Below are 63,697 nucleotides of genomic sequence, written 5' to 3' on the forward strand. Positions count from 1 at the left end.
ATATCTCAAATTTTTCGAAAAATGCCCAAAAAATCGAATTGGGGTATTCTTATGTGATGTATAATTGTTGAAATTGATTGTCCCATATGATTGTATGTTAGCATTTTGATAACAAATACATGTATTTTGGTTGAGAAATGAGCAAGTTATGTTATACCCATGACCTTAGTACGAGATCTTCAATGGAGGTTCTTCCATTGTTATACATATTATCGAACAAATTATACTATACATATCATCAAACAAGTTATACATATCCTCCATTAGCTAGATGATATCCTCTATTAGCTATATGATACTATTGTTGAATGATATCCTCTATTGGCTATATGATATCATTTATGATTGTGCCTATGATATCCTCTATCACAAAGTTTCATATGTGGCTGGCCGCACTGTACGGCCAGCCACAATATAATTTTTTTTTTAATCATTCTTCTCTATCTTCTTTATCTCCTCTTTCTCTCTCCTCTTTTAATTTCTTCTTCTCCAGTTAGCCACCCATATCACCCCCTTCACCAAGCTATCTCCTCTTTTCTCTCCTCTATCTTTCTCTTTCCTCCTTTTTCCAAAAAAAGGCAGCATACTTGCAAAATAAACCACCTGCAATTACAAAGGAAGAACGCATGTCCTCCTCCAACCCGTCGTCGCACTATGTGAGCTCCTCGTACTCCATCGTCAGAAAACAACTTACAGGTTTTTAAGGCCAAATTCGGCCATAAAACTTTAGATCTAGAGTTTTCATGGTCAAATTTGGCCTTTTTAGCCATATTTGAAGTGAAATTCGAAGTCATTGTTAATTTTAAAGGTATTTATTTGATTTAATTTTTTTTAACGATTAGGTTGTGGGTTCGGTTGGATCTATGTTTGTTTGTGGGTTTGGTGTATGGTGGTGGTGGTGGTGGCATGGCGTATTGGGGGTGGGGCTAGTGGCATTTTGGAGGTGGTGGTGGGTCAAGGGTTACTAGGTCGGGGTTACTTAAGGGGTTACTAGATGAGTAGATGGGTAGGTCGGGGGTTACTTAAGGGGTTACTAGATAGGTTACTTAAGTGGGGTTACTTAAAGGGGTTACTTGGGGCGTTACTTGGGAGGTTATTTAAGTGAGGACTTGAGGGGTTAGTGGAGGGGTTACTTAAGGGGTTACTAAGTCGGAGGGGTTACTTGGTCCGGTCAGGGGTTACTAAGTCGGAGGGTTACTAAATGTAAGGATGGCAGTGGGTCGGGTTAAATGGGAGACCCGCTCCATCCCCGCCCAAGTGGGGCGGGGATGGAAGGAGGTTTGGCGGGTTATGGGGCGGAAGTGGGTATAAAATGTGTACCCGTCATGGGTGATGGGGCAAGTATGGATTTTAGAGTAGACCCGTCCCATATCCGCCCCGCCCCGTACCCACCTTATACTCGCACCATATTTCTTTAATAAGAGTTGAGAATTTATGAAACTTGATGTCCCCTAAAACCCAATAAGCTTGAATAGTGAAAGTCCCAATTAATTTTCCTAACCTAATTTGATATAATCGTCATTAATGTGATACAATAGAGCATCATGGCAAAGGGTTTGGGACGATTTTGGTGCGGGTATGAAGTGGGTATGAATATCCAAGTGGGTGATGGGGGGATGCCTATCTTGTACCCGGTGGGGCGGGTATGGATGTGGATGTTGTACCCGCCACGGGTGGTGGGGCGGGGATGGGTATAAGATTTTTAGGTGTGTATGGGTATGGAGGTACCATCATCCGCATCCGACCCGCCCCATTTCCATCCCTAACTAGATGGGTCACTTGAGGGGTTACTTGGTCCAGTCAAAGGTTACTTGGTTGGAGGGGTTACTAGGTTGGTGGGGTTACTATGTCATTTGCTGATTTGGCACCCTGCCGCATGGTGCGGCCAATCGCACCGGAAACACACTGATCCTCTATTGATTGGATGATATCCTCTATTGCCTATATGATATAATCCAGCCATGATATCATGTAGGCAATAAAGGATATCATCCAGCTAGTAGAAATATCATCCAGCCAATAGAGGATATATATCATCCAACCAATAGAGGATTATCATCCGGCTAACTGAAGATATCATCTAGCCAATAGAAATATCATCGCCAATAAATATATTATATAGACAATAAAGGATATCATTCATTTAGTAGAGGATATCATTCATCCACTAGAAATATCATCCAGCCAAGCAATAAAGGATATTATGTAGCAATAAAGGATATTATATAGCAATAAAGGATATCATTCAATTAGTAGAGTATATCATCTTGCAAATTGAGGAAATCAAAAATTTGCATTTGTCACTCCGTATTGACGAAACATTTCGTCAGTCCGACTGACACAATACCTTCTCTAAAAGAAAAAGAAAACTTTGTCAAAATCACTTTTTTTTCTTCTTAAACCACCTTTGACAAAAATGTAGTAAAAACTAAAAACCATCTACTACTTTTTTTTTTTTTTTTTTTTTTTTTTTTTTTTTTTGTAATTCTAGAAAATGAGCTTGAATTTTAATGATTCAATTCTCATTTGTTTTGTTGTTGATGGCATCTTGGCAAATTACATCAAATTTTTTCAAATACTGCCTCTGTTTCATATTATTTACAACGATTGACATAAAGTAAAGAGGAAAAATATCTAATCGTTGCAAAGAATATGTAACGGAGGTAGTAAGTGATTTTTTACAATTTTTTTAAAAGATTGTTTTTCACAAAAACAAGATTTTAAAAGGTGATTTCTCATAAAATTTCATACTAGTAAAAAAAATAATTACAAACTAAACGTTAAAATATCTCACTAGTGAACAATACAACTTATCCAATACTCCTTAGACCGTAGCAAAATACTCGTATTCCATCCGTATTTTAATAAGGGGCCGTTTGGTTGGGAGAATTCAGGAAAGGGAATGAGAATCAACTGCCCCGATTCCCTTTGTTGTTGTTTGTTAAGCACTTTTAATCATTCCCTTTAGCCTCTCTATTACCCCAAATCCTTCTAACTTCATTCCCCACCCCCCCTAGACTTTTCCATTCCCTTTCCCTACCAAACTTGACACCACCACCTTCACACCTACCAACACCACCGGAAAACCAGCCCTAACCACCGCCGCCCCTACCCTGACCACAGCCGCCCCTCCCCCGACCACCGCCGACCCTCGCCGCCCTCCCCTCCCCCGAAAAAACTCTCCAACCACACCAGAACCACCCTGAAAACCCCCACTTAGCCCTGAAAACACCACCTAACTTCAAAAAACTCAACCCCAAGCCACGAAAACACTAGCACCCCTGAAAAACACCACCACCCCGAAAAAACCACCCAGCCCCGTAAAACACCACCCAATACTCTACCCCCAGCCTCGAATACCTCCACCCCAACTTGTAAAACCCCACCTAGCCCTGAACTTAGCCTCGAAAAACTCCACCCCAGCCCCGAAAAACTCCAACTAGTCGGCGTAAATCGCTGCGATTGTTGGCGATTAGGGTTGTTCGTTAGCAGATGTAGTTGCGGCTGGTGATGGTTGGTGGCTGGCTGCGGTGAATTGGTGGTTGGAGTGTGAGTTTTGCGGGTTGGTGTTTGAATTGGAGCATGGGAGCAGTGAAGGAGTGAGGTGGTGTTGGGCGGCGAATTTCTAGGTCAAGGGAGATCGGGGCTAGGGGTGATTTTTTTGGGGGAGGGGAGGATGACGAGGCTCGGGGGAGAGTTGGCGGTGGTCGGGGGAGGGGCGGCGGTCGTCTGGGCTGGTTTTCCAGTGGTGTTGGTTGGTGTGAAGGTGGTGATGTGGTGGTGTGAAGGTGGTTGGATTGGTGACCTTTTATTCAATCCATTCCTTTGTTATTAAAAACAAACAACACCCCAAAATTGGGGGATTTTTATTCCATTCCTTGTCTTTTCCTTTGTTCATTCCATTCCGATTCCCCTGTGCGAACCAAACGACCCCTAAGTGTTATAGTTTGACTTTTTTTTTACTGTTCACATAATGTGTTTGACTTGATTAGTTTACTAATATATAAAAATAAATGTTATTATATAATACATTGTTGGATTTGTTATAACGTACGTAGACTTTCATAATATCAATTTTCCTACGGAGTATAATTTTATTAACATATGATTAGATAAATTAATGGTCATAGTCGTGTCTCGACATGCATGTTGATCAATGTAACAATTATTAAAACACTAGGAATTGACAACAAAAACCGTAAACTCTTAATTGTCTATGTGCCTTTTTTGTTCTTGGAAAACTATTGTCTATGTGTCTTTCTTTTTTTTTTTTTTTTTTGAGGGATTGTCTATGTGTCTTTTTTTTTTGAAGGAATTTGTCTATGTGTCTTTAAAATTACATTAATCTTCTTTTTCAAAAAAAAAAAAAAAAAACTTAATCTTGAACATTTGACCCCAATAACATATTATTTTATTAATATATATATATAAAAAATAATAATTCATTGGATGTACATCTTCCTGAATTTCTTCCCGTCTTTCTATTTATCGTACCAAAACCAAATTCTAACTTCCTCAAATTTACCTTGCATTTTTCGCTAATTTGCCCCTTTTTAAGCTCTGTAAATACTTTTAATTGATCCCAAAATTGCTTAATTCGATTCTACTGTTTATCTTCTGATCTATTTCTGCAAATCCCTTTTTTATTTTTTTTCTCTTAATTAATTTAAATATATTTGTCCTTTTTCACGAGAAAATTCTGAAGAAACCATGAGGAAGAAGCTCGATACTCGTTTCCCTGCTGTATGTTTCTTTCTTTCTCTCTCCTCTTCCCTTAATTTTTTTCTTCTTAATTTATTATTGATCTGTTCTGATTATGTAACCAGATCTGAATTTTTATGGGTTTTTTTTTAAATCTATGTTTAAATCCAGTGGGTTATAATTTGATTGTTATATACTATTATAAATTAAGTGGATTTTGTGAAAGTTTTTGGTGTTTTGATTATTAAATTTGTGGATAAAAGGATTTGGGTGTTTCATATTCTGTCGAATTTAGTTGGTTTCATTATATTTTTGGTTATTGATGCTTTTTATGATAATATGATCTGGGTCATGTTCAATTTGCCTTACTTTGAGTGTTTGATTGGTTCAATATGGTTGAATTTGCTACTTGTTGGAAAAATTCTCTGGTGCTAATTTTTAGGGGTCGAAATCAAATTAGTTTTCTGATAGTTTTGACTTTTCATGATGATTTTTTTTGTATTGTGCTGTTGTTGATCTTCATGGAATGGAGGAGTAGGAGAGGTTGTGTACTGTGAAGGCGTTAAAAGGTTGCGATTAGAGGAAGGATGTGCTGATTTTTTCGACTGAGCTGTGTGATTCAGGATGCTGATATGTTTATATCTGTTTATTTGTCTCGATATGGCTTAAAGCGATTGTTATTAATTGTGGAATTAGTTTGATGACGCTTTTGATTGTTGAAGCGAATGTGGTTTGGGAATTTTTGATATTTTGTATGAGTTCAATTAATTTGCTGAGTATTATTTGCTGACTTCACAGCAAGATATGGCATTTGGGATGTTACAGAAGTTGGTCTGTGTATTAGGCAGATTTGGCATTTGGGATGATTTACTGGGTTTATTATTATTATTATTATTATTTTTTTTATCTTAGTTATCACTGGCTAGTTTCTTGGAGAGATTTATCTGTGAACCCCTGGATTTTTGGGTTTAATAGTTGGCCCTTCATACGCCCACATTTGAGTTGTTACAGTAGTTTTTATGGAGTAGCTTTTTATAATTGTGTTTGCTGTGAAATGGTTTGACGAATGAATTCAGGACAATTAATTTGTTGGACAAAAGTGCCCAATAACTGAACAAAAAGCAAAGGTAAACTTTGGGTTGCTTATAAGATGTAAGGGTTCCCCCCACCCTTCCCCCCTTTTATTTTGTTTAGGGATTACAGTTCACTTTACTGTGTTTTTGGATAATTGTTATGGAGGGAACAGAAAGGGAGAGGAGGGGAAGGGAAGTGAACGATACATAATTAGTTTCCTTCCAAGTCTTTCCAACTTTGGAAGGTCATATTACATACACTGGAAGAGGAATAGGTTTTGGATTAATTATAATTACTCCCACCACCTCCTCCCCATCCCCTTCCCCTCTTTCTCCAACATAACATCCAAAGAAGGCACAATTGATCTCTTGCACTCTATATCTTTTTCCCTCCAAAATTTTTGGATCTCATAATCTTTTTATCCGAAGAAACCATTTTTCTTTTCTACCCCCCCCCCCCCCCCTCCTCCTCCTATATGCACAATATTTTTTTTGCTACTGAGATCATTATTGCACTTTGTCTTTTTGTAAATTACAGCCCATTGCAAATTTGGTTTCTTAATGCTTCACATCATTGTATTTACATTTGAGTGTTCATATGCAATTATTAGGATGTGATATATTATCAAAGGTGCACTTATGATGGGTCAATTTTTAATGATGTCTTCTTGGTTGAATTGGCAGGCTCGGATAAAAAAGATTATGCAAGCTGATGAAGATGTTGGGAAGATAGCAATGGCAGTTCCTGTTTTAGTTTGTAAGTAGCATCAACTTTGAGTTTTGAAACTTGAAATTATGATTTTGTGCTCAACCTGATTTTATATTGTGCAGCAAAGGCATTGGAACTGTTTCTGCAAGACCTTTGTGATCGTACTTATGACATAACCCTTCAAAGAGGAGCCAAAACTATGAGTTCTCTTCATTTGTAAGTTGATATATGGATTTTTTTTAACTAAGTGCTGATTGTCTTTCAATTTTAAGCTCTTGTGCTGTGTGTGGAATTTTCTAATCTTTGGGTTGTTTGGCACTACCTATTGGAGGTCCTCTAATTGTGTATTTTATATAGGTAAATCAAGCTAACAATTTAGATTGTTTTGATGTGATTAAAAAATAATCAAAGGTACACTTTGATTGCACACACTTGCCTATGCACAACTTTGCCCATCAGCATCTTTAATTGATATTGGTAAAAGCTATATGAAAAATTATTTGTTTTGAAAATATACTCCAATATTTTTGAAGTTCGGCTCATTTCTGATTGTTGTTTCTAAGAAATTTTGTATAAAGTGAGTGGGTGTAAGAAAATAGTGTATATAAATAAATGAGAGGGTTGAAAGGTGTAAATAGTGTAGGACTAAGAGCATAACAGGAGTAGGGTAGTAAACAAATTTGTTAAGTACACAAGTAAAAGTGGATCATTGAACTTTCTGAAACACCTTGAAACGGAAAGTGAGTCGAAGTTAATTACGATTAAGCTAACATCATCTTACATTCTAATTTACTTCCTCTGTTACCCTAATATTGCAACAATTACCATTTTAGGAAGTTTCACAAATACTGCAATATTACCATATATTCACATATTCTCTCTATCTCTCTCTACACCACATGGGTCCCTATATTATTTCTCTCTATCTCTTTCCTCATCTTAAATTCCGTGTCTTCCCTTATTGTTGCAATATTAGGGATACGGAGGAAGTAAATGTTAAAATATAGTCAAAGTGGGTTATATGAAAAGTATTATTTTGCTTAATCTTATAATAGGAAATACTTGGTTACTATTTTGGCCTTTTGACATTGTCATGTAAGTTTAGGGGATTTTCTTTTGCTGCTCATTGTAGTATGGTTTGTATTAATGATTGGATTTATATACTTTATTTCCCTTTTAATTATAGGTGGGGTATGTTATATCATTTACTCCATATTGCCTAGCTTCTAAAATATCCTTGAATATTGGAAAGTGATTTGATGTAATGGTTTGACAATAGGAATCTAATGTGATGAGGATGAGAACAAAGAAAATCCAAATGTTGTTTTTTATATTTATTTTCCTTTTCATTTTCAATAAGGCTGAGGATGAGAATGAAGTGAGGCAAATAAACTTGAAAGGTGATTAACTGGGTCATATATTGCATAATAGTAGTCTAGTTGCTTGTATGGGTTAACAACTAGATGGAGATATGTTTTTATGACATGACTTTCGAGCACTATATGTTGTCCTAGGTGAGAGTTTAACTAGAGGCTTTACTTGACAGTGATATAATTGTCATTACATATTAAGAGGTATTACCAAACAGCTATTATAAGCATCATAGCTTACAATTTTAGAAGGCTAGATAATGTACAAGTATATTGACAACCTAAATGTTAATGCAAGGGTAACCACCTTGAGATTTTTATTTGACAATTGAAGGACTGTAGATAATTCTTCTATAGGATTTTGCATGTATGATAGCATTTCCCTATAATCATGTTTGACAAAGGATTGAGGAGCCTTGGTTTTGATAGGAAGGTGAAAGTTGGTTTTGTTAGCAGCTTTATGTTGTCCTGGCATATGATGTTAGGTATTGAGATGCTCATGTGTGTATTAAAAATCATGTTTTAGTGAGACTAAAAAAACTTATTTGTGACATGATCTCTGGTCTTCGCTGGGAACAAGGAATTTGCCAATCGTTTTCTTGGAAAAAACTGCCCAAACTAGAAGATTTAGTCAGGGCTTCTGGGCCATGTAAACTTCGCAATTGCAAGCTTTTTCTTGTGTATTTGCTTGTGGATTAGTTTCTGACATATGTTTTGTTTACGGTACTGCAATTTATTAGTTTATCGTTTTGGGAATTAGGCTTTGGGGATCATTGATTCCTTGTGAAAGCTTGAGATTATTTATAAACTAAAGAGATTGGTTCCAGGTGCCCTTTAACAATAGGGAGCCCCGTACACCTAATTAGATTAAATACTCCCATGAAAACCTGTTTACTGTTTTGCAGTTGCATAGTCTAATGCTCTTGTATGGTTAAGGTCTTGTTTATATTTTGCCTTTTTCTGTGGGGGAGGGTTTTACGTGTGACATGAGAACACTGTCAAGCAAACATAATGTTCTCTCAGGTGGTTTAACTAGCCATCTGATGTAACCCTTTATTTTTCCCTGTCTTCAAGTTGTTCAGCTATTGATTTTTTTCTTAATGGGTGGTTGCAGAAAACATTGTATACATAGCTTCAGCATGTTTGATTTTCTGAAGGACGTGGTGAGCAAGGTTCCTGATTATGGTAATTCTGAGGCAAATGCAGATGACCGAACTGCTATGAAGAGAAGGTGAGTGCAGTTGCTGTCTGAACTCTGATGGGTTTTGTGCTCTCTTCTTTCCTGTGGATTTACTTCTAGAATACTCTATAAGAAATGACAGTTCAAACCTTTTTTGCCAGGAAATCTGCTGTTGAAGAGTATCATGACAGTGATGAAGAGTTGAAGAAAAGCAGGATGGTGAGATACTTGCATACTCTGGGTTTTCCTTATCCTTTTTTTTTATATACGTTGTATGTTCAGTTTTCTACATGCAATCATTCTGCTTCATTATTTGCAAATTGACATCGATAATATTTTTCTTTTCATTTTTTTTTAATGAATAAAATAATTTAGAATCAAGTACTTATATGGTTGAGGCAAAAATTGAAGATTTTCTTGAAGTTCTCAGTTGTATAAAAGTTATGCAGGCAAACTAACTGTTAACATGGTACTCTAGAACTTACTAATTTGGCAGATTAACATGCTTCATTTTGGTGATATACTCCCCAATTTTCCATGTTCTTGTTTGGCAGATTAACAGAATACTAGGAAAATAGTTAAGATCACATAAGTAAATACTTTGTATTAGTCTAGATAAGTTCAGATAACTTAATTTCAGATAATAACTTGAACCAAACAGTGCCTTAATCGGGTAATACACTTTCTAAGTTGGTAGCTGGAAGGTTTGTTTCTCTGTGTTCAGGTTGTGAGGGGGTGGTTTGAGCTTTAACCAGCAAATTATATTCATACAAACTCCTTAGAATATAGCATTACAGGCTTACAGCAATCAGTGCACAAATTAATGTGAATCTAAATTTTGTTTGTTTGTTTGTTTTCTTAGTCTTCTTTGATTTTGTAAAGAAGGCATTTTGCTTTTTTGACAACCCTATGGTAAAAATAAAATACGAAGTATATGTTTGTTGTTGCTGACTTGCTTCCATATGATTGTTTACTAGTAATAGTGTTTAATTATTTAGTAATCTATGATTTATAATAGCCTTTGTTGACTAAATGCAGCAAGAAATGAGCCATGCCAGCGGCAGTGGTAGAGGTAGAGGGCGAGGCCGAGGGAGAGGTCGTGGGCGGGGAAGGCCCCCATTAGAAAGAGAGGCACCCTCTCACCATGAGATGGAAGCCGAGCCATCGACAGTTTTTGAGCCCATCAACAAGCCCTGCCCTATCCAAGTACCCAACACAGACGATGATCCCAATAAACCAGATCCAATGAAGGAGAGTCCAGTTGTAGGTGATGCAGACACGGCAATCCGGAATTTCGATTTAAATGCTGATGTAGTAGCTGCTGAAAACCAGGAAGTAGGACCCACTGTAACAGCAGCAGAAAATGCTGCTGCATCAGTTGAACATCCTCCTGAAAGCAAGAATGAAGAGTTGCTCTCTGAGGTTGATGGGATGGCCATCGACCCACATCAGATTGCCCAATTTAACTCAAGAATAGACGAAGATGAGGACTATGATGAAGAGTAGCTGGCAAAAGTGTCAATGTAGGAGAAAATAGGAGAAAATGTAGATGAAAGTGGAGACCTATTCCTTGGGGGGGTTAAGGAAAGACACTAGAATTCTTTAATTATGGTCTCTGCTGGATCTCTGTATAATTGATGATTATTAGGTTTTCTAATTATTAGGTTGTAAGGCTTGCATTGTTATCATCTTTAGTTGCAGAAATTTTTAACGTAGTTGGATGTTACAGTGCTCAGTCTCATCATTTTCAGAGTACTCTGAATGTTTTTTCTTAATGTTCTTCTCGATTTTTTTTAGGATATTTGACATTTAACGAAGGAAAATGATACATGTAGCCTGCATATAAAAAGTTAAGTTGAAATATTAAGCATTAAATTGTGTTTTTGCTATAATCTCCAATAAATGCAACAAGGAACATAAAAGACTTTCTCAACGAACCAAAATTGCAAAAAATGGCAAAAGCAAGGAAATAAAGCAATTAAACCATCCCCTCGTGTTAGGGTTCATTATCCTTGTGCAAGTTGTGTAGGAAATCTATATCTATACGACTATACTTAGTATTTAAAAACACAAATCATAATTTTTCATATGACACATCTCATTACAAGTCACTCACTACCACATATGACACATGTCACCCATTTTGATCTTTTTGTTTAAGTCTTTATACATTCTATAACTTGCAAATTCAATTAAGAAAATGAAGTGTTTCATTTCTATCATAATAAAATAAAGTTGAACCAATTAATATACATCACATAAACATATGAATTGAATTATATAAAAATTGTCTTTTCAACTAATAGACTTAAAATATAACTTAAACCAATATGTCATTTCATATCATACAATCTTCATGTACATATACATATCTAAATTCCTTTGTCTTTTTCCACAGTTCTATCCTCATTCTTTTTTTCCTTTTAAGTTTTAGCAATGAAACAATTACTTCGTATTTCATATCAAAAGTTTCAACTATTGAAAAACATACCTACATATGAAATAACCTAGATAAGAAACCGTGCATCGAACGGGCCAAAAGGCTAGTTAATGTAAAACAAACACCCAGATTATGCAACTAATATCAAAGGCAAGAACTTGATACTTTGATAGCACAATAATAAATACGAAATAGAATGATTGTGTGTTATTCTAATAACGTAGTATATACTACCTCCGATTTTAATTATTTGCAACTCTGGAGTATTATTTGTAATATGAAATATTTCAAAGTTGCAAATAATAAAAATTGGAGGTAGTATCAGTTTTTTCTCTAAGCTTCTAATTACAGTATAATAACATCCAACTATCCAAGCCTCCAAGGATATGGTAAATTGGTAGATTGAGAAGGAACATTTCAATCCCATGCACACTCAAAACTTTGATTGTAAGATGGGAATCATAATGGCCGATTGGCGGTGTATTGTCTAAAGATTAACTTACTGGCTTTATAATCATTTGTTTGATTTCAATTTTCATTAATTCAGATTTAATTGGTTCTATTAAAATACATCATTAAGAATAAATTAAAATCAGCAATTGATTAATTCATGATTAGAAAGTAACACCCTACAAATTAGGGTTTAGATCAACGAGGGAATTATTAAAATACTAGTTGCACATAACCTGTAACGGAAATAGTAGATGAAAAGAAATAAAGTACGTCAATTGAAATAGAGGAGAGACCAGATTCTGGGTGAATGAATGAAAAAAATTGAAGGGTTAATTTTTTTTTTTTTTTTTTAATTCAATACATATTTACTTTAACAATACATAATTTTCACATTACAAACAATACACATCCATGTACTGAAGACTCATCGTTCAAAGAACCTTCCCAAAAAATGATTTTAAAGTTTAATTCCTATATCTTCTTTCGGTTCCTTTAAGATAATGATGAATGTGATGAAAGGAGAGATAGAGAAAAATTACAACTTACGTAAAAGAAAAGAAATTATTGTTGCACATAATGTATAGCAACTATTTTTTGTAAATATAGCACAATAATATATAACACAGAGGTAGTATGTATACCTAATGCTGTAATCTATAGATTTGTAAGTTGGAAGTGTAACCTCTTTTAAGATAAAAAGAACAGAGAATAAGAAAGCAATCTTCATTATACATAATTAAAGTCATCATACATTGAAATAAGACAGTGAGTACCACCACCACAAAAGTCGAGGTTATTACACTCAAACCAAGTCAGCTGTACTTGCTACTTACTACTCCGTACGTACTAGTTATTACGAGTATTACTTAACCATCAGAAGCCTTATAGACGAGGATCTCTGGATCTCCAACAATCAATCCTTCTTCTCGAACTCAGGCTCTATGTTGCCCATCTGATTAAGGTTATAGTTGCCTTCGCTGTTTTTGTGCACCTCCACATTGAAAGACTCCCGCTTCTCTCCTCTCTTCACTTTGAGGTGCAGGTTAAACTTAGCAGTGTCGTCCACAACCTGTCATTTAAAACAGTTTGCATCAGAGTTTAAGCATATATTGTCCGTATTATGCAGCTTGGACTACCTGAGAAACTACGAATATCACTGTACTCACACTCAGCAAATATACCTCAGCCCCAGATCAATAACAAGATGGGACGCTACTAATGACAATTGACCCCAAACCTCGGTTCTATTAGCCAAATCTTTTATTCACTCAGTTGTTTATAATTGTACTTCCAAAATTGCAAAGGTATGGGAAGAGAAGTTGGTATTTTTGCTTAATTTCTTTAAAATGATATCGAAGCAAATGCCCACATATACACCTTTTGGGAGTATAGTTTCGTCTACCCTTCTCAAGTTAGGAGGGGAAAAAAACGTGATTCTTATGATTCAAAGAGATACTTAAAGTGCCAATAACTAATCGGAGGACGCACCTCAGCCGTTGCATGAGAAACTTCTTGCAATTCGTATGGGAATAAAGAGTTGGATCTTTGCTGAATGGTCTTGAGAGCATGATTTGCAGCATTTTGCACTTCAGGGTCGTGGACAGGCACATCTTTCCATCCTGGGGCATGCCCTTCTGTACATACAAGCAAAAGTTAGTGCCAGCACAGTGAAGATCACATAGAAGCAAACCGATGGATGATGACAAGGTATAAATCACGCAAGAAAGGCGTTTATTGAAATTTTCCAAAATTATTCAGCTTAAATGCCTCAAGAAATCAAGCAAAATACAAAAATCATACGGCAGCACAAGAAGTAGTTGGTCTCCATTCATCATAGGTAGTAATTCAAAAATCATATAAGGGTTACCTAACAATCGAATATTAGATTTAGTCTGATACGCATTTCGCTACCTAACTATTTAAATTGGGCAAAAAATTACCCTATTGATGTTATAGACTGCCTTTGTAAATACACGGTACATGGATTAGAGTAAATACCACTGTTTGCATCTTTTTCATAGAGCCAAAAAAAAAAAAAAACACGTAATGAAAAAGCTGAGTAGTTGACTTAAGGATGTACAATCAACACCTAATAAAATGCCCAACTTAAAGACGATATTTGTTGGTGCTCCAGTGCAATCTTTAGTGTGTTACAGTTGACAGGTGATTCCCACTAAAAACAACATTAACAGAAAAAGGTGTGGAGCCATTAGGCAAAAGTTTTAAAACTTCCCTAAGGTACCCTAATCTTGATCAAAATTCTATCCAACCCACAACAGTTATCATGATTTAAACAATGATGTCAATTGCTCTTGAGCCACTTCAAGGAACTCTAGATAATGAAAGAAGTGAAAGTAAAAGACCATCATTTTAAAGCAGAAGTTGAAGCAACAACTCAACTACTCAAATTTTAAGTTTCTGGGAGAAAATAGTCAGATTAGCATAGCAAAACATAGAGAGTAATAGTCATTGTGGAATGGATTACGAACTTCCAGACAGCAACAAATTTTCAATACCCCGCAACTAAAGTAAGGCTCCGAGCCTATAAGTATGCTATAGTAAAGAAACATATCAATAAGGTTCATGCTTGATCGGTTGATCCCACGAAAAATTTCGTAACCTTTTCTTTCAATTCATTTCATTTGATTCTCATCTTGTTTAAACCTAAATGCAAAGCGTAGTTACAGCAACTAGTAATTCTCCAAACCCGGTTATAAATGAAACCAGTTCATGATCCAGTAGCAAGCTCATACAAATTATCAACACCACTAACCATTTTTGCAACGACAATTCTTAACATGAACCTTAATCATTACCTCGATTAGCACCAAGGTCCGAAGAACTGAATGCAGCAGGGGACTCCTCAGTATGCTTAAATTCCTGCAATTCCTTAAAGTTCAACCATGGCTTCACCCATACCTTAGCTTCATACAGTTTCTTTTTACCGGCATCAATGGCTTCGATGGTGAAGTGGTGCAACGTACCGGCAACCACCTGTTCCTTTGCCTTTATAACCCTTACGAACTCCAGCATACCATTCTTCATTCATATAAATTGAGAAAATATGAGAATAATGTTTTTATCACAATTCACAATACAAGTAATTTCTAAGCTTATTACTCCAAATGATACAATGCAAATCTATGAAACGGGCAACTTCAGAAATTCATGCAAAAATATGAAACGGTTATCAAAATATGGTACTCGAATTTGAGTAATTTCTAAGCTTATTACTCCCAATTATTCAATGAATGCCAATTATAAACAGGCAAACAGAAAACAAATTTACTTTAGTTTCTGATGGAATAATTTGGAAGAAGATAATAAAGTTAATAATATTCCTAAATTTCTCATACAAAACAAACATCAAACAAAAAATTCAACATCCCAGCAAAAATTATGATCAACACAGAAATCATGATCAAACCCCATCTTCCAAAACAAAGGAATCAGCAAAACCCCACAAAATCCCAGTAAAAATTATGCAAAACAATGAAATGGGTAAGTTCAATATTTGCAGAAACCTAAAAAAAACCAATAATAACAATTAAAACTCTGAATTGGGGTAACTACAAAAATTTGCAGAAATTTGAAAGAAAAGGAAAAACCCAGAAAAATTCATGCAAAACTATGAAACGGGCAGCTTCAAAAATTGCAAAATAATCAAGGAAAAAAAATTAACCTCTTTCTTGTTGTGTTCTTCAACGGCAAAACGAGCAAGGTTTTCAATCTCAGCATCATTAGAAACACCTTGGGATTCGCGCAAACCACCGAGAGTAGCCATTGAAGGTTGAGATTCAAAATCAGAGCAATACCCTTTTGATCGCTGGAATAGTAGGAGAGAGAAAAAGAGAAGAAAAACGAGAGATGAAGAAGAAGAAGAGTGGTGGAAGAAGAATGAGATGCTCAACATAGATTTATACCGTTTTTGGTTTTGCTTAATGAGTAAGTATTATTGAAGAGAAAATGGAAAGATGGATTTTTACGAGACGAAAGTTTCGGTTGTTTGTTTGATTTTGTTTGCGGTTTAGTGATGACACTGGTATTGTTTTGGGCTCTTCTTCTGCCAAGTTACGTTGCACGCTCACCGAGTTGCCGACTCTTTTCTTTTTTAAAGTTCGACACGTATTGGGGGGCTCGGTTGTCGGTTTTTCGGATCGAAATCGGATATTACTGTACCATTACCACCTCGGTTTCTTTTTAGTTGACACGCATTTCATTTTATAAATGGTTTTTTTAGTTGACATATTTCCTTTTGAGTAACTTTTTTTAGAACGATTTTCCATAATATTGTTGAAATAAAAATCAATTCCCATAATACATTGATTTAAAAATAAATTCCCTACATAATGTCCACGTAGGATCTTTTTTTGCTTTTGGTTCAACTTAAAACCGCTAATGGTAATAGCGGTTGTAGTTTATAATCATTAGAGGTTTTAAAAAAGAGACCGCCTCTAACAATAACAGGTCTCTTTGCATCCTTGGTTAATTCACAAGATTATTTCAAAGAGACCGCCTTTCAATAAGACAGGCTCTTTGCGTCCTTGGTTTTGCAGGAAGATTATTTAAAAGAGATCGTCTTTCAATAAGACAGGTCTCTTTGCGTCCTTTAGCCTACAACAACGTTCCAAGAGACCCCATTTCAATAAAAACAGGTCTCTTTGACTTTATTTTAATAAAATTGCAAAATCGCTAATACCGTTAGCGGTTTTAAGTTGAACCGAAAACCAATCCTACGTGGACACTACTTTGGGAATTTGTTTTTTAAAAGAAGCATAATGGGAATTTATTTCTATTTCAAAAATATTAAGGAAAATTGTTCACTTTTTTTACCTTGTATTTACAAGATACCCTACTTACTTTTTCATTTTCTCTCACACTTTCTCCTCTCCTTAATATATGTGCCTAAATCAAACGCGTCAATTAAACAGAAACGGAGGAAGTGTTAGATATTTCAAATTTGATAGAGTTGATACTTTTCGTTTTTAAAAGTTCAGCTCGTTTTTTTATTATTATTTTTTTTTATTTTTGTAAAGAAGTTCATTTCGTTTTTAGTTTCAAGTCATTTAATCATTTTTTAATATAGTAAATTATTTTGAAAAATTCATAGAGAAATAATATGCCTCTAATAGCTTAAGTCATTGATAATTCAGCCTTTGGTATAAAGTTGTATTTTAATGGTATGCTTAATACCAACAAAACATAAATTCTTATTTTGCATTTGGAATTAGGATGATACCATGATTACCATCTTGAATTCTTGATACCAATGGATTGAGACATCAATACTATCCCACAATATCCATCATTTTTCATCCACCTAATTTACCTCATCTCTTCTACTTAATCCTTTTTTTTTTCCATGTAATACTACCCACATTTTTAGTTCATTCCTAGAAAGAAGAGCATATAATAAATGAGTAGATGTTTGAACTTTTGAGGACGGAGATACTACTTCAAATAATCCAAAAGTAGAAAAATTAGGATCATAGTAAAATTTAGTTAAAATATCAATTGATGGTAATTATATGAGTTACGTTTAAATAAGATAAGGAATTTAAAAATTGTTAGATCAATTATCGGGCCTCTAAAAAAATAATTAACACGGACGTGTCAAATCTAGTATGAACAAGTTCTTCACAAAAACTTAATTGCGTCTGTGTTCTCGAATAACTAACATCAAACAGCATGAACCTTCAGGCATTTGCACAGACATGCCACATCCCGCATAGGCGTGTTGTTGCAATTCCAGCACTTTTGTCACTTCTTCGCCGCCCATTCCATATTTCGTTTTGTTGGTCATGCCCAATGGCGGACCTATTAAGCCCACATAGGAGCCCCAAGTTAGTTTTAAAAAATAAAAGCTCAAAAATTTGGACCCATTTCAAATATCTTTGTCTCATAAGCTGACAAACACACCTACTTTTTTACTTCCTATCTTTCTGCTTCTTCACGTGAAGATATGACAGCTATTTTAATTTTTTATTTCTTTTTTCAAATGTTGATCACTCACGTGAGGTGAGCAATTAGGGGAAAGAAATTAAATTCTTTTAATTTCACAAAACCTATTATACCACTTTATAATATTCACTCTAGCTCCAACTCAAAGTCTCAAACACTCATACAATTTTCTAATTTCTCTTTCCACCTCAAAGTCTGAAACAAAGAAGTATCAAATATTCAAGTGCACCAACAAGTTTATATGCTCATCAAGTTGGTGATAATTCTTCTTGTGGTAACCGCAAGTTTAGAAAGAGCATTTTCATAAGTTACGAAATAATATAGATGAACATTTTTAAACGATAGTTTGGTTTCTTTCATAGAGACAAATATCGCGCTTCCAAGAAATCAAAATCGACAAGAACAATTGTAATTTTTAATTTTTTTAAAATTATGTGTTGTTTTGTTTTCCCTTATAAACAGTCATGGATCTTTTTCATGAGTTCAAACCCTATTATTTGTTTTGTGTTATTAAAAACGATTTGTAATTTTTGGTGATGCGTCTTTGACAATGTATTACTTAGTACTCCGTAAGCTGAGATGATTAAGTTGAAAGTTTATTTGGACCCCCGTTTATAAATTTCTAGATTCGCCACTGGTCATGCCCAAGTCGTAACACTTCGAGACTACTTCTAACACTCCAAAACTTATCTACAAACTTGACATTATATTCATATCAACATATTTGTCAAAAAATAAAGGTCAACCATATATATTAAGTTCAACTATTTAGCTTGGTTAAAGTTTTGAGAGGTCGGTAGTTTGATATTCAAAATCTAGGATCAAATCTCATCTATATCATTTTGTTTTATAACTTTCTCTGCACAAAGAAGGTTAAAAAAAAAAAAAAAAAAAAAAAAAAAAAATCATTTGGTATGAACGGGGATAGAGTTGAAGGTAGGGATTCAAATGAAGAATTATTTGAGGAATCCAATATTTTACTTGTATTTGTATATCCTTGATTTGGTATGAATTAAGACAAAGACAGGGATATTTATCAAATTAATTAAATATCCTTACTCTCTTATTAAATTCTTTTATCCTTCCTTTTCATTAAAGGTTCAAATGTCTTTTCATCCTCAGTTTTTTTATTCCTCCCTTTAAATCACTTACATTACACCATCTCTTCCAAAAGATAAGGGTGAGTTTTATCTCCACCCTGATATCTTCTATATCGAACAACTCGTTAATTTTCTAAATTGAGATATTTTCACTTAATTTAGAATTACAATACCATAAAGCACCTTTTCTCTTCCATATTTCAAAAAATTATTAAACATGATACATTGATGATGATGAAATGTAACACAAAACTTTAAAATTGACAAGGAATATAAAATTAAATTATAATTTTATAAATAAGAAAAGAGTACAGTTGGTGCAGCTGTCTCCACTACCAAAAATTGAAAAAAATGAAGATAGTCGTGCTCACTCCTCCTCATCCTCAAAGTTTGACACATTCAGAAGTCAAACTCACCACCTTATCTCTATTCATCTTTTTTTTCAATCTTCATGTCTTTTCATCATGCATTCTTGACCCTCTTTTGCTCCTTTTTTTCTCCTTTCTTCTAATACATCATTTCATTTGTATTATTCATCATACTAGCTAGGTTTACGTACGTACGTAATCTTTTGTTTCGTTCATTATCTACTGTTTTTTGCTTTGTTGAATTAAATCGTCCGTTGTTGTTGTTGTTGTCGTTGTTGCTGTCTTCGTGGTTGTCGATCCATCATCATGTCAATATTCCGGCGATCATTCTCTAGGAGGCTTCCTGATCGTCTTCTTGAAATATCTGAACGTATATATGGTATATATTTCTTTACACTTGTATCATGATTATGCATATGCATGTCCTTTTAGCTTCTTATACATTTTTTTTCTTATATGATCATACATAACTCTTATTATGACAAATAAATATTTGTGAAAATAGGGAAATTCTTATTCTTTAGAAACAAATTAAGGGTTTTGTCGTTTCAAAAAAAATATATTAAGGGTTTCGTCATAATCTTATTGTTAGGGTAAAACAAAATGATATTTAACCTTTTATATATAACAAATAATTTTTCGTTGTAACTAGGGAATAGAGTCTAATTAGAATAATATTAATGTTTATGGTATATAGATGTTCCTAAATAAGTATTTTTCGAGCAAATAAGGGAATTCTAAATCAGGATGATTAATTGAATACTTCTTCAAAAGACGGGGAACTAGCTAAGAAGGATTCATGATTTCTCTTGTGCTACCAATCAATGGTTTTAGTATACCAATCAATGCACATTTCATCTCTCCAAAACTTTGAAACCTTTAATCTACAATAAACTCGGGTTATATAAAGATGTTCATGTCAACGGTTTTGGTCCTCACAACTTAAAGTCACAACATTCTAATGCACCCAAATACTAATATGCTATCATCCATAAACGCATACACTAGCCCTTTTCATGTGTGCGTCCGCTGCTCCTAGGCCATTGCATACAATAATTGGTGCAATTTATATCGTGAAAAAAATTGAGAAATGAATTGAAGTGCATACATGAAATTCATGTGATGCTAAAAAAACATTATATTTTAGCATAATATGCCTCTAACTTTAGATTAAGAGCAATGTATATACGCAGACAAGTAAGCGTGTTGTTAATTTCAGTAAAATAATGTTGATAAAACTGCCCTTTTTTTACCTCCATCATGTAGTGTTCGAAAGCTGCTTCTCAACTTCAGTTAAGAGTGAAAAAGAATGCAAGTCATACCTAGGTGGTATTGTGAAAAGTTTGCATAACTGCCATCCTGGTGCATCTGTCATGGTGTTTAACTTCCGCGAAGGAGAGCAAATGAGCTTACTGTCAGACATACTGATTGATTACGACATGACAGTGGTGGATTACCCTTGCCACTATGAGGGCTATCCTCTACTTCCGTTGGAGATGATTCACTACTTCTTACGATCTAGTGAGAGCTGGTTATCTTTAGAGGGTCAGAAGAACGTGATCCTGATGCACTGTGAGAGCGGTGGTTGGCCTGTGCTTGCGTTCATGCTAGCAGGTCTCTTGCTTTACAGGAAGCAATACAGTGGAGAGCAGAAGACTCTTGAAATGGTATATAAGCAAGCTCCTAAGGAACTCTCTTCTGTCATATCCCCAATAAATCCTCGAGCTTCTCAGTTAAGATACCTTCAGTACATTACAGGAAGAGATTCAGCTTCAGAATGGCCTCCGTCAGATGCACCAGTAATAATAGACTATCTCCTTCTGAGGAATCTTCCTTTATGTAATGGCGGGAAAGGTTGCAGGCCTGTGGTTCGAGTGTATGGCCAGGACCCTTTGGCAAAGACTAATAGTGCTCGGCTTGTATTTTCATCATTCATGGCAGATGAACCTGCTTTAAATTATTCAAAGGTAAAAATTCAGTCATACTAGGATTTTATGTACTCTATCAATGTTCATTAAGAAAAGGAGGAAAAGCTATTCTTAAACCAGGTCTCCATGCTATTTTCAGGCATGAAAAAACCGTTCACTTTCTTTGCTTTCTTTGTCATAATAAGATCAAAAGTAAGGCTCTTTCATTTTCAGAGGTTGTTTGATGCTTAACTGCAGGAAGAATGTGAGTTCGTGAAATTAGAACTTCGTTGTCAGATCCAGGGTGATGTTTTCCTCGAGTGTATCCATTTGCATGATGATCAAGTTTCAGAAGAAATGATATTCAAAATCATGCTCCACACAGGATTTGTCCGATCAAACATATTGGAACTCAACTGTGATGATATGGATGTTCCCTGGAACACAAAGGTCGCTAGGAATTTCAAAGCAGAGGTAATGATATGCTCCATTTAAATTTGAAAAAGAACTTCTTAGAAAAGTAAGTTCTGAATAAAGGCTATTTAAGTTCAATTCAGAAGCTTCAATGAGTCCAAAGAAAGTTCAAATATAGAACAAAGGCTATAATTGATTAGCTTGTATCTGTACTGCTGTACATGACTTTTTTTTTTTAATTTCACTTCATGTTAGGTTCTCTTTCGAAACATGAATGAAGTACCAGTAAATATTACCTTGGAATTAGGAGCTGGCGAAGAATACAATGATTCTGACAATGAATTTTTTGAGGTTGAAGAGATTTTTACACCTATGCCAGAGAGCGAAGACAGGAAGGTTATTGACAGTGCAATAGTTCCAGAGACAAATTTGGTGGATAATATTCACAGAGACTGCACATTGCACAATGGCACTCCTAGATGGGATTTGGATGCTGAAGAAATAGATATTATTTCTTCAGAACAGAAAGTCCTCAATGATGTTTCTTTAGAACAGAAAGTCCTCGATATTGTTTCTTCAGAACAGAAAGTTCTCGATGATGTTTCTTCAGAACAGAAAGTTCTCCATGATATTCCTTCAGAACAGAAAGCTCTTGATGATATTTCTTCAGAACAGAAAGCTCTCGATGATATTTCTTCTTCTTCAGAACAGAAAACACTCGATGATATTTCTTCAGAACAGAAAACACTCGATGATTTTTCTTCAGAAAAGAAAACACTCGATGATATTCCTTCAGAACACAGAGCTCTTGCTGATATTTCTTCAGAACAGAAAGCTCTCAATATTTCTTCAGAACAGAAAACACTTGATGATATTCCCTCGGAACACAAAGCTCTCGGTGATATTTCTTCAGCACAGAAAACACTTTATGATATTCCCTCGGAACAGAAAGCTCTCTGTGATATTTCTTCAGAACAGAAAACACTCGATGATATTCCCTCGGAACAGAAAGATCTTGATGATATTTCTTCAGAACAGAAAGCTCTCGATGCAGGGAATCACAAACAAGCTTCAGAAGCAGAATCTGATATAACGAGTACTTCATCAAAAAATATTGTAGTGGTTGATTTATGTGGAAGCAAAATACAAGATGTGAAAGTGGAGATTGAACCAAAACCTGTCATTACAAGTCCTGGTAGACCAAAACAGAACAAGAAAAACAAATGGCAAGAAATCACAGCAAAGACAATCAAGCAACATAGGGTAATTTCACAGTGGGTGCCACGTGCAAAAACACCACAAGCGCCTGAGGTAAACAAATCGAAAGCACCAGTATATAAGTGGATTCCCAAAGGACCAGCTACGCCTACAGAGGCTGCAGGTGGTGAATAAAGCAATAGGTTTTGCTGTTGCTGGTCATTTCTGAGAATTTTATTGTCCATTCCAGCTAAGCTGATGGAAGCAAGTTCACAATTACAGTGAGCTAAAAGCCTAAAATGAGATAATGTATGAATTATGGGTACTTTGAATGGTACCTAATACTGTATGCATATTATAAGGTTGTATTGTTATTACTGTAGATATAATAACAGGTATTTCTGGGTCTTTTCAGATTTTTATGGCAACCAATCGTGTTTTTTTTTTTTTTTTTTTTTTTTTTTTTTGGGGGGGGGGGGGGTGTTACTCTTCTCCGGAATTTTCTTGCTACTAATATGATATATCTGTGGCCAAGCTTTAAAGGGCCTAAAAGCACAAATGTTAAGTTTTCGTAATCTTCTCAAGTAATTACGCTACTTTAAGTCAAATCAGGTTCATCAGGATTCTCTACAAGAAATAGACGGTTTACTAATTTGATACCATTTCACTTTCTACCTCTATTCATGTAGAGGAGAAGATACATGACACCTTTATTTTCAGTGTATGGACTATGGAGACAGGTATTCCATAGATAAGCTAATCAGAAGACATGAATAGGACAGCGTGGTCTAATATGATGAGTTAAATAAACTTTTATCAAGAAGCTCTGTGTTCAGTAGGTCAGGTTCGAAAACAAGACAACCAAGATTATGCTGTGAAGTTTGATCACAAAAGAACGAAAACCTCTCCAATACGAGTGAAGTTTGATCCAAGGAAACAAAATTGGTGGATGTTTATATAAGGAGGCCATAACTGGCTATTAATGTTAACTACTACATTGAAAATAAAAGGGAAAATAAGACCACTATCAATCAACTGATACAATGATAACAGAACAACAAAGATATAAGGCTCTAAGAGAGGTTAAAAATCTGTACAGGCCAAGCTTGTCTTCGGCAATCATGGCTGACTGCTGAAGTCTCCAGTGATATATCAATGGCTCGGTGCTGTTGTGCACGAACAATACTAATGCGTACCTCAATCTTCGAGGCTGGGCAGGAGTCAGTTCCAACAACAGCTGAACTCTTAGCATCAAGTCTTCCTGATGAGAGTGCTATGGGTTCCCTAAAGGTGAAAATTGACTGGGACCAATGAGTCTTCAGTGTGTATGGGGAAGTGGATAAGTTAGCAGGCATCTCTTTGCAAAATCTGCTTGTAAAACCAGTATCAAACCACAAAACAACTCCGTGACACCATGTAACTCCATTTTTCACCTCACTTAATTCGGTGACACTGGCCAACTTAGGTTGTAACTCGATGCTAGAAGTAAAATCCATGTCTTCAATTTTCATGGTTGCTAAATCAAAGTTCTGAAATGAAGAAATTGAGCATATCAGGATATAAATCTTCAGAGTCCACTATTCTAGCAATAGGCTGAAGTTAACAAAGAAACGAATCAAAATATGCATAAAATTGAGCTCATAGCAGGAAATCCAGCCCAAGATATTGCCCATTTTAAGCATCAACAACTCTCTATAATAATTTTTGGGTACATGACTCGGTAATATATTGCAACTTTGCTCTTCAGAGGATGATTTAATTACTGTAATAATAGAGAACCCTTCCTCTAATCCTCCATGTTCCACCCACCCCGCATACCCTACCTTGGTGCAAGATCAGCCATCTTTCATCCAGGACTTATTCATTACAGTTAACAGAAGCTCCCACTCTAACTCAACACTTGAAATGTAAATTACCCCCTACACCAAGTGTCAGGAAACAGGACAAATAAAATCTGCAGTACAAAAGATAAGGAGAACAAACCTTCAAAGTTGCAGTCTCAGTCACAATATCATGGCTATTGACAACATCAACAATGGGAAACTCAGCAGCATCTTTAACAAGTTCCTTCCCAACAGAAGACATGTCAATGCCATACACATTTTCCCAAAAGGGAAGACTGGTACAACCCTTTCCAAAGCCTGCAGCAAACTGAAGAAAATTGACAAAAGATATAAGTTCCTTGCAGCATTAATAAATTCAAGAGGCAAACAAAATGAATTTCAATAAAGTTACAGCAAAGAGGTGCGTTGATATTTGAGTAAATATCATGTGCCTGGTCATTCGAAGGCAAAAAGAAATTACAGCAAAGCGGTGCCATAATATTTCAATAAATATATATCAAGTGTCTAGTCATTTTGAACATGTAACAAGTTACTCCTAAATGAAATGACAGTACGTGATACAAAATTACTTTGCCTCGACTCCTGAGAGCAGAAGTGACAAAAGAGAAAGAATGGGGTGACCATGTATTATACATGGAATAAAGATGTTTTTAAGCATTCAGTTAGTTATAGGAAACTTATACATTTAATATTTCTGATGACTGTAAACATATATTCATGTTTATTTCAATTATCGGAAGCATTGGCTATAGAGGCGTCTCACAGTGATTGTAAAGGTGTACTAAACCTCAATAAATGACCATAAAAAGAAAAATATACAGTGATTGTACAGCTCACCATTGTTGCTGTATCAGGCAGAATAGCACCTCCAGGCTTCAGCCATCGATCCCGTGCAAAGAGGACAGAGCTGAGCATTGATTCATAGAGCAAACAGTACCCCATCCATTCACTCAATAAGACATCTATAGTGTGGGGTTCAATTGATACCGACTTTTCAATGTCCTCAATCATACCATGGACAACTTCAACTACACCAGAACTCTGGTTATTACCTTTGCAAATACTTTCATTCCTTAAAAAGCCGTTGTCTTTTGCAATCTACAAACAGTACAATACCCTTCATTTATTACAAAGGTTTATTTGATGAAGTTGATACTGATGTTGGTATTGTTAGATCAAGAAGTTAAGCTGAAAAGCTAGAAAGCCTAGGATACCTGAGTGGCCACAGCAGCCATCTTCTCACTTGCATCCACTGCAATAACTCTTGAAGCCCCTGCCTGGGCTGCAAAAAGACTGAGAAATAGTAACTAAGAGTAAGCTGAAAGAATAGCAGGAAATACAGTATGATAAATGGTCCACCTGAGCTATTAGACCTTATACCACCACATTAGAGTCCATAATTTTCACCTGAAGACCCTGAATTGTTTTCTAGTATTTCCCTTACCTAAGCATATATTTAGTGGTAAAATGAACTAACTTGCCCTAATTTGAACTCATTAGCCCTAAACTGAAGTAAATAGCTCTTAACTGAATTTCTTTGAACCTATTAGACCTGGCACTAATATAGTCATATTTCAATGAGAGAAAAAACATTCTACTATAACACAATCTGGAGGTCATATACATACGAAGTGTGATTCAAAGTATTATTCCCTCTAGATTACATAAAATTATACAGAAAATAATCATGCCCTAGATCTGTACTCTATATTTTACCTCTTGTGCCTTTGATTCCTTCATTATGGTAAGGATAAAAGAAGACAGGGATAAAATTTTTGTTTCTCAAAAAGGGTCAAATGTATTCATTCAAAGTTCAAATAACAGAAAGAAGAAGGTATAATAGAATATCATCAATCAAAGTAGTCCTTCCTTTCAGCAATAAGCAATTAAGCACTTGTTAGCAATTTCTAGCAGTAAAATCTATAGTATCTTTAAAAAGGTGTTGCCCTTTCATGAAACATCGTCACTTGGAAGTTGGACCCTCCACCTTGGCAATGATAAGTCACTTGCATGGTCCCACATAATGCAAGTTCTTTGACATGTTTACTTAACCTTTACAAAATAATATACATCAGTCTATCCTCATACCCATAACCTATCCACTCCACTTTCAAACTCCTGACCTCTAATTAATTGGTTTAACCATTATTGACAGGGTGATAGTGTTAAATGCAATCACTTTTGAACAATTTATGAGATAAGCACGCTACGTTCAACAATGGAACAAGAAGAGTTTTGCAACAGTCCTGACTTAGTTGCCTCCAGAGCTAATTTGACCCTCCAACCTGTCTTTTTAACCTCTTCACTTTCCACCACTACTACCGCCTTTGTAATATTGCCAACTTCCAGTATTTCATTTCCTAGTAAATTTCATTCTGAAATCAAAGTCCCAGCTTTTCATCTCCTATTATTTCTCTCTTGATATGACTATCCACCTTGTGCAGGTGGTGCATCACACAAGATCAAAAGCTAGATACCATCGGGCACAGTGTCAAAGCAAAAGAGTATATTAGTAATAGTCGCCAAAATTGAACAAATTCATTATATTGAATGGCATCCAACAGACTCTGCAACAAAAATTACAATCAAGAACTTTGGAGTAAGATCCATGTCTACAAGTAGGTTTTCAAAAAGCTTCGAACATGATACCATCCATTAGCAAACCACTAAAATCATGCATCCGAACTTGCAACAGTGCACAATGTAAAAAAGTGACATAAGAAGCACATATTTTCGTTACAATCACCTAAAATCCATAATGTGCAGACAACAGCAAATACAGACATGATTGTATAATTCACTATACATCTATAAAGAGGTCTCACCTAAGTATACCGGTCCCACAACCAACGTCCATCACGGCAGCACCACCAAAAAGAGATGGATTTTTCAAAATAGCTTGACTATATGAATCCATTCTAGCCTGCGACACCATAAGGAGGTTGTCAGTCACAGTAAAGAGGCCAACCGCCAACATAACAAACAGTTAAAATGTTGCCATGTCATAGGATCCAAGAAATCTAAGAAATGGGAATTGAGTTGTTATGCAGAGTATAATTATTTGTATAAGTTCAGGACCTTGTCACTTAACATCTCCCGATGGATGCCAAATGAGCTATAGGATCCAAAATAACTCTCATTTACTTTCTTAATCTCTGATGCTGCAACTCTTCCAAAAGAAGCCCTAAGGGACAGATTCTTTTGCATTTTATCAGATAAATCACGCTCAACACCATTCACCATTGCTTCCCTGGAAGAGCTAGCAATAGAAATAGAAGGCATCACTTTCGTTACTTTCTTATTCAAATCAATTGGGCTAGAGGAATCAGCATCTAACATCATTTCATCATCAGAACATACTTTTTGCACGTCCCCCAATAAACGTGATAATTCCTTTGCTTCTCCCACTATTCGTGATAGTTCCTCCTCATCAACGGGTGGCATGCACTCATCTTCAAAATCTTCATCTTGATCAAAGCTATAGAGTAAAGAATCCCCTTCCATAAAGGGTTGCAAGTACTTATCATCATCCCACAAAAGCTTCAACTCCGAAAATTTTGTCCCGTGAAGATGATTTAGTAGCTCTTGATTGGACTTGCACTGATGGCCACAGCTCCAACAAGTGTTTTGTGCTACCTACAAACAAAACCACAACATTGATTTACAGGAAAAACAAGACAAAATAATACCATAGAAAATTCATAAGATAATTCAGCAAAATCATTAAGCCCATTTGTCTCTTATTGAACCACTTTCATTCTCAGAGAATTAGCAAAAAATATTTAAAAGGCAATTTTAGCTCAAAAAAAGGTCTTATTTGGAATGCCAAAAGCCTAAGCTACTTCAATTTTTCATTTTTTCTTACAGTACTCATGTCGGATCCTCGACACTCTTCCTGTACACTTCATTTAGGGCCAACATAATGAATTTTTTTCGCAAAATAACTGCACACTTGAACACGTACCCATGTCCAACACGTGTACCCAAGTCCGAATAACATAGTAAAAGAACTGACTTTAACACATTGTTTAAGCAATTAAGAACCAAATTTCACATGATATAAACAAAATAACAAAAATCAAATTGAATAGACTAAATTAGCAAAAGAATTGAACATTAGACAAACATACCATAGCTCTAATGTAGTTAACAAGCTTGAAGCAGCCATAAAAGTCTAACCCTAAGCTCTTTTTCAGGAGAGGAAAATCAAAATGGTGAATTGAATAGCAATGTTGAAGCAATGAATCGCAAGAATTAAAGCTGAATTCACAAAACAAACACTTGAATTCGGAATCTTCGTCGACATTATCGTCATTTTCGTCAGCGTTCCAATCGTTCCAACCTTGATCAATTTCGAGGTCGTCGCCATCTTCATCAATCTCGAAATCTGAATCTTCGAGGTTGTGGAGTTTTTCGCTGTTTGACGCCATTGGAGGTAAGTGTGTAGCAGCTTCAATGGTTGGAAATGCAAGAATGGAGACGAGTCCTAAACCCTTTCAAAACCCTAAAAACACTCCTTTGGCCTTGGTCATTAAAAGAATAATGCTTTTATTTGTTAATGCTATGAAAAATCATTACTCGTACCTAGGGCCACTAGGGGTGTTAGGCTCGAGCTCGACTTGTTACACTTTCATAGGAACTTGAGTCTAGTCTTTGAGTTTTGTCAAGGTTAATATTTTATTTCTATTTTATAATTATTTTTGTACTAATACTCTTTAACTAGTAAACAAAGCTTAAACTCTAATTTCTAATTATGTGGTTGTTGGTGCTTATGAAGAAGTGTTTTGGTACCAAGATAGATATTTGTATCAAGTAAGCACAAATTAGTACTTAAGGGTATGTATAGAGTCATTCAGTGGCGGATGTAGTGATTTTAGTTTGGAGAAGCACTTAGTGAAGAAAAAAAAAAATAGAATTAATAAGATAAATGCTTGTTCTAAGGATTGTACGACCTAAGACCAAGTATAAGGTAAGTGTGTTGTTAGTGAAACTAAGCTAGTTTAATGTCCTATATTGCATTGAAAATTGAAATTGAGCTACTAAATTGCACCTTCCATAGATAAACAAAAAATCTGATTTTGATAGGACTTGTGTCACCCAGGTACCATTATAGATTCGCCATTGAAGTCATTAATGACTCAAGGTATTATAGGTAGAAAAAACTTACTATTTTTCATTCACATTATTATGACTTTTTCATTCCTCTTTGTCAACATCTAACCACATCACATCACGTCAAATGTGAATTGTTCAATACACTTGCTCGATATGACAAGTAACAACTTAAAACATTACTATTGTTAAAAAAAAAACCTTAAACATTATCCGAGTTATTAACATACTTATTTCAACTTTTAAAGATGATAGGAAAAGTAATAATCTAATGTACTACCTAATATATTTGGAATAGAAAAATTATAAACAAGATTAATATACTTATACATTGATTATAAAGTACTTGTATTTGTTATATTGAAGTGAAACTTAGGGGTAAAAATGGACATTTCAAAAATGTATAAATACTAAGTTACAAGTCTACAGCAACTCTTTTATACAAATGGTCAGGCAATCTTGGGGCAACAATAGCTTGTAATGGGGTTCTCATTTGTGCCACTAATTCCATGCTGTCTTCCATATCAATGTCCTCAGGCATTAGTCCATCAGCTGGAGTCCAATTATAATGGTGAAGCAAATGACCCAACATAGATGTAACCAAATTCAACCCATATTGAGCTCCAGGGCATACTCTTCTTCCTGCACCAAATGGTAAAAGTCTATAATCATGCCCCTTCATGTCTACATCCTCTTCCATGAACCTTTCGGGGCGAAACTCTAACGGGTTCTTCCAAACTGCCGGATCACGAGCAATGGCTGAGATGTTAACATGGACATTTGAGTCTTTAGGGATGTCATAGCCTCCTAGCTTAACTTGGGAGCTAGCTCTATGAGGAAGGAGGAAGGGAGTTGGAGGGTGTAGCCTTAGTGCTTCTTTAGCTATGCATCTTAAGTATGGTAAATTTGAGAAATCCCATTCTGTTATGATTCTGTCTGATCCAATCACTTGGTCCATCTCAATTTGGGCTTTCTTTTGGAGTCTCGAATCTTTAATTAACTCTGCCATGGCCCATTCTACGGATGTAGCAATCGTATCCATGCCCATTATTACCATTTCCTGCATATATTAAGGAAAATGTTATATACATTCCCTAGAAGCAATAATCAATTAAATATACATAACATTGATCAACGTGTGATTCTGTCATATTCGGATTTGGGAAACCCAATAAAGATGATGAGAGTTTAATCCACTAATAAACCCAAAAAACTTTCATACTAAAACCAATTGTTGATAATATAAGTAACTTCTCTAACTTATACACCTGTAGTTTCTGTTCTTAAATTTTAATGTAGGACAATTTATATGTGGGCGCAAGTGGATATTCAAAAGTTTCATGACCTAATTGGATCTTATGAAAGATAAAAGAATGTAATATAGCAAGTTCAAGTGAAAAGGTTGTAACATTGAACTTACCCAAAGGATGCTAGTAATAGTGTCATCACTAAGATCATACTTCTCTTGCAAGGTGACTAAGGCATCAATAAAGCTTTGCTTAACCGTTTCACCGCTCTTTTGGTGGGCAAGACTATGCTCTTTCATGATTTGCAAGGTAAGTGCATCTCTCCGAGCTACATGCTTAGCAAATGCCTTGCTATCTAAGGGGAACAACCACCGAAGCCATCGAATGTGCTCCCATACGGCCTTAGACTCCGACTCGATAAGCTCGAGTCTATTAGCCAATGTGGCCTTGATTTCCAATCCTTGCTCACTCATAACACCATCTACACCTTCAAACCTCTTCCCAAATACTAGCCTTGTTATGTTGTTGAATGTTGCTGCCTCTAAATATTTCCTTACTACCAAGCTTTTGCTCCTGTTTACTACGTCAAAGCATAGCAATATGTTGCATTAATTAGGATCAACACTATGTGCATTTAATTTGAACGTCAACTAATTAATTTATGTAAAATCGAAAACAACCAATGAAACATATATTAAGAGATAGCGACTCTCACACTGATTACCCACTATCATATTATATAATAATAAAATCATGTTTTTTTTTTTTGTTTTTTTTTTTTTTTTTTTTTTTTTTTTGTCTCTTAGAAGGATTAGTAACTCACGGAATCAACCAAAAATTTTGTATATAAACCAAGTGATAAATGTACATCATTATACTGTTCAAATCGTGTTATGTCTAAGTTTGAAAACCTTATTATATTAGTGGATTGCAATATTCCATTTCTTATTTTAACAATGATAGAATTCTCACCACCCATGCATTTATGAGGATATAAGTTAAATTTTTATTGATTTATTTTTAATTTCAAAGTTGGTGCCTGGTGGTAGACATGACCTAATATAACTAAATAAAAGTTGGTGGATCCAAGCAATATTCCAATCCAATGCAAATTAATTTGGTTTTTGGAGTATTTGAGTCCATATTCAATCCAAAATTTAACTAAGTTTTACTAAATCGTTCCAAATTATACTACTAATACTCATTTTTATGTCTATAATTGTTCCACAAAAATGATTTCGTTGGAGGAACTAATGAGATTAGATGTTCAATCATGCATTCACCTTTCCCACATTTTCCAATCACTTTAAATCTTTAATAGGGGTTTTGTGATGTCCCTTATTATTGAGCCATTATAATCATCAAAAAAAAATTGGATATCTTTGATTTGTAAAAGAATCATTAAAATTTGTTTCTCTCAAAATATATGCATTTAAAGATTTGAAACCAAATAAATTAGTTCACAAATGATAATATTTTGATGTTTGGATGAGTCGCAATCAAATAAGAATTCAATAAAAAAGAACGAACTTTGACCTCAAAAAGTAGTGTGTAACCATTTTTATAAAACGAGTTGAGTAAAATGTACGTGTGCATGATATATATGTATGGATGTTTAAGTAGACAAATTAAGAAAACTCTTTAATTGCAATGGGTCAGGGATAAAATAAGAGATTAAGTATTGAGTAAAATAAACGAACATACCAGGATTGGTGCAATCCTTGAAAATGGATTCAACCATGGCTGTGACCTCATCTTCTCTAATAGGTCTAAGAGCCTCAAGCCTTTTAGGAGAAAAGAGCTCCACCACACATATATTTTTCACCTTAACATAATGAGGCTCATAATCTGCCCATAAAAGCCCTTTACCACTCTTGCTAAACTTGGCAATAGATCTACTCCTACATCTATCGGCTAATTGTTGATCATTCTCCTTAAAAACTTCCCTAGCCAACTCTGAATTTGATATAACCACATTCAAACTCGAGCCAAACCAAACTGAAAAGATGGGTCCATAATGTTGGACCCATCTATTAAAGCATTCAAACTTATGTAGCTTAATGTCATAGAAGTTACCAACGATAGGCCTCGGGCATGGCCCCGGTGGTAGTCTAATGGTAAGCTTTTTAAAGATTCGATAAGAGATGACTAAAAATAGAATAGAGAAGCAAAGTTGGTATATAGAATCCATGAAATAAATTTGATGTTTGAGAGGGAAAAATAGAGATTTTCAAGAGAAAGACAATGAAAATTATTATAAGAAGGCTAAGTGTTGGAAGAAAGTGGGAATGTAATAGCACATTGTTGATTGGCGAAGGATACGTTAAGGTATGTTTGACATTTGACAAAACAATTTTGGACATGGAAGAAAGTGGTAGACCATTTTCTAGGGTCAAACTCCTTATGATAATTGATAATGGTACACCCCACGTTCAAATGCAGAAACATTGAAATAATATTACATGTAAACATATAATTATAGGGTTTGCACCAAAAAATAAAAAAATAAAAAACATATAATTATAGGGTTTTTATCTTTTCTTAAATATATTATGTTTCCCCATTTTTACATGTTAGTTTTGTCTGGAATACCAAACAAACATGCACGATTTGATTGGAAATGGCAATGTAAATTATTTAATGTTAAACAAGGAGTGCTATTATTTGAATGTACAATGGTCAATGGAAGATTCATCGTGCAAGAAGTGTTAAATAATTTTTAAATAATTTCTATTTATGATTTAAAATGACTATGATGAAGGTATATTTTATTTAATCGAAACTTAATTGAATTTAACTAATTATATTAAAAGAGATGAACTAAACAAGATCTCAATAAATTTAGTGTAGTGTTAATCTCGTGGCGTGGGAATTGACTTTGTGGAGCACTCTATGGGTCTAATGATGCATACAATGCATGGTTCGTGTAGGCGGATGCACAATTCACATGGTGCATCTCTTCCAAAAAAAAAGCGGAAAGAACATTGCATAGAAATATAAAGAACATTTAGTTTAAGTGAAAAGAACATATTATAGAATTGTAAAGAACATTGTATAGAAATGTAAAGAACATTCCGTTAAAGTGCAAAGAACATGTTATAAAATTGTAAAGAACATAACGTGCAGTTAAATAGTGTTCTTTATCTTCATGTTCTTTGATTGTCAAAATAATGTACTTTTATTTGTGACATATGTTAATTGTTTAATTTGAAATGTTCTTTGAATTTTGTCTTTAGATTATGGTGGTTGAATAAAAATAATGTTCATTACATTATATTATCATTAAAGGTGATAAAAATTTCTGGTCGGGCTGGGCTATAACATAATATCTCGTGTCCAAAAAACCCAAAAAATGTAGTGGGCTTTTCGGCTTTTTTCGGGCCAAGTTTGGATTTTTTTAACTAAAAATGCATTTTTAGGCTTGTCTAAACCCGCCCTATTTTCGGGTTGGATCGGGTCGGGTCGGGTCTGGTCGGGCCGAAGTTGATCACCTCTAATTATCATGTTTTTAATTAATATTACGGATGTTCTTTAGATATATATAAAGAACATGAAGTTGGATGTTTGTTTTTACAAAATAGGTATATGTTCTTTATAAAACAACTATATGTTCATTACAATACAGCTATATGTGATGTTCTTTATGAAAAAGCTATATGTTCTTTACAAAACAAATGTATGTTCTTTATTGAACAACGGAATGTTCATTCCGCGTTTTTAAAGAGAAAACGGATGCACGGAGCATCGTGCATCCGCCTCCATAAAAAAAATTTCATGCATAATGTCATGAGAAATCAATCTTCTATTACTCATTCAATTTATTACAAGATTCAATCCATGATAGACCAATTTTGTTTCCAAAATAGTATGGATCTGCCGATCTGGTATATATACTAGCTCAATTCAATTGAAGATTACACCTTATAAGACTATGAGACCTCTTCTTATCAGGATATAATCAGCTATTGTATATGTAACGCAATACCTGAAATATTTTTCACTGTTCTCCATAATAGTTTACATCTTGCAGAATATAAAACAATAATTCAAGTCACATAGACGAAAACATAAACATCAAAGAAAATTATAGCAATTCACAGACAGCTTTTTTACTGATGGCAAGTTTCTACTGATGGCAGGTAGAATTGCAACATTGCAACGTAAACTGATACATACTGTAACCAAAGTGATGGTGATGCTGCTTTTTTACATCAGGATTACAGAAAATTACACCATAACTCCTTACGGAGAAAAAGAAAGAAAGCAAAGACACAATCTCTTTACAAAACCAAAGGTAGGGAGGAAAATCACAGAGCTCGCTGCAGTAATAGGCCAGAGTGCTTCAAAACCAGTATAAAATTGCGGCACCCATAACAGCACTTCAGGCCAATGAAAAATACAGGAAGAAAAAAAACACGAGCAGCCATATTGTACTCATGTAGCATCTCTCCTCTGATAGCTGAGCGAGCAGGAAAAGCCTTTTCCCAAATCAACCTTGGAAAACAGAGATGTCTTCCTTTTTATCATTGTCAATACAGAAAAAAGGACAACAAACTAGTGTACAATTTGAACAGACAACTGCACAACAGAGGTACAATCATGCATCACGTCTGACAAAAACTATCTTTGGACTCGGGCCAAGCTGAAGTACACAATTGGTCATTAAAGGCCTCGGCTCTATATAAGACCCAGGTACCAGTTTTACCTGCACAATCCGTAACATTTCCAAGAGATTAGATCCATGTGCCATATGACAAGTAAAAAATTTTATACAATACAATTCTTGAAAATGTTAAACATAATGCCAGATAATCATTTTTTTTAGATAAGAATTTAAGCATATGGGTGGTTTGAAATTTTTAACAATTTCATTAAACGTAATGATTCTACAGAAATTTAGCAGAGGATTAAATTGTCTATGATAGCAGTTAAGCAAGAAATCACATCTTTGACAATACAAGAGGAAGCAACAACTGATATAAAATAAAAATAACAAGCACTGCACTTTAACATGGTTCAACGAGGATAAAGAGAGGATGTGCTGGCAGAGGTGCGATTCTTTTTTTTCCTTTGGGGGGGTGGGGGGGGGGGGGGTGGTTAGGTGTAAATCGTTTAACGATATCTGGTGACTGTAGCCATTCAGAAAGGGGGTGCTGTAGTTACCATTATATACTTTCACAATACTAGAACATGATTGTGCCACACTTCATGACATCACTCTGTCACTACCACAGAACAAATTCACAAATAAAGAAGAAACTCCATAACTGCATGACCAAATAAACTTCACACATAATTCTCAACAATCTCAAGCTCTTAAGAAGCTGGACAATGATTAGGTGATACACCTCATACATAATAATCTCCCTCGATGCAGCAATATACAACATTCATACTCCAGGATGTTCCTCTAACTTAACACATAAAATTCTTCTACTGATGCATGTTTTCCTGATAACAGAAAATTTCTAATTTCAAAACCTAGTAATTTCATAGGCTCGTAGCACTAATCCTAACAAAATAAACCATCATACATCAACATACCATTATTAAGCATACATAAAACTCTAATGAACTTGCTGTTAGTAATTTACTTTGTTTCAAGATATGGCATACCTCTCGTCAAAAAAAATAAAATAAAATGAAAAAATAAATAGATTTGGCATACTTTATCATATTTTCTTTGAATTACAATCACCCATACAAAGCAACACAAACATTCATAAGCTCAATACACCGAACAGCTAAAGTTAAAACTACTTCCTCCGTTCCATTAATATTGCATCATTAACTTTATTAGTATTAATAAATACATTCCCCTTTGACCTGTTATGATTTATTTGTAAGGAGAACATAGTCATGTGAGATCTTATTTGATTCGTCTCAAAATAACTTTCAAGATATCAACTTTTTATAACCTTCACTTAGAGAAGACTAAACATATTGATAACTAAAATTGTTCAAAGGGAAGCATAAAATTCTACATATTAATCATGAAAAAAAAAAATGATTTCGACAATAAGGACCTAACTATCAAGTTGAAAATGACAAATAAGAAATATTTTGAAAGTTTTAGGGGAGTATTTGGTTTGATGCAAAACGTTTTCATGGAAAATGATTATTCCATTTTACATTTTTTTTTTTTGTGCCTGGTTTATGAAGGGGTGGAATTACACTCTCAACGATGAAAAACATTTCCTTTACAAAAGAAGTGATGCCACATTTTCCTCCCTCCTACCTCCTTTTTTTTCCCTTCTCATCATCCTCACCTCTCCACTCCCATTTTCAATATCTCTATAACAATTTCTGTAAGGAAATGAACAAAATAAATCTAAATTGCAATTATGGTTTTCCTTATGTTTTCCATGAAAAACCATTTTTCATTAAAATTGTCTTTTCTCAAACCAAACAGAAGCCTAGATGTTATCTAAAAACCCTTAAAGGCCTAAAACCTACTGTGAGTATTGTCTACCATTACAATTGCTCATACCGCCTTGCCCACTTACCATCTAGTTCTTACACGTCACGCATGATCCCCAACTTTTGCAATCCCCTTTTTCAAAAAATATTAAAGAATGGGGCACAAGGTGAATTATTTAAATAAAATGCACATTTCAATGCATGAAGTTTCAACAAAAAACAGTGTTGTATCTGATATGATACATCTATATTATCAGTAAGAAAACAAACCTCATACTGTTCAAGCAGTGACGCAAATATTGATGCAATTCCTAAAATGGCAAACCTCTGGCCAACACATCCACGTAGCCCAGAACCAAATGGAAGAAATGCAGCATTCTTATATGGATTGCTTAGGATGTACGACCCATCTCCTGAATCTGGAGGCACTTCAGCAGCATCTACACCAATAGCAGTCAATTAATATACTTGTAAGAAAAAGAATAATAAGATGAGCAGTAATACTGAATTTCATATAGTATATCTTCTAAAATCTCTAATTTTTTACACCCTTCTACGTCTGCAATTCTTTTTCTTTTGACATACTGTATACAATAATAACAAACATTTTTAAGGATATACAGTTTACAATAATAACAGTCCACCTTAGATAGAAAAACAATAATCGGTAACAAAGAAAAGGAAAAAAACCTGTAGTTTCAGAGCTTCTGCTAAGTTCAGATCTCTTTTCAGACTTAGACAAAAAACGGTATGGATTGAACTGTGCAGCATCACTTCCCCAATTGTTTTCATCCATCTGAACCAACTGTATTGGTGCAACAAGCAGAGCTCCGGCAGGAATGTGCAAGCCATTTTTAAGATCCAAGTCTGGAACAAGGAAAAGAATTTTGGAGTACAAAAGAGCAATAATCAACCATACACAAAAGGCTTTCATCTAATGCTACAGTGCCATAATAAGCAAAAAAAAAATTACAGTGATTCCAACTTCCCAACCCCAACCCTCTCAAAAAAAAATTCTAATACCCCAAGTTACCAGCCACCTCAGAGAACAGGCTATGTTAAATGATAAAGGATTCAATAATAAAATAAAGAGTTAATGACCGATGACCAACTGCACAAAGACCATATATATCATTGCCATAATTTTCCAATACATGAGCACACATAGCCCTAGAATAAAGCCAAATAACTTTTTCATAAAAAGTAAATTGCTAAGATAAACTGGTTAAGACCGTTAGTGGTTAAAGCTGGCATGTAACAACAACTCTTCATTATACCTCAAGTAATCGTCTCAAAAATTTAAAACTAAGAAATGAGTATGATACTTTGAAACTTCATATTGAACTAAAAAATTTTAACTTATGAAAATGATCATTGTAACTTAAAGCAACTCGTCTAATCATACACTTGGTTTTATGAGTGCAGGCCAAACAATTCTATACATGATAAGTGTGTTAATGGAGATTTAGCATGAAAATGAGTTTAACACTGCCAACTTTATAGCTAATTCTCCTCAGCACAACATATATCCAATTTAAATACACCAAAATTTGGTCAGAGACCCATACCTTGTCCCAAGGAGCATCTCTGCAGCAAAGGTCCAGCAGGAAGGAGGCGGGCCGATTCATACAAGGTAGCCAATAAGAGGTGCATTTCACTGACATCTTGCTTTTTAAGTTTATCATACCGTTTTCTTATGGTAGTTACCTCTAGATAGATCTGTAATAGGATCAACATACCAAAATTAGATGTGTGCTCGTCTGTCTAACGCCAGGTAAATATTTGAACAAAGCAAGTTAAATTTCCTCATTGTGCTTTGAAACACTTATATACCAAGCTTATACAACAGGGTAAGCCCAGAACATACATGCAATAGGAATGAGTAATGATAATGAATATGTACTTTATAGGGCTTACAACATGCAACAAGTGCGAAACCAAGTTTAGCAACTATATATTTACCAATAGGTACAATATTGAGAAGTGATTATCTTCCTTACCTAGTCAGTCATCTGCTAACAAAACCTATTTTAAATACCATGAAATTATCAAAGTCTCAAGACTTTGAATCCTTCCTCAGGATGCCTCAACCCCCCAAGCCCTTACACTCTGTGATTTTTGTCAGCAACCTATGTATGAACCCTTCCAGTCACCCAAATGTTCCCCCATTTTGATTATCTGCATTAACTTATGTACCAATCAACTCTTGTTCATTCAGCTCAGTGGACGTTGCAGGTATTCTTTTAGTAGATAAGGAAATAGTTTTAAAAGAAGTGATATACAAAGTGAGAGCTAGCTGTCCACAATATGCATATAACATATGATAAGATGCAAATTAATTCCCAAGAGAAACCCTTCTTATGTTCTGCAATTGCCATAGTCCACAGTTCAACTGAGGTGAATTTTTCAGGATTGTTTTTCACTTTTTCTTTACTCAATCCAAATCAAGTATAAGCCAACAAGATTAACAACTCCTAGAAAAGAATCTACATCATATCCATCACGATAATCCAGATTCTAACAGTTTACCGTCCATCAAAGGCTTCAATCCTAAATGGTTAACATAATAACATATGTGTGCCCAAAGCACCAAGTTGGGACACAATACATGATAAAATCTTGAACAAAGACGGCTCAAGTGAATCTGATATGATTTGTCAACCTTGGCTTATTAAACTCTCCACTAAACTAGGTAAATATTCAAAATGAAAATGAAGTTGAATTGCTGAAATGCTATAAATAAGAAACAAAACAAGCATCTTGTAGAGTCAAACTAAGTTAGATATATCTCTAATGTTATTCCAAGCAAGGACACAGGCAAGAGGAGGAAATGAGGATTAAACCCTTGAGAAAATGTACAAGCATGGAAAAGTGTAATTCTAACCACAAACACATATGCTCTCAATTGGCCTGAGTATGTAAAAAACCAGCGAGTATAGATCAAGTAATACTCCCTCTATCTCAAATTAATCATTCCTTTTGAATTTTCAAGTTAATGATCATTAACTTTTACCACATGTTTTATTTAAAAAGTAATAACAAACCTTATCATGTGTGATGTTAGAAGCATTGTAATGTGTACTTTCAAAATAATAACTTTTTATAAATCAAATTGTTACAAAATTATAGATATGCATGGTCAAAAAAACATGCTGAGTATAAGCGTCAAACATATGAAGTAATCATTTCATCTCAATCAATAATGTGTATCCAACTAGTCCAATAATCAGTGCATGAAGACAAATTATTCAAGAAAGTGAATGTGAGCTGCAAGTGAATAGTTTGATTTAAAGGAATGGAAAATCAGCAATTTTACCTTTTCCTGTATCCCAGGATGCATTGAAAGTCTGGCCAAGACATTACCGATCAAACCAGCAGTAGTAAGGCACCCATGAAACATCATTCCCATGACATTTCCATTTGCTTCTTCCCGTTGATTCTGATGACAACAGGGCTCTTGTGAGCTTGAACTCGCAAGCTTTGCCACGCCACTTGAAAAAGTTGTACCAGATGCAGCTTCCTCATCCTTCATTTTAGGATTGCTGTGGCAGTTGGGTTGACATAACAGCTTGTAGTTCATCTGGCACTGCTGAACAATATCTTGAGTCAAGGATTTCAGCTTTGAGCACAAATGTTGATACTTCCAATAGCCTTGTTTCCAGAATGGTGGAACATTATATGATGCCCAAAAGCAAGCATCTTTTGCAATCCTTATAAGAAGCTCCTCATAAGCATTGGCTTTGGACCATGCAAAAAAAGCATCTCCAAAAAACGTGGCTCCTAGTATGGAGAAAGCCATGTGTTGGGAGAAAATTTCACAATCAAGGGCTCCCTTGTCCATGGTGACACATATTCTTTCCATTACAAAATCCACAGCTCTATCAGTCATTGCATTTGCTTTCTCGAGCAACTTCCCATTCAATTCTACTGCCAAAGTCTCCCTTCTTCTTTTGACCTACCAATTAAATTAATTGCTAAATTAGGCAAGGTCATATTGATTAATGCAGATGGTATTCAATATAAATAAACAAAAACAAAAAAGGATTTTTTTTCAGTTTGATATAACAAATCATTATATCTAAAATTGAGTATCACAGGCTCAAGAAGAAAGTAAGAGAAATGTCAGTTTAAGTTATTTTATAATTGACAATTGTAAATGAAAGGACAAATGTTAGATTCCGAAAGAATAAAAGTCTTTTGTTAGTGAGGCCTGATGTGATTAAAATTTGCAAAGAAATATCTGAGATGGAAACGGGGAAGAAAAGGAGCATGAGAGTAAGAGGGCTTCTTGAATAGCAGCTGCTTCACTTCTCAATAAAGGAAGACAAGTAATAGTGTTACACTCCTATCACTCAAAAGGAGGTTTTCAGCACCTAATTAGTATTTACCTCATCGTTACTCTGGAATTTATGTGTATATGAGGTACTCCCTCCGTTCCATTTTATATTACTTGTCAAATCATCCATTTTAGACAGTCCCATATTCCCAAATTACTTGTCATTGTGACAAGTCAAATAATGCTTTCTTCTTCCCAACCAATATATATATGGTGACAATTTTGTTGAGGCAAATAGATAATAGTATAATACTCCCTCCATCCCCAAAACTTCGACTATCTTGGGTTGATTTCGCGGTTATTAAGAAACTTAAATAAAAAGAAATAAAAACATATTGGAAAGATAAATTTACATGGGGTTTGTAAAAAAGTAGAGAGATAAAGTATTAAAAAAACATGAAAAAAACAAAATTTTATATGGGGAATCTAATTTTGCACAAAATTTAATTGTAAATTGGTGGTTATTTTGATAAAAATGGGTCAATCATTTTGGGACTAAAATTAGGCCAAAAAGGTCGAAGTTTTGGGGACGCAAGGAGTACAAAATTGAACTTGCAATGATTAGAGTGCATTTTCACAACATCTAATTTGTTTTTTAGTTTACCAAACCATTATATTCCGAGTACTTTTTTATTGACTGCATTGAGTCAGTGAGTGGGTGACAAAGCATTAATTTTTAGTTTCCAAATTAATTTTTAGTTTCCAAAGAATGACAAGTAAAATGAGGCATGTGCTAAATTTTAGGCCACGAGTAAAACAAACAAATGTTCAAAAATATATTTTTGAAAATTGACACTTATATGTCAGACATAAATTTAATTTTCTTTGGATCTCCTGATGCCTGTCAATTCTGAATTGCTAGCTGCTTTTCAGCTTGAACTCCAGTACTTGACCACTATCAAGACACGTGGATTAAATAGAAAATTTCAATCATGGATTGAATTGACAAAAAGAATACAAAAGTAGTATTAGAAAAGGAGGCAGCTTGCCACACCCAAGGAACCAAACAAATAAATAAATAAAGAGAAACAAAGGAAAACTTTTGTTCAAAGTATTCTGTTGCAAACTTGCAATTTTAAGATTAAACTACTAACACTGTGTACATTTTGTAATTTGTATTTCTACATAAATGACAGCATACCTTTTCAAATGAAGAGACAAAGAAACTTGACTGTCCAAAGGCCAAACGGTACACCCTCCCTATCAGAGGCATTTTATCGGCAGCCTTCAACAGCAATTCATTTATAACCAAGGGGTCTTTTACAGACACTAGCAGCTGAGTAGGACTTAGCCACAGCTTTATGATTGATCCATACTTCTTATGTGACTTATCCAAGAGATCTGAAATAAAATTGAAACCAAAAGGACATAAAAAGTGTAAGCATCAATGCTTCTTATACTTGAGTGATGCACATCAATGATGCTCCCTCCCCTCCGTCCTCAATTGTTTGCCCACAAGCTAATATTTACTTTGTTAAATTTGGTTTGAGTGGAGTTTATAAAAGACAAAGTGGTGGGGCAAAATGTATTATATGAGAGAGTAAAGTTGTAGTCCTCATGATTAAAAATAGAAATGGGACAATCTTTGTAGGGATGGAGGGCATATGATGTAATTTTCACTTGATATAAGCAATAATTTGAGTTGTAAGACTTGTAGCACAAATGAAAGTATCATATATTAGATAAACTTTAGTGAAAATACAATTAGGTGCTCAGTGTTGGAATACTAAAGTAAGCCTACTTCACTTAGTAAGTTCATCTATTCATTTTCTAACAATATAGAACCAAAAACATGTTGCCACTCCATATTTCAAAGACTGCTGAGGAATAACAGCACCCTGTACAATAAATTTATATATTTCATGATTGTATGTCAACAAACTTAAGCCAAACTTTGGTATAACTCACTCGTAATACTTTGATATAGGCATATAGTCTGCATTTTGACATGGAAGATCTACAATAGTCTGCATTTTGACATGGAAGATCTGTTCTAAGAAAACTTCTCATTGAGTTCATTCAAATATCATTAGTTGGCCATTGATGGTTCTACACAGGTACACAGAAGGGGACTTGCTGGCCCTTTCAAAACCAATTTACGAATCAACTAAAAGCCCCTCCGAGAACCGCTACATATTGCAAAGCGGGGGCTTTAGCTAGGGGGATTGGGGTAATACAAAATGACAAGCAGAATACCCACTAGCACGCCCATTAGAAGATACCAAAATAGTAAAACGAGCAGCATCAACATTAATTGAAACCCTATTGATGTCCAATAAAAACCAGATAACTTTCATCCAATATCCAAAACACATTTGTGCTTCATCTTAAATTTCATGGTTCAAAAATACCTACTTAAATACCATAGATTAACAAAATTTCAATTTTGAGCACCAATAAACTAATCGACAAGCTACTTAACAACACCACCTCATTATCCAATACAACCAAATCGAATACCACAACATATTCAGCTCAAAACACTAAAAAATCATCACAAAAAATTACAATACTACTCATACCCCAATACGCCATCAGCCGCATTCACATCAACTAAATTCAACATAACTTCAATTTTGAGCATCAATATAACTGATCGACAAACTGATCAACAACACCAATTCATATCAAACACGCAAATCAAAATATATAACAAAATCAGCTCAAAACACTCAACATAATTAGCTCAACACACTCAACAAAATCAGCTCAAATTCCTCAAAACACTAAAAAATCATCAAAAATTCAAAAAAAAAAAATTACCAGTGAGATCCTGATGAGAATTGGCGCCAGCAAAGAGCACAGAATGACCATAAAAGGAAGGTGAAGGAGGACCAGGAATACGACTACCATACGACCAAATTTTGAAGAGAACAAACAATTTCCTTAGCAAAATAGCAGAAATTCCAACAAAAGAAAGCCAAAGCAAGAAATTAATCTCTCGAATTGCATAATCCCACAACATTTGATTGCAAGAAACAGATGATTCAGACGATTGATAGAGTCGGCGAGAGATGAAGGTGAAGAGGAGAGAGAATTGAGAATCGCATGGAGTCGTCATCTTGCTCGAAATTGATTGGCATTCAGAGACTAGGGTTTGATTGATTTGGGGATTTGGTTTGATTTTGATGTAGAAAGTTGTGAATTATTTGGTGGATTTGATTTGATTTTCTACTACTTTGACTTTAATTTATTAAGAAAATAAAAATGTGAGAGTTCAGAATACTAAGGAGATTCTGTGAGCCAGTATATGAAATTTAGAAGGTGAAGTAAATAGTACTCTCGAGCTGTTAAGATCTTCCATACTTGATAGTAAAGTGCATAGTACGCTTATAATAGAGTTAATAAGATCGGGAAAGTTTTGTGGTTTAATCACGGGTATGAGGGAGCAGTTTTGGAAATTGAAGTAGAGATTAAATAAAGATTGGAATATCTTGAGGTATTTTTTTGTTATAAACCAAGTCTTGTTTGGTTATATAGGAGTGTATGATTAGGGCTATATAGAGAAGGATAAGGATAAGGAGATCAGAATGTCATAAAATATAACGTTTTTTAAGGGAGGTGGAGATAAAAGAAGGGATGGGGAATAATCCCCTCTTTAATTCTTTATCCACATAATTACAAAATTCTAGTGGCATAAGAGCATCAACAATGGTTAGTTGTAACTTATATGGCCAACTCAAATTCCAAAGCAGTACATTTTAAAACTATAAGGTCCCTCTTTGATAAAGCCACAATTGTCACAATATCATCTAGGTGCCCACCTGCAATCACTCATTTCCACCTTCACGTGAATTCATGCAAAATAGGATGGTCATTGGAGATTTATTGTGTTAACTACATACTTTTTATCAAACTTGTACAAATTACGTTGCTTGAGAAAAGTACAAGTTAGTTTTTACCACAATGAAGCTAGTTACTGTTATTTTTCTGAATTTGCAAGCAGGTCCTTACTAGCACCCATAGTGGATGCTCTGAGGAGGATGATAAGAATTGTAAACAAAAGACATATGTCGTTGATGTAAAGTAATAAATAACAAAGGGAGAAAGAAAGATTGGGATTGGTAATTTTGCTTCTTATCTTATCTATTCCTTAATCTAGTGGCGGAGACATAAAAAAAAAAAAAAAAAGTTTATTAGGGGGTCAAATGTAATATATGTACTAATATATCTAAATTTTTAAACTGAAAAACACATAATGACAAAATATCGAGTGAATTTAATGCTTAGAATAGTGTTGTAGCTTTATGTGTAATTTGGGAGTTGAAGATTCAATATTCACCCAAGACCAACTCAACTACAATACAACTAACATCATATGTTACAGCATCTAAGATATCATTAAAACCAAGGGGGAGGTCAAGGCCCAACCTAACCCCCCTTAGTTTCGTCTCTGATATAATTGATTACAATTAGCTCGTAATGCACTTCAAAACGGAAATTGATCATATGTTTAAACTCTTGAATTAATCTTACAAAATATGTATTCACAACAAAACTCTTAAACAAATATAAGTACAACCTTAATTAGATCAACCTCAACTAGCAACATTCTATTGGCACACTCGTGATACTTAAATAATCCTCAGGCTCTCACCTTTAAGCATACTTGCAAAACCATTTAACCAAGTTTACCTCTTTTCAACCATGTTCACAAAACAAATCAAGAAATGTGACTTATATGAGTACAAATGAACAATCAAACTATAGATAATATATATACTTTTAGGTAGTGTTTGGTAGCTTAGCTCTAATTTGGTTTGAAACCCTTGAATTCAATTTCAGAAACTAAAATGGTGAGCGGGAGAGGTGATTGGAATGGGATGTTTTTTGGAGTCTTTAATCATAGTGCGATTAAGGTGGTATATATTTATTACAGAATAAATTAAGAGAATGGAAAAAGTTGTCCAAGGGAGAAAAATAAAAGGACATTATTGATGATTTCATTGACAAAGCTTTGAGAATTTTTTTATGGCAGATGTGATTAAAATCGAGCATAATCATGAATAAAAACTATGAAACATGAGCATAATTGAATAATAAAACATGATAATCAAACATACATGTGAAAATTGTTCAATCTTCAAATCTATAATATCTAACTATAACCAACAATTTGCTATATTTTTTTTTTAAAAAAAAAAACCTATAATAAACAATTTAGGGCTTGTTTGACATTGCCTTTTGTTTTCAATTTTTATTTTTTTAAAATAAAAAACCCAATACATGAAACAAGAAAAAAATGTTTCTATTTTTCTATTGTTAGTTTTCAAATTATCATGATTGCAATAAGTTAGAGAAATTTTTAATTCATTATATGATATATTTTCTTCGTTTTTTTAAGTGCCCCAAAGGAGGTGCGCGCGTTGAGGTTTAGGCAAATGACTAAAATAATACTCCATTCTTCCCAAAAAGTTCGACCTTATGACCAAACTCTAGTCCCAAATTGATCGTCCCATGTGCATTAAAATACTCCATGATATGCAACAATATTTGTGCAAAAATTAACTTTCTCATGTAAATTTCACTTTTTCATATATATTCTTTTATTACTTCCTCTTTCTAATTTTTGCAAATTCCATGCAAATTTCACTTTTCAATATACTTTTACTACTTCTTCTTTGACTTTCTTAATACTCGTGAAAATTACCCATAAGAGTCGAACTTTTGAGGACAGAAGGAGTATATGAATGGTCATGGATGAAAATAAAAATTTTTAAAAAATAAGAGAGAGAAATATAAATGAGGAACCACTAGGTATAATGTGAGAGGGAGAATTGAAGAAATAATATTATTAAATGATAGTGGGGTCAAAATAAAGAGAGAGAAATAATATATGTGTGTGAGGTTTCTATAGTTGATAATGGGGTGCTAAAAAAAAAGGCATTTTTGCACTAAAATGGAGTAATGTTTAATTTCTTCCAAATTTTATTATTGTATAATTATCAAGGAGTTACATTCTAAAGGAAATTGTTATGCATATAAAGAGTTTATCAATTAATTAAACTAAACATTAATAAATAGAGCTGAGGTTAATGCATGGAATTTGTCAATTATTAATGGTATGGTAAAATTTGGCGACACATCATATGCCAAATGACAAAATTGGTGATACATGACAAAACAACATGTCTTGCCATGAGTTTTAATAATATATATTGATATTGATTGATTGATTGATTGATTGATATATTGATGATTAATGTAAACCTTTTTTTTTAGGGATACCCAGTCAATTCCCCAGACAAATAAATTTTGCTTATCTGGGGGTATAATTGTCTTTTCAATTACTAGTGGAGGGGTATATGCGTCTTTTCATGTACTAATTGAGGGGTACATGTGTAATTTCCTCATCAAACAGTAAAATCAAAAGACAAACAGTAATTGGACAACTTACCAAAAGTACTGAATAAATGACCCTACTTTTTCAATATATTTACAAAAATGCTATCAGATTAACAAAAAATTGTTTATCTAGTAGATTAACTTGTATTTTTTTTTTTTTTTTTAATTTTTTGAGAATTTGTGTTTTTATTGAGTTCAAGTGCTTAACTTTTGAAAATGCTAGTTTAATGCCTTAATGCCTTATTGTTCAAGAAACCAGAGTATTTCACCTTTTTATTTTCCTTTTATTTTATTTTATTTGCAAAAGAAAAACACTGATACAAAAAGCTCGATTCCTCTTTGTCTCTCACTCTTCTTTTCTTCTTCAACTCATTTTCCCCTTTCTCTCTCTCACTCGCAGATTCCCTCTTTCAATTCCAGATGTCTGTAAGTTTTCTCTCTCTTCGACGAACCCTAATTTCAATTCCGAAACTTCATTTCGTAAATCTGCTGTTAATTGTTAATTGCTGTTGATTTAATTTGATTTTCGATGAAATGAGCAGATCTTCGAGTACAATGGAAGTGCCCTAGTGGCAATGGTTGGGAGAAATTGCTTCGCAATTGGTAGTGATCGAAGATTAGGGGTTCAGCTTCAAACAATTGCTACTGATTTCCAGCGTATTTTCCAAATTCACGACCATCTCTTCATCGGTCTCTCTGGTCTTGGCTCCGATGCCCAAACTCTGTAAGGGTTTTTCAATCAAATTTTCTGGGTTTGTGAATTTTTGCAATTTTTTTGGGGGAAATGATGAAAAGTTTGGAGCTGATAGTGTAATTATGGAATTTTGTGATTTATTTTGGAATTAATGTGAATTAATTTGAGAAAAATGTAGAGAAAATGGAGCTGATAGTGTGATATAATGTAAATTTGAAGGTACCAGAGGCTTGTGTTTAGGCACAAATTGTATCAGCTGAGAGAGGAGAGAGACATGAAGCCTGAAACTTTTGCTAACCTTGTCTCTGCAATTTTGTACGAGAAAAGGTTTGGTTTCTTCATTTGTTTATTCGTTTATTATATACATATATATACTTGCCTTGCTTATTACTCTAATGCTACCTTCAATTAGTAGTTGTGTTGATAGTATAATCTGAATTAGTAATGTGACAATTAAGTTTGGACGGATGGGGTATGAATGTATAACGCCGTTGATAAAATTTAGGCTTCAATGGTTAAGATTGAGACTTGTATTGTTGAACCTCTTTATTGTCCACAGAAAAATAACCACTTCATAACTTAGAGGAGGTACTCCTATTACCAATTGATTTGGGGATGAAATTTCCTTTAGGCTAATTGGGCCAAACGCTCCTCGTTGGGTTGTGTGCATTTTATATTTTTAAATTAAAGAGATGTTCTTGATCATTGTTTTAGAAGCTTATACTATACACTTGTTGCCCAAGTCATTTATGTTTGATTGTTTCTTTTGTATTATTAGAGGGCAAATATGGATGTAATTGGCTTAATTTTAGAAGAGAAAAAGTGCCTATCTTAATAATTTTTTGGAAATAGAAAATCCTTTGTTGCTTTAAACTTCCACCTTGACAACAAGAAACTAATGCTGTATTGTTCTTGATGATGTGACTTTAGGTTTATTGCTACTACCTAAGATGTGGTAAAATGGACTGAACTGTTGTTAGATTGGGATTTGGGATTTAGCATTATTTTTGATTTGTCCATATACTGATCACATGTTGTATAGTATATTGTGATTTGTACTGACACTGATTACGTTTTGTGTATTACGGAGTATAAAGTGAAAAAAGACTGACCATTTGCTCTCCTGCCACTCCTTTTCGCCATCAAGTAGCTGGTACTCCAGACATAGCTCAGAAGCCTATTTTTTATTTTTAGTCATACAGTGCGCAATCTCATAAATCCCTTATGTGCTGTTCTAGATTTCTTTAAGCTATCAATAATTAGTAATTAAAGCTTCATAGAATCCTGCTGTTGTTGAATTCCATATTTGTTGTTGTACCAATATTTTGCTGTCGTCTTATTGGTTGCTATTTTTTAAGAAAACTGAATGTGAGTTCTGTTTTTCTCTAGGTTTGGCCCATACTTCTGCCAGCCAGTGATTGCTGGATTAGGTGATGATAACAAGCCTTTCATTTGCACAATGGATTCAATTGGAGCCAAGTATGCTCTCTTCTCTGTTACCACTTTGTATTCTTTGGAATTAATACTCGTTTGCGGTATCAGTAATTTAAGATTTTTGAAGATTATATAAACATCGATATTAAGGCCTTGCGACTATGTGGCTGTTGAAAATCCTTATGAAATAACTGATATCTCTAAAAAAATGGGGAAAAAAATAATTAGAAAAGTTAAAAGTCCTTTTGATGATGTCTTATTTGCTTGAGGCATCATGGTTGTATTCTTCATATTCTCATGATTAAAGAAGATGAATAGAACCAGTACTTTAAAAATCACGCCTAGGCTCTAAGGCGTTAGGGGTCATGCGCCTTTTGTGGTCTAGGTGAAGCAATTTTAATGAGGCGCTAATAGGGCACATCAACTTTTTTATTCTGAAGTTTTTTTATTTTTTTTATTTTATTGTTTATAATACGCGCCTCACTTAAACTAAGGTGTGCCTTAGGCGCAGAAAACTCCGAGATGCCTTGGTGCGCCTTGAGCTTTTTTATACATTGGCTAGAATCTTCTTTGGTTTGAAATTCATATTAGTGATTTTGGAGAGAATCTTGAGCTTTATATGGTACTTGTTTGATTCATATTGGAAATTGGGATTTGTTTTTCTTAATCAAACTGCGTACCTTAAACTGAGTAACTGACATGTGACCATTAAATTTATCAGAGATATAGAAGAAAGCACGTTTGTTCTCTATGAAGTTGGAATTGATGTCTTTTTCTCTTCTTTCATGCTAATGGGACTTGGAAAAAATCTAAATCTTGCAATCCATTGTACCATATTTGAGAAAAGCATTGTATTCACTGGCTGCTAGAGTACCTTTAAACTTGATAGGGTGGTTGATTTGTGGTCTTTACAGTGATAGTTGTGATTTTCTTTGTTATTCTAGAAAATAAGCCTTTAACACTATTAACCTATAATGAAGAGATTTTTTTATCAGAAAATTATAAGATGGATCGTTGTAGTAAATGCAATGTTATTTCTGACATTTCATAGCTGCTGCATTACCTATCACCGCAAAATTGTAGTCTTGTTTCAATTTTTTTTTTCCCGATTTACAGGGAGCTAGCTAAAGATTTTGTTGTTGCTGGAACTGCATCAGAGTCTCTGTATGGTGCTTGTGAATCTATGTACAAGCCTGACTTGGTAAGTCATTTTCCTTGCATTTTAAATTTTCTTTGAGTATTTATTGTGACACATTGACATCTGAAATTTTTGGTTTTTGCTATTTTACCATCTCTGTTTGTTTGTAATATTCTAAGTTGAGCTATCGAATCTGTGGTTCTTTATTTTGGTTTCACGCATGACTATGGGTCAGCAATCCACAAAGGATTGGAATTTCCTAGCAAATTTGAATTTCTACCTAAAGAATTATCATGAACTGGACTTTGGCTTTTCAAAAATGTTGATCCTAAATCTGTTTGCAGCTGTCTGTTTTATCTTATATGGTTGAATATAGACCTGGTCATATGTTGGTTTCCTTGTGGAATAATAACTTTATCTTTTATCTAACTGTCATGTGTTTTAAAAAGTCTCACTACCTGCATTTATCTAAGTTTTCATGTATCTGAATTTTAACTTGATCTTGATGGTGTAAAAGCATTTTTCTTCTGATTAGTGTTATGTTTCCTGCTAACGTATATCCCATTTAGGATGTTGTTTTCGTAAAACATTAAGGAAAATTTAACAACAATAAACCAACCTTTGCTCCTTTCTCCCAAAATGAACCAACCTTTAAATCTGCCCAAAATAAACACAAGTTTGCCTTTATTCTCCCAAAATGAACCGAACAGGTCACCTTACCTATTATACCAGGTAAAAATCCACGTGTCATTAAATCATTGGTCAAGGCTTCTTTTTCTTTTTCTTTTTTTTTGTTTTTTTTTTATAATTTTTACAAAAAAAAAAAGAAATTTAAAAAAAAAAAAAAAAAAAAAAACAAAGCCAAACACCCTTCCAAATGCCAGCCACCCCACTACCACCCACTCAAAGCTTGACCCCCTGCCCTCAGACCCGCCCAGAACCCCCCTCCTCCGGTCGCCGGTGCCGGCTGTACCCCATTAAAGCGACTGCACCTAAAGGAAGAGGTTGAGTGATGATTCCAACAATGGTGGAGAGGAAGATTGCGAGGAGTTGCCATGCGTTTCTGGGTTTGAATTTGATTAAAGCTCCCTGCCATGGTTGAAGTTGAATTTGAGGTGGGCTTGTTGCAGAAGATGAAATGGGTTTGAATTTGAAAGTGTTGGGAAGAGGACGGAAGAAGAGAAGGAGGAGAATGGAGAATGGAGGAGGAGAGTGAGAAGATGAGGAGGAAGAGGATGATTTGAGAGCGTTGGATCAGATGGAAGGGAGGGTAAATTGTGGCGTAGGAGGGTGGGGTTGCTGGCAGCGGGAGTGGTTGGGTGCCGGCCGCCGGTAGACGGAGGGAGGAGGGGGTGGCTGGCAGTGGATTGGGGGTTGGATTTTTTAATTATTTTAATTTAATTTAATTTATTTTAAATAGATAATTAATGGAAAATAAAAAAGTGACCGGTTATTCAGGTCACAAGTCATTTGGGTTTACTATGGGAGAAAAAATGCAAACTTGTGTTTATTTTGGGCAGATTTAAAGGTTGGTTTATTTTGGGAGAATGGAGCAAAGGTTAGTTTGTTGTTGTTAAATTTTCCAAACATTAATAAGGTTTTATACTCCCTCATTTTGCCTTCATTAGGAGATACTGCCTCCGTCCCTTATTGATAATCCTTTATAGCCTAATTTAAGTCCCAAAATGATAGTCCCAATTGCTTTTTCCAATTACTATTAATATTAATTTTTTACCAAAATTTCCTCCAATTTACAACAATATTTGTACAAATTTAGCTTCCCTATGTAAATTTTGCATCCCCCTCAAAAAAAAAAAAAAATGTAAATTTTGCATTTCCATATACTTTTATTACTTTCTCTCTCTACTTTTTTGCATACCCCATGCATATTTACCTTTCCAATATAATTTTACTACTCCCTCCGTCCCCAAAAATTCGACCCTTTTGGGTTGATTTCGCGGTTATTAAGAAACTTAAATTAAAAAAAATAAAAACATATTGGAAAGGTAAATTTACATGGTGTTTGTAAAAAAGTAGAAAGATAAAGTATTATAAATACATGAAAAAACAATTTTATATGGGGAAACTAATTTTGCACAAAATATTGTTGTAAATTAGTGGGTACTTTAATGCAAATGGGTCGATCATTTTGGGATTAAAATTAGGCCAAAAGGGTCGAAGTTTTGGGGAAGGAGGGAGTACTTATTTAAGTTTCTTAATTCCCGTGAAATTTCACCGTAAGGGACTATCGATAAGGGATGGAGGAAGTATATGTATAAAAATGCAACTCAAACTGATTCAGGAAAAATTCAAAATCTATTCAGCCTATGCTAGTGATTTGGAGTTTTAGCTTACAGCATTGAATGCCTCACATTGGCCAAATTTTTGTCAGCATCATTAATCTTGTGCCTGTGATTCAGGAACCTGAAGAATTGTTCGAGACAGTCTCCCAAGCTTTACAGGCATCAGTTGACCGGGACTGTTTGAGTGGTTGGGGAGGGCATGTCTATATTGTGTAAGTGGAATCCCTTGTACCCTGTTTTCTTTATTGGACATTTTTTTGTTAATACTGCATAATACTCATCTTATGTGCTGCTTGGATGGTTTCTACCAGTGCTTTCCAATTATATAGAGCACTAGATCCCTGTAGACTTCATTTAGTTGTGGTAGGTTGTGGGTTTTAGCTTGTGTCAGGGGATCTTGGCATTGGTTAGCAGGAGTACTGTCCCTCCACTTCTTTTTTTTAAAATTTTTTTTAAGAAAAAAACTGTCCCTTCACCTTGGATATGGGGACAATGATTTAATATATATTTTTTTAAACAATCTCGATTTTAAAGAATTTTTGTATGAGCTTTTATTGTTTAAGTACATATATACACATTTTGAGGTTCATAATCTTGTTATTTTATTGATTCTAGTTTATTTGTAAGCTTATATTGCTTACTTTCTTTTCTCCTTTCCATTTATATTTTACAAGTATGTGGTTCAAGATAATTGATGTCTTGGTATAAATTGAATTGTCGGGCTCAATTGTTGGAGTGTCGAATGTTTGACATAGGTACATAACGTAAATTTAAATGATGATGTAAATTTAAATGTTGATGTAACATAGCCCAATAACAACTTTTTCCCAAAATGACTGTCAACAAAATTCCTTTTTTTTTTTTTTTTTTTTTTTGTCTCCATTTGAAAGGTAGTTTCATGGTTGTAATTTTTTACCCTCTTGCCCGTGTTGGATTTCTAGCCTTGCCCTATCTGCTAGGGGCCTTCTGTGCCACAAAGAAATTAGCAATTTTATTCTGTTTGTGGGTCTGGAGATTTTTTATCATTACTTGTAATCAGCTGCTGCAGGTCCTGATGAAGTAATATAACAACAGTGGGAGAGTGGTTGAAGCAGTAGGAGAGTGGTCCTGATTTTTTGTCGTGTAGGCAAGTGTTTGAATAACAAAAAAGATTTGAAAGGAGGGGGGAGGGGGGGGGGGGGGAAGGTTGCAGTAGTGTCTTGAAAAAAGACTGCAGGGACTATGATTAAGGAGCGGATAGAGTAAACAAAGACAATATGCTATGTACAAGTGGGGGCTCCTTCTTTCTAAACCTAGACCGAAACATAACAAGAGAGGATCTTTAACCGATATCTGGGCTAGGGCACATTAGTGTTGGGCTGTTTTAGTTTTCTATCAAGATTCATGTCTATGATAAGTGCTAACTGGGGTCAAGTCCGTAATAGTTTTTCTCTATCAGCTAGTAGGACATTGTTTCATTTTTGGCTATACTCACATATCATAGAAATAAGTAGGTATGATAGTAAGTGAAGATACAATACTACCTCTTTCCTAAATAATAGACCATATTTCTATTTAGTTTTTCTTGTATCGGTTAGCTAAATCTTAAAGCATACATGTAGATTGTAGATTTTGTAGTAATTAAGACAAATTTCCTTTATTATCCTTGTGATACCCAATTTGCTCTATTTACCCTTGTAATAACACCAATTTAAAGAAAGGCTACATTGGTAATTAAGGTCTTGACCATACGCCCAATCGCCCATACCTATCTTTGGTTCTATGTCTAGAGTCAGCTTTAGCTTAATAACCGAGTGTATGTTGTGGTCCTATGTAGTAATGTGATTGTGGTCTCATCTTGGGTTATAGCCTCTTCTTTGGTGAGAAAGCAAACTCTTGCTATTATTCATCCCAAAGAGGAAGTTCAAATTTAAATGCTTCTTTGTATTTGTTAGCTCCCCACCCTCTACTTTTTTTTTTTTTTTTTTTTTTAATTCCTTTTTCAGTTTTATTTGGCAAACCTAATAATGCTTTTTGTGTTGTCTTTTGCCTTTGCTTGTGCAGCACTCCAACAGAGATCAAGGAGCACATCTTGAAGGGCAGGATGGATTAGAATTTCTCTACAGGGCTTATCTTTCCCTATTCTCTCTATCGTGTCTTTGGAATGTAGTTAGACTTGTTTCCGTGGAGGTTTAATGTAATAGAATATGCTGTTGAAACTAGCGTGTGCTAATTCTGAATTCTTGTTCATGTAGTGGACAGTGTATTTGCGATTAGACATTTCCAGACTTAGATCTTGTTATCCCCTGAGTTCCGTTCTAATCATAAGCCATTAGTTTGGTCGGTGATTAATTTGATCAATCTTGGTATTCGTGTTTGCTGCTAGCCTTGATGCATTGCTGAAGAATTAGTGTGACTGAGTGACAAACCGACAATGTAATCGGATCTGAAAATCATTGTTTGCTCAGCTAAACAACTCTTAAATGGCTAATGCTAGTTGTAATTTGTAAATAAGAATTCATAATTTGATTACCTTTACTAGTATCCAAATATCTGATACAGAATTCTTAAGCCTAGCCAATCAGTCTCTCTTCAATTTTGTTTAGTAAGAAACTAAGGATAGAGTATAGGCAATTAGTGTTATGGTTGAATCTCATCTATTAGAGTCCCCTCTTGGTAACTTAAAAGTTGTGTGAGACAACGATTTGAGAATGTGCCGAATTGTTATATGTATGTAATTGGATTCTTAGTCATTCTTTAATTAATTCTTGTTTGATTTTATTAAATCTATTTTCCTTGTCGTTAATCATCAATTGTAGGTACCGTATGACTTTAATCGATTAAAATTGGTGTCCTTTGGGTTTTCTTAAAAAAAAAAAACTTTAAAAAAAAAACTTTCTAATTTTTTTTTTATATTATCTTTGTATGATTTGTTTTTTCATGATTTATTTACTTAAAACAATTACAAGATTTTGAGACCTTTTAATTAAGGGAGATTAAGCTATAATTTAGAAGGTTGATATATGGTAGAGTATAAATTGACGGAGCAAAAAATACAATATTATGTTATAAAATAAGGTGGAAATATAAGAGATAGAGAGAGAATTAATCTGTGTGTTCTACTTATCTTTCATATAATGGAGGTATAGATATATATGGATACAATACAATTGATAGGGTTTGCTTGGAGAATAATAAACCCTAAAATCTAGAAATTTCTAGAATGATACAAGGGTATAATGGGCATCCATATATATATATATATATATATATATATATATATATATATATATATATATATATATCATAGCACTCCCTCTTGGATGTCCATTATCTAAGAATGTGCCTTGTTAAAACCTTATTAGGAAAAACCTGTGGGATAAAAACCTAATGAAGGAAAAAGAGTACAACATTCTTCGTAATACGCTTTGGGATGCTGCCTCATTAAAAACCTTACCTTAAAAATCATATAACTTTTGCATGAATTGTATTCATCACTACAAGAAAACAGCAAAATTGCGACGGAAAAAGTTCGTCAGAACTTATGCCATTTCCGTCGGAAAGAAGGGTTCCGACGGAATTCCGTCGGAACCGGTCGTCGATAAACCCTTTGTAGGAAATTGGTCATATTCCGACGGAATTTCCGTCGTAAACCTTCCTTCCGACGGAATTTACGACGGAAATAACTTCGTCGGACTTGAAATTGGCCCTAACTGATGATCCGTCGCAATTTTCCGACGGAAAAAGATCCGTCGCAAACTATAATTTCCGACAGAAAATTCCGTCGGAAATTATAGTTTGCGACGGAAAATTCCGTCGGAAAATATAGTTTGTCGGGAAATTTTCCGTCGAAAATTATATTTTCCGACAGAAAATTCCGTCGGAAATTATATATTTCCGACAGAAAATTCCGTCGGAAATTATATTTTCCGACAGAAAATTCCGTCGTAAATTATATTTTCCGACAGAAAATTCCGTCGTAAAATATATTTTCCGACAGTAAATTCCGTCGTAAATTATATTTTCCGTCGGAATTTTTAGTTCCAGCCCGCCATAAATTTCTGTAAAAATATGGATTTCCAAACCTGAATTTTGTTTATAATAAATAGACAAAAAAAAGCATTTCAAAACCTGAAATTGTTGTTTTAAAAAAATTAATTACCGACCTACGAATTATATTTATTTACATATAAATATATTAATTATGTTTTAGTACAAAAGATAGTCCATATTTTGGTATCTATACCAAACAAAAGCTATGTTAGAGTGGATATTTGCTAGACTAAAGCTAAGCTACGCAATCGCCTGGGTACCCTGACCTGCTCCACCACTACCCGGGTCATCCCTTGGGTCTCGATGCTGAGGATGAATGGTGGAACATGAGTCGTTGTTGGTGAAACGACTCATCATCTCATCCATACTCTCCTGGTATCTCCTCTCTATTTTAGCCATTCGGGAGTCAATTCGCCTTTGCATCTCGGCTTCCATTTGAGTTTGGAGAGCTTGCACCCTGTGTTCCATCTGGTCTTGCATCTGAGAAATGACAGACGACGTGTATTGCTGTGAAGAACGGGAAGCTCGACCCATCCGGTTGCCATAGTAGAGCTCTGCACTTTGGCCAAGTCCCTTCACACGACCCTTCTTATTGCGCCCACCCACCGTCTCCCAGTACAACTCATTGGGACTCTTCTGAATCCCCTGACTCCTTGTTTCTTCGAGCTTCTTCTGGTAGGTCTCCTACAAAATATTGAAGATAATAAAAAAAAAATTGTTGAAAAAACAACTAACAATATAAGGTAAGGTTTCTTATTCTTGATTATTCAGTTGCATATTTGGCCTATATGGCTTAAATTTTAGGTGCATGTGGATAGAAATTAAGAAAAATAAGCACAAAAGTCACTTTACGACCCTTATTCATCCAAACGCAAGCATTTTTGGCCTATATGGCTAAAACCGTGCCTATTTTCTATGTTTTCAATCAAATGGACTCGTTCTTTCTTATAACATTCCAATATCAATTACTTTTAGGTGCCTAAGGATAGAAATTAAGAAAAATAAGCACATATGTCAATTTTCGACCCTTACTCATCCAAAATCATCCAAATTTGGCCTATATGGCTAAAACCATGCCTATTTTCTATGTTTTCAAACCAATGGACTCGTTCTTTCTTCTAACATTCCAATATCAATTTCTTTTAGGTGCCTAAGGATAGAAATTAAGAGAAATAAGCGCATATGTCAATTATCGACCCTTACTCATCCAAAATCATCCAAATTTGGCCTATATGGCTAAAACCATGCCTATTTTCTATGTTTTAAATCAAATGGACTCGTTCTTTCTTCTAACATTCCAATATCACATACTTTTAGGTTCCTAAGGATAGAAATTAAGAAAAATAAGCACATATGTAAATTATCGACCCTTACTCATCCAAAATCATCCAAATAAGCATATAATGAGTTCTACTTTGCTAATTTGCCATATATCAAGTCATATAATAAGTTTTTACCGCAATCCTTTTTGCTTTGGTGTTGGCAGCCACTTGGCCTTTTCCAGGCACTTCTTGAAGTGTGTCTTCAAGAAAAGATCATGGGCATTTGGTAATTGCCCTTGGTTTTGTGCAGCCTTTATATATACATGCAGAAAATCAATGAAAACATGTTAGCCCACTAAAATTCATTAATACACAAATGACTTAATTGTTACTGGACATATTTTAGGATCCTTACCATCCTTTTAGCATGTTGTACAGATGACATTGAACCTTGAAAGTGGGTCGGTTCAACGACATTTTCCATGGATCCGCCTCTTCGGTTCTTCTTGTTTTGTTCAGACCGCTTCTTATAATCTGGATCAATGGCAACAATTCGCATCATGCGTTCGTGGACATCCTTATTAAGCCATTTTGGTCTGCCACCATTCAGCCTGTGTGTGATGTGGTAGAACGTGTCACATAGGCAATTTGCAAACTTGAATTCGAAAGTTTCCTTCACATAGTCGTTTAACTTAGGTGCCCACTTGAATTTTTTCTGCAAATCAAGAAAATGTCTTTATTACAAAATTCAACTCCATCAATATACTTTATAAAACATGTATTATGTTAGGTTAAAGTTATCATACGCTGAACAAGTTCCAAAAGTGCTATCTCGAATCTTCATCAACCTCTCCATAATTCTTCCAAGGCTCAACATAGTAGCCGGTTAGCGTGTCGGAGAGCACATTCTTCACCGGCTTATCATCAAACCTATAATAAAGGATAAACATTCATGTAAGTAGATAGTCAACACAAAAGTGAACAAAACATGGTAAAAGTAATACAAATTCACTTTATCAAAATAAATACGAATTTAAGGATATTTCATTACAAATACATACGCACCAAAGTGTGGAAGGGTCCAACTCCAGCAAGTCATTAGGTTGCGGGTCCTGTATCTCCTGTTCCTGTTGCTCCTGTTGCCCCTGTCTCGGATTGATGATTTCTTGAGAGGCCCCCAAATCATGTGCCTCCTCTTCCTCCATTGACTCATCCTCGTCATCACGTACAACCTGGGATTTCCCCTTAGTCTTTCTCCTCTTGTACGTTTATCCTTTATTTCCTCCTCCCATGATGACCACTTGAAAAAGTTGTTAGTACCATGATCGCACATTGTAATTTCATAAATTAGATCCATATGACATTAAAAAATAAAATGAGACCAAAAATGTAATGCAATATTACAAGTCCGAGTAGTCATTAAAAACTAAACATTCGAAGACAATAGTTAAAGGAGTAACTACATATTCTCCTCTTCATTACTCTTATCACTACTACCACTATCATTATCACTATCATTATTACTATCACTAGTGTCATCTAAATATACATCAATGTCCTCTTCTTCGTCACTATCACTGGAGTCAATGCTTTCTTCTTCTTCTTCATCGCTTGAGATAACAAAGCCATCGTCATCATCATCATCACTAGAGAGTGAGGAATAGCTCAAGTGGTTAGAGATTCCCTCCCGGTTCCAGGAGATCATGGGATCAATTCTCACCCCCGCCCTTGTGGCTCTCTAAGAACCAAAAAAAAAAATCATCATCATCACTATCAAGTTCATAGTCTGGAATGTCAGTTGGTGGACAAAGCGTTGCATGTACTTGTGGAGAAGGACCCTGCAAAAACTCTAAATCCACCGGCGCATCAATCACCGACCTTTCTTAAGTTCTAAATACAGCCCACCATTGAACCCGATCACGTTTAAGGCTAGGGTAAGATGCATAATACACTTGAGACACTGGGTAAGATAAGACAAATGGATCATACTTGGGATATTTCTTAGTATGATTTACTTCGACAAGCTTGTATTGTTCATGAATGTTCATTCCTTTACCTCAATCCATCCAATTACAACTAAACAAGATAGTCTTGTACTCTTTTTCGGGACCGGTGTAGACAAGTTCAATTATGTCGTTTAAAATGCCAAAGTACTCTCCACCGTCTTCACTTGAGACACACACCCCATAATTCATCGTAGATTTTTGTTTGCCATAGGACTATGTAGACACCCATTTGTGTCTCCCCAAAACCAAACCCAGTGATGAGTACCTTTTCACGTCGAATCATAATCGAATAAAGTGAAAGTGTGGAAAGTTTAGTGTTGCGGATAGTTTTATTTTCTTTTCTCTTCTCTCTGTTTTTGAAAACTTATTTTAAAAAAACAGCCAATCCAGTTTGGTTGGTCCATGATATGGGTCCAATAGTAGTGTAGTTGGATGGGGCTTGACAAGAGCTTTCCAACGATATATTATAAGCCCAATTCCGATGAATATTGAGGAAGTTATGGCCAATTTACCAAACTGGGCCCGGTTTGAGCCTTATATACGGCCCAATGATCTAGGGGAGGGCCTAATATAGATTTATCATTCCTAATGCAATTAGGAATGGTTTTAGTCTTCTAGATTCTTCTAGAAGGTTCTTTTCATTCCTAATTCAATTAGCATTGATAAATTGATTTTTGTTGACTTTTCAGAGTTTTAATTAAAATCAAAGAACATTTTTGAAGGAAAGATACGATTTTATCCTCCTGTACGGCAAAATTTATCTGATTTTAGAAAACGCGTCAAAAACAGGGTTAGCGCCAGACGCCAGGCATTGGCACCTGGCGCTAGCATTGGCGCCTAGCGCTAATGTTTGCACCTGACGCTAATAAGCTGGCGTTGGTGCCAGCTCTGTTTTAGGTGCGCCAATGCTCTGTTTTTGATATTTTATCTTTTTGGCTGATTTCTCTATAAATAACGTATTAAAAACTCCGTTTTGATTCATCAACAACCACTTTTCAATTATAATCATCTAACCAATTCTCTTTAATCATTCACCATCTCTCTTTCTCTCTCTTTTTCTAAACTTTCTTTTCACATACAAAATTCCGCATTAGCAAGACCTAGAAACACCTAGCCATATTCGAAGTTGCCTTCGCCCTAGACGTGAAAGGTTTAACTTTTGTGGGTTTGGTCCCAAATCTCTATTTCCATTATTTAATTTAATTGTTTGTTTATTATTTTCCTTGAAGTTACTAACGTGTGTATTTTGTTATTAGAAAGACGTACGAGGCATCAAAGTAAGTGCTTTAATGGATTTAATTGATGTTATGATGTAGAAATCATGTTTATATTGTTATTATGATATTCCTAGTATCATGTCTAGGGTAATTTTAATATTAAATATGATTGTTACGATGCTTCCTATGTTCTTCCTAATATTTATGATTGTTAGTATCATGTTAGGGCTAAAGATTTGATTTTTATTGCTTAGTGACATGCTAGGATTTGTTATTAATCTTGTTAGTATCATGCCTAGGATCTTGCTATTATTATGCTTTAATATTAACATGAACATGATTATGATTATGATTATAATGACTATAATTTATGATGATTATGAATATTATTATTATTTTTATTTATGATGATTATTATTATGATTGTTATTATTATTTATTATGTTGCTTGATGTTTATTGTCATTGTTTGATCACGCCTTTAATGCATGTTTAAAGGAAATTGGTATTTTTAATCACGCTTATATAAGATAATTAGTAATCTTGTTTAGGGTTAATTGTGATTATAATTCAAGTGATCGCCAATAATAGTTTTATTTGTGCATTAAATTCAACCAACATAGATAAACAGGTTTAGGGTTAATCCTATTGATTGTATGTTAGTCAGAAAGCGCACATGAATACGATCAGAATAAAGTAGAGGCCGAATATTAGGGCAGGTTCAATCTCTTTTAGGTTGGATTTGTACCTTCATCCCCGAACCCTTATTTGGTTCTAGACTTATGGAGTTGACGATCTCTTGGATCGTCAAGGGGTGTAACCTTCACCCTGTGAACGGTTTACAAGTTCCTAAAACTTGTTGGCGACTCTTTTGCTATATCTTCTTCCCTTTTGGACGCCACCGTACTTTAGTGTATGATCACAATGGGGTTCAAGCTAGGGGGTTAACGCTTGAATTTATTCCCTACAGTTTTTGGCGAATCCACTGGGGAAGATTTCTATTATAATTCCTAATTTTGTTTCGGCAATGATTTAGAATGAGTGGATGAGACTCGAAACGTTCTAAGTATTTCATGTGCGTAATTTTGATTAACATTATTGTCATATGCATAAAAAAGATCTCATTGGAAACACCATCCGTAATGAGTTAAAAACATAGGATTTTATACGTAGGAAATTTGAGAAATATCTTGCACAACTAGGACCGAAATAACACCGCGCGAAACTGGAAAATTCTATCGAGCATAGAAAGCTGCTGAGGCATGTGGGAAGTAGCGCCAATGACCAGAGCATTGGCGCCAGGCATCTAACTGTAGCGCCAGACGCCAGCATTGGCGCCAGGCGCTACAGCTAAATCCAGGCGCCAGTCTCTGTTTGCTGGCGCTAACTTCCCCCAATACCGAGCCAGAAATATGCGCTCTAATTTCGACCGGTT

At 34.7% G+C, this 63,697-nt stretch overlaps 6 protein-coding genes and 1 pseudogene across 6 annotated transcripts; 3 read left to right on the forward strand and 4 right to left on the reverse strand.

Annotated features, from left to right (window-relative positions):
- The first annotated feature begins 4,444 nt into the window (after positions 1–4,444).
- Positions 4,445–10,808, forward strand: LOC110718089 (dr1-associated corepressor-like). The gene is made up of 6 exons (XM_021896893.1): positions 4,445–4,743; positions 6,459–6,531; positions 6,606–6,699; positions 8,968–9,084; positions 9,195–9,252; positions 10,072–10,808. The coding sequence occupies exons 1-6, from the start codon at positions 4,711–4,713 to the stop codon at positions 10,537–10,539; spliced, it is 843 nt and encodes a 280-aa protein (XP_021752585.1). The 5' UTR covers positions 4,445–4,710; the 3' UTR covers positions 10,540–10,808.
- Positions 10,809–12,595: 1,787 nt separating this feature from the next.
- On the reverse strand, positions 12,596–15,996 carry LOC110718100 (cysteine proteinase inhibitor 6-like). Its single transcript, XM_021896902.1, has 4 exons — positions 15,609–15,996; positions 14,743–14,965; positions 13,415–13,560; positions 12,596–12,995 (listed from the first exon to the last, which is right to left on the reverse strand). Exons 1-4 carry the CDS (start codon positions 15,837–15,839, stop codon positions 12,840–12,842), a joined length of 756 nt encoding a protein of 251 aa, XP_021752594.1. The 5' UTR covers positions 15,840–15,996; the 3' UTR covers positions 12,596–12,839.
- A 3,180-nt stretch (positions 15,997–19,176) lies between these two features.
- Positions 19,177–23,282, forward strand: LOC110718110 (formin-like protein 20). Its single transcript, XM_021896912.1, has 4 exons — positions 19,177–19,734; positions 20,622–21,322; positions 21,521–21,736; positions 21,932–23,282. Exons 1-4 carry the CDS (start codon positions 19,662–19,664, stop codon positions 23,066–23,068), a joined length of 2,127 nt encoding a protein of 708 aa, XP_021752604.1. The 5' UTR covers positions 19,177–19,661; the 3' UTR covers positions 23,069–23,282.
- A 524-nt stretch (positions 23,283–23,806) lies between these two features.
- Positions 23,807–29,238, reverse strand: LOC110718121 (probable protein arginine N-methyltransferase 3). Its single transcript, XM_021896923.1, has 7 exons — positions 28,848–29,238; positions 27,796–28,353; positions 27,543–27,640; positions 25,932–26,010; positions 25,555–25,815; positions 24,857–25,024; positions 23,807–24,402 (listed from the first exon to the last, which is right to left on the reverse strand). Exons 1-7 carry the CDS (start codon positions 29,145–29,147, stop codon positions 23,947–23,949), a joined length of 1,920 nt encoding a protein of 639 aa, XP_021752615.1. The 5' UTR covers positions 29,148–29,238; the 3' UTR covers positions 23,807–23,946.
- An 875-nt stretch (positions 29,239–30,113) lies between these two features.
- LOC110717310 lies at positions 30,114–33,324 on the reverse strand (annotated as a pseudogene).
- Positions 33,325–35,050: 1,726 nt separating this feature from the next.
- On the reverse strand, positions 35,051–45,234 carry LOC110718131 (cytochrome P450 4d2-like). Its single transcript, XM_021896931.1, has 7 exons — positions 44,596–45,234; positions 42,974–43,173; positions 40,813–41,451; positions 39,065–39,215; positions 38,187–38,363; positions 37,767–37,936; positions 35,051–35,781 (listed from the first exon to the last, which is right to left on the reverse strand). Exons 1-7 carry the CDS (start codon positions 44,891–44,893, stop codon positions 35,674–35,676), a joined length of 1,743 nt encoding a protein of 580 aa, XP_021752623.1. The 5' UTR covers positions 44,894–45,234; the 3' UTR covers positions 35,051–35,673.
- A 3,220-nt stretch (positions 45,235–48,454) lies between these two features.
- Positions 48,455–56,086, forward strand: LOC110718141 (proteasome subunit beta type-3-A-like). The gene is made up of 7 exons (XM_021896943.1): positions 48,455–48,603; positions 48,720–48,901; positions 49,091–49,198; positions 50,261–50,350; positions 51,422–51,506; positions 53,864–53,958; positions 55,790–56,086. The coding sequence occupies exons 1-7, from the start codon at positions 48,598–48,600 to the stop codon at positions 55,836–55,838; spliced, it is 615 nt and encodes a 204-aa protein (XP_021752635.1). The 5' UTR covers positions 48,455–48,597; the 3' UTR covers positions 55,839–56,086.
- The last annotated feature ends 7,611 nt before the right edge of the window (positions 56,087–63,697 follow it).

This window comes from Chenopodium quinoa, unplaced genomic scaffold, assembly GCF_001683475.1.
Source record: "Chenopodium quinoa cultivar QQ74 unplaced genomic scaffold, ASM168347v1, whole genome shotgun sequence".
NCBI lineage: Eukaryota > Viridiplantae > Streptophyta > Magnoliopsida > Caryophyllales > Amaranthaceae > Chenopodium > Chenopodium quinoa.

What these genes read in the sequence shown, in the direction of transcription:
- LOC110718089 (XM_021896893.1), top strand. Translation starts at nt 4,711, where the DNA reads ATGAGGAAGAAGCTCGATACTCGTTTCCCTGCT. An exon ending in TCGATACTCGTTTCCCTGCT is followed by an intron (nt 4,744 to 6,458) that starts GTATGTTTCTTT and finishes TTGAATTGGCAG; the next exon opens with GCTCGGATAAAAAAGATTAT. An exon ending in AGTTGAAGAAAAGCAGGATG is followed by an intron (nt 9,253 to 10,071) that starts GTGAGATACTTG and finishes GACTAAATGCAG; the next exon opens with CAAGAAATGAGCCATGCCAG.
- LOC110718100 (XM_021896902.1), bottom strand. Translation starts at nt 15,839, where the DNA reads ATGTTGAGCATCTCATTCTTCTTCCACCACTCTTCTTCTTCTTCATCT. An exon ending in AAGAACACAACAAGAAAGAG is followed by an intron (nt 14,966 to 15,608) that starts GTTAATTTTTTT and finishes ATATGAATGAAG; the next exon opens with AATGGTATGCTGGAGTTCGT. An exon ending in TTTCTCATGCAACGGCTGAG is followed by an intron (nt 12,996 to 13,414) that starts GTGCGTCCTCCG and finishes TTTAAATGACAG; the next exon opens with GTTGTGGACGACACTGCTAA.
- LOC110718110 (XM_021896912.1), top strand. Translation starts at nt 19,662, where the DNA reads ATGTCAATATTCCGGCGATCATTCTCTAGGAGGCTTCCTGATCGTCTT. An exon ending in AATATCTGAACGTATATATG is followed by an intron (nt 19,735 to 20,621) that starts GTATATATTTCT and finishes TCCATCATGTAG; the next exon opens with TGTTCGAAAGCTGCTTCTCA. An exon ending in CTGCTTTAAATTATTCAAAG is followed by an intron (nt 21,323 to 21,520) that starts GTAAAAATTCAG and finishes GCTTAACTGCAG; the next exon opens with GAAGAATGTGAGTTCGTGAA.
- LOC110718121 (XM_021896923.1), bottom strand. Translation starts at nt 29,147, where the DNA reads ATGGCGTCAAACAGCGAAAAACTCCACAACCTCGAAGATTCAGATTTC. An exon ending in TGTGGGACCGGTATACTTAG is followed by an intron (nt 26,011 to 27,542) that starts GTGAGACCTCTT and finishes ACTATTTCTCAG; the next exon opens with TCTTTTTGCAGCCCAGGCAG. An exon ending in TGGCTGCTGTGGCCACTCAG is followed by an intron (nt 25,816 to 25,931) that starts GTATCCTAGGCT and finishes TACTGTTTGTAG; the next exon opens with ATTGCAAAAGACAACGGCTT.
- LOC110718131 (XM_021896931.1), bottom strand. Translation starts at nt 44,893, where the DNA reads ATGACGACTCCATGCGATTCTCAATTCTCTCTCCTCTTCACCTTCATC. An exon ending in TTGTCTCTTCATTTGAAAAG is followed by an intron (nt 41,452 to 42,973) that starts GTATGCTGTCAT and finishes TTTAATTGGTAG; the next exon opens with GTCAAAAGAAGAAGGGAGAC. An exon ending in CAGAAGCTCTGAAACTACAG is followed by an intron (nt 37,937 to 38,186) that starts GTTTTTTTCCTT and finishes CTATTGGTGTAG; the next exon opens with ATGCTGCTGAAGTGCCTCCA.
- LOC110718141 (XM_021896943.1), top strand. An exon ending in CTATGTACAAGCCTGACTTG is followed by an intron (nt 51,507 to 53,863) that starts GTAAGTCATTTT and finishes CCTGTGATTCAG; the next exon opens with GAACCTGAAGAATTGTTCGA. An exon ending in GGAGGGCATGTCTATATTGT is followed by an intron (nt 53,959 to 55,789) that starts GTAAGTGGAATC and finishes TTGCTTGTGCAG; the next exon opens with CACTCCAACAGAGATCAAGG.